Source organism: Rhipicephalus microplus, chromosome 6 (genome assembly GCF_043290135.1).
Source record: "Rhipicephalus microplus isolate Deutch F79 chromosome 6, USDA_Rmic, whole genome shotgun sequence".
In the NCBI taxonomy this organism is placed as follows: domain Eukaryota; kingdom Metazoa; phylum Arthropoda; class Arachnida; order Ixodida; family Ixodidae; genus Rhipicephalus; species Rhipicephalus microplus.
Genome location: NC_134705.1, coordinates 109,099,733 through 109,171,821, shown reverse-complemented (window position 1 = coordinate 109,171,821; position 72,089 = coordinate 109,099,733). Strand labels below are relative to the sequence as shown.

At 42.5% G+C, this 72,089-nt stretch overlaps 1 protein-coding gene across 1 annotated transcript; it reads left to right on the top strand.

Annotated features, from left to right (window-relative positions):
• The first annotated feature begins 12,782 nt into the window (after positions 1-12,782).
• LOC142765422 (uncharacterized) lies at positions 12,783-61,663 on the top strand. The gene is made up of 8 exons (XM_075866411.1): positions 12,783-12,914; positions 15,695-15,742; positions 27,760-27,801; positions 30,796-30,843; positions 33,414-33,461; positions 43,106-43,153; positions 52,236-52,413; positions 61,567-61,663. The coding sequence occupies exons 1-8, from the start codon at positions 12,795-12,797 to the stop codon at positions 61,593-61,595; spliced, it is 561 nt and encodes a 186-aa protein (XP_075722526.1). The 5' UTR covers positions 12,783-12,794; the 3' UTR covers positions 61,596-61,663.
• The last annotated feature ends 10,426 nt before the right edge of the window (positions 61,664-72,089 follow it).

Genomic DNA, 72,089 nt, shown 5'->3' with positions numbered 1-72,089 from the left:
CTAGTAATATGCAGAAAATAAACTCCAACTGCACAATCAGGCAAAGGACACTGTGCAGAATCACCCGAGCTTTTTGAAACTCGGAATGAGCTCCGAATATTTCCGAGTTCTGGGCCAATTTCAATAAACCACAAATACGAAAAAGCCAGATCTACCCCTCAGAGCGCTGCGTTTTATTCGTTACGACGCGATCCGGAATCGCCTCAAAAATGACTGACAAAGTCGGGCAGTATTTTGAAACCACAGACCTTTTCTTTCTTTTGTTTCTCGTTACACTGATTGCAGAAGAGCATCGATTCAATGAAACTCTCAGAAAGTTATCTGAATAATATTTTAGACACACGGTTGTTTAACTTTATTCTGAAGCTTTTAATGCCTGCACTAAGTTCTGTTTTATAATAATCAGCACGGCGGCTTCAAAGGTTATTTCCAGCTAGCGTGAAAATTCACTACTAGTTGGTCTAGGACGTGCTATGACCAAGCTGATTACGTCAAGTCATGGTAAGGTCGAGATAAATACACAGCATTTTAAGAAGACCATGCTTATGAAGCTAAGATAGGGCAAGGCTAAATAAAGCATGGTACTTTATAAGCTATATAAGCAATGTTTATTACCGTGACGCTAATTATGAACAGGGTAAGTAAAAGCTTGCTAAGTAGTCGTTGTTACTAAGATGATGAATGTGATCGTGCTAAGCAGGACTACGTTTTATAGCTCCGTACTTTACTGACCTTACTACTTGCGCCCTCCATAACTGCGTTTTAGGACCCTATCAATGAAGACTAAAGTCTACAGTGCAAGGATCATTAAGCCTTAGTCAATTCGTACACTCAAAAGTAAGACAGAGCTGATGCAGCCTTCGCTTCGAAGCCAACCAAAAGGATGAGTAGACGACCGACCTAAAAACCTGGATGAAGCTACACTTAACTACAAGCTCCCCTATTTTTTCAGTCTTGCACCAGTATTGCAAGCTGTCCATAGTATTTTATATGCGAAGAAGCTATTTAGCGTCCAATACAAGAAATGCTTCACAGTCGCACCGGCACCATGGCAGTCACTAGTTGAACCAAGGCCTTCTTAACATCAACAAGTTTGTATCCTAGTTCACACGTTAATTAGTTCGATTGACAGACGCCCGAGGCAAAGAACGGGTACGCCCACCACGTTTTTTCTTGCCGAGGAGCAGCGTTCACGCCAAGCAGCACAATTATTCTATCAGCCTTATAGAGCAGACTATGCATACACGTACGCTGGAGTAAAATTCATATGATCAGGCGGCTACGATGTCTCGAATTCAATTTATGGCGCTCACGCCATATCCACTAACTGCCGCGTTGCTGCCATGATGAGGGCAGCGCTGGTGAAAACCTGTCGTTATATTTATCGGCAATATTTGATTGAAGCGAAACGAGCAGCGTGAGAGTGATGCGTGTCCACCCTTGCTGCCTTGGAGAGTGCAAATTTTCATGCTGCAGGTGTAACGAAAGAACCTGTCCGAAAGAGGACAGACGTCCACGAACACATTTGTGTGCGTTTTGAGTTGGCCAAAAGAGAGGGCGACAGCCACGCTCTCGTCACTGCACTGCTAAAATGTTGATTGAGCGGCGACGCTGACATGTTCGTACCCGGTGTTCTCTTCATACTGACGCAAATGTCTCACTGGCGTTTCCAAAGCCACAAGAGTTCTTGTAACCAGTTTATTCGACGCTGGTATCGCACGCTCCGCACTCTCTTCATGCCGTGGGCGGCGCCATTGATTGAGCTTGGAGCAAACTCGTTTGCACGAGAAATTCGGATTGTTCTGCATAACACTCAAGGAAAAAAAGAGACGAAGCAATTGTGGGGGTTCCGTCTTGTCTTGTTCTGTTCTGATTACGCGTTTCTAGTTAATCAGCTCAACTTTGAAAAATACACTATAATAAAGGTGTGCTCCTTAAAGAATGAAATGCACACCTTGCTGGCAGAAGAAAGAAATTACCAAAATGATTAGCTTCACAATGAAACTCATTCAGCGTAAGAAACTCATATGTCAGCATTTAATTCGTGTTTTTATATAAAGGAATGTACAAGCATTTAATGGGTGGAGACGGCTGGAGAGGACACCTCATATTTTCAAAACGCGATAGCGTTAAAGAGTTCCTATAACAGAATATTTAGCGTCAGTCGTCGATGGTTCTGGGCGAAATATCATCATCTTGTTCGTTGCAGAAAATGAAGAATTATACCAATAAAATAAAAAAAAAATAAAATGTCCATGTCCAAGTGAGTGTTTACCAGTGGTAAGCTACGAAGAAAAAACCTACAGGCGCTGATAAAGGTGGTTCCACATGACGACAAAGCGAGCAAGGAGAAAAAAGCTAAAAGTATAACCTTGGTGAGTAGAGAAGAGCAGAGTTCTTCAGAGAATAAACGGGTGCAGAAAGCACCCTCTTTGAAATCAAGAAGAAATTCATTTGGCTAGGCGCCGAGCGTACGATGCAGAACTCATTGAGGGTAATTTTGTAGCTTTTAGGAGAAGGCAAACACTCGAGGGGCAACAGAAAGTGAGACGGACAGAAGAGCATAGAAAGTTTTCTTGTATAACGTGACCTGTTTTATCGGCAGAACATGGGAGTCACCTGCTGCGTGAAAAGGGCGCCGTCAGATTGAAGAATGTTATTACTATGCAAGTGTACTCATACAGCTCAGGAAGCCATCATACGAACTTCGGTGTCAGGTAGTTTACCAATTTGAAGTCCACTCGCAAATGATTAAGCATCACGGTGGGGACTGTGTAAGCATAGCCGAAATTTCTGTAACTGCCGAAAGACTGCCAGGCCCTCTAGCTCGGAAGGCGATTGCAACTTCCCACACCCTAGTTCTGACGACCGACACCCAACAGTACACGTAGCTCTCCTGCAGGTCTTGGTCTCGAAATTCTAGCGTCAATGTTTTCTAGACGTTGAGGCCTCGTCGATATCAGCGAGTGATAAATGCTGTACAAAAGCGTTCGATAAGAAGTCGTGACACCATTTGCCTGTTACATCGTACTGATAGGGACATAGACGTGGAATGTCAACGCAAGCTGCTTATCAACTCATATCAACTTAAGAGCATCTTACGTGAATTTGAAAATTCATCATCGTCAAATTAGGAATTAAACCGAAAAGCAATAAGATTTTCGTGTGAATACACTTCGTAAATATTGCCTATCACTGTTTTCGGTCATCTTACCATAGCGTTGTATCAGATAGACAAGGCTAATAGTGACATACAACGGTGCAAAACCAAACTAGCGACCTACAAGCATAACAAGCACCAGCATTGAGAAGTTTTTTTATTGACTTTACTGTCATTTTTCTGTTGTCAAGAACAGGGATGCGAGTGAGAAAAGAAGATCTTTCGGCTGCACAATGTTAGTTCCAGCTTCGATGTCAATGAATCTGGAAGTTGCCGAACAGTCGCAACTCTGAGTAACTACCGATGAGGCAAGACCAAAGTAAGATGACTAAATGGGAAGCAAGATTAAAAAATATTGTAGTTATGAAGTTTCATTCCGCGAAGGAGAAGAACCATCTATATGCTGTGGAAACGATGGAGCATGTTCTAATTGAATCTGAAGATATCCACCCAAGAGTACGCTTGGGCACATGCATATATGAAGCCTTGGGCTCTAGGGACAGAAATAAAAAGCTGGATGCAATCATCATAGAATTAACTTAGAGAGGATTAGAGTATTGGTGCTAGATAAGTGAAGAAGCCTAACGAAAAGTATTACGGATAAATACCTATATCCTGCCAGAAGGAGCAAACAAATCAGATTTGAATTTCAGTTTTTTTTTGCTGTAGTAAAATATATGGACAAAGAAGGCGAGGCACTAGCTCAAATTCAAGAATAACAAAAAAAACCATTTTGAAGCGCCTTTGTAACACGTCACCATTAGTTCTCAATGGGGATGCTTACAGCATTTATCGACCCATCATTTCATGGCTCTTGCAACCGCGCATCTGCAAATGTTAGGAAGTGTGCGCGCTGCACTGCAAATAATGTGTTGTGACGACCTGATATGGAAGGAAAGAAAGACACGGGAAGGTTCATAAAGGCTTCGTTTTGGTGTTGTGTTGTGGGTCACCTCTCATTGTTCAACTCTGTCATCTCAAGAATCGCTCACACAGAATGGCGTTTGATAGAAGAGGCGGGTGAAGGTGAAGTTTCTACACAACGTGTGAGATGTTCGACGGCCACAGTCAGACAGCAGTTGCCATAAGATGTGTTTGGTATAGGGCTCCAAATAGAGATCGATGCCGACGTGATTACGTGCACTAAGTGTGCCAGGTAGAGATTGCAGCTGGGCAGCCAAACGAAGAGGATTCTTGTGGTGTCCCAATGTATGCATAAACACGCGTGAATCATGCATCCCGCGCAACTAACAAGGAATTAGTAGGCGTGTGTGAGTTCTGAGTGTACATCTATGTACGCTTTTAGCATCACCGTGAAACTCCGCACAGAGATTCGAGCGGAGATGGTGGGGGGGAGGGGGGGGCACAAGTAGGTATTTAAGGCCGTCTGAAAAGTAGTTGAGGCGCAATTGGCCTGGTGTGCGACCGACAGTGGCACAGCGACCCAGACGTGTATGATGTCCGAGCGTACATTCGCGCGCTTTCTTCTCGCTCACTTTCCCGGCACCATGTGGAAACCACCGTCATGGTAAAACATAGCATTGAAGCAGTTCACTTGGCTTACTCTTGTATAGTGGCTGCCGGCGTTGTTTGAAGAACCGCGGGTCTCTGGTTTCGACACTTGTTTCAGAAGCAGAGCAATTTGTTTCTTCGAACTGCGGCCGCTCGTCTCCACGGCGAGTGCTTCACAACGGTGAAATACTGCTCTCTGCCGCAGTTTACTTCATCCACCAGTGAAAAGGGTATTTGTTTTCACAATTATCCTAAGGCTCCGAAGCTGAACAAGAAGTGAATAGTCAAGCTAAGAACGAGAAATCGTCTCACGCCTTTATCGACTGTGTGCAGTAAGCACTTCATTGACGCTAATTTCTTCTATATCCACTCTGGGCTCTACTCCGGTAACCTTGTAAGTAATTTTGAGCGCCTCGCCGGTGCTTCATCCATTTATTGCACGCAGGCTCTAAACATAAGCGACTTAAACAGGTGCGGTGTGGTGCCAAACCTGCCGCGAAGGCCCATAGACAGGTAGCGACCATGCAGCCTACGAATCGCTTCGCTGGTAAGCGCGTCTCGTAAGCGCACTGGCGCAGTGCTGAATATGCGAGGCTACGGCTCTGTTTTTTTATATACGTAGAGATGGTTTACTCATGAAGCCAAGCGGACCTATTCGACTGCTTCTCAAAAATTTATGACTGTAACCTGCTGTCACTGTTTCGTGCACAGTCACTTAGGGCTTCCTGTTTTCAGCTGAGACAGTGCAGAAGCTCTTTAAAACATGAAAAATATTTAACTCTTTTACGTCCTGTGCATAACCATTAACTTGACCCAGCTGCCTTTGTCACATAATTTCTGTGGACCAGTGCGTGGTATATATGATAAGCAATATTTATTTGTTATTTGCTCATAACGAAGCAACGGGCCTGTGCTGTATTAGTCCGAACTACTTTACGATATCGTTCCCAGTTAATCAACAATACTGGAACGTACTGGATTCATTGGCACTGTGCAGGGTGTGCAACAACGTGGCACTTGCCGTCTCCCCTGGCCACACGAGGTCTTTCCTCAAGCCCCTGCTTACCGAGATACAACACGGGCTTGAGCTTTCAATTAGGACAAAACCCTACCAACGCCCGCGACTACAATCATAGCACAAGTATCTCAAATTTGGTAATTTGATTGATTGATATGTGGGGTTTAACGTCCCAAAACCACCATATGATTATGAGAGACGCCGTAGTAGAGTACTCCGAAAATTTCGACCACCTGGGGTTCTTTAACGTGCACCCAAATCTGAGCACACGGGCCTACAACATTTTCGCCTCCATCGGAAATGCAGCCGCCGAAGCCGGGATTCGAACCCGCGACCTGCGGGTCAGTAGCCGAGTACCTTAGCCACTAGACCACCGCGGCGGGGCAAATTTGGTAATTTCTAGAGAGGGTTCCGAATGGCAGGCTCACTGTTGTAGCAGCAGTATAAACAATCATCTTTTTGTATTATACTCACTTGTTTCTTGGAAATATCAGAGGGGCATAATTATTAAGAAATCATCACACATTTCCTGATTTTCACTCTCACCTGTGAAGCAATGTGCAGTAAAGATATGCTTTGGCCACAAGTAACACAAACACAAGGTAAACAAACACACAACAATAGCAAAAGCAGCCAAAGCATGTCATTAAGCAAATACTAACTAGGCCAACAATCGGTACAGTAAAGATATTATAACAAGGTCAGGCGTACCAATCTCCCAAGGATAGTTGTGAAATCAAATGTCCTTTCCACGGGTGGACGAAGTACACTGAGACACAAAGCAGTACTGTACAAATGCACAGCACTCACCGCGAAAAAAAAATATATTACTTTGTAACACACTATGCTCACATAAACTAAACTATTACGAACTCGATCGCCACGGAGACGTTGAGTGGTGATTTTGCAAGACCACTTATTTGTCGAATTTGAGCCTGATGGCCTAAACCGAGAATTAAAAATATAGCCTGCGTCGATTGTACACCACTTAACCCTCGATACGACGTCACTTATGTGTAGATGCTGGAAGTAGGCATTGTTACTGATATATAAAAAACTAGAGAACTAATTAGCGCGGCCATGAGCGTTGGCAGGCATTTTTTTCTTGGGGCGTGCAAACCGGTGTACTATGCTCTGGCACTTAGAATCGCTTCTTCTGACTCCTCTAATGCTTTGGAAAGACAAGCTGCAGTGGAAGTATTATAAATATTTCGATATATGAATGCTCGTTTCCGCTTAGTAGTGCAGCAGAACCTTCGTTCAGTAATTCTTTGTGCTATTGACGATGAGCCTACGTCTGTACATTTACACCCTGCGTGGACGCACTACCATACTAAGGAACGTTTATATTGGCCGGGAATATGATAGTTTGTTGAAGTGGATGAATCCTTGAATTTGTCCAGCGGTCTTCGTCTGTGACGAGAGAAATGCTGAACGTATCCGCGAGGAAAACGAAGACCAGTGAACGTGCTGGCTGTCCCTAGCCGCCGCTAGGCTGACGATGACGACGCTGTCAGATTGAAGCTGTTGGCCACTCCTGCACTCACTTTTGCGACCTGATGAATGGCCCCTTCAGCCGTACGCGTATTAGACTTATCTGCGCATGACGACGTGCATTATGAAGCAGGCAGGCTTGCTCAATGATTAATTGGAGCTATTTACATCCTGAATAAATTCTCGCTCTGTTGATTTGAATTGCGTGCAGGAGTCTTGAAATACGGTACCAGCTGATTCAGTTGGGGTATCTTTGCACTACAAATATACTGTGCTACCGAAGCGAAAACCACAAAATCACTTTTAGGTTAGCATGGGTGGTCATCTGCAACCTTTCAAATGGCAGTGTAAGAGCACTTTAAATTTTAAAATTGCAATAATATTATTACATTCGAAGCTTCTCTTAGCTTCCATATTACGGATTTTAGTATGTTTTGCAGGAGTGCATACAGGAGGTGGCACACTGAAGCCCTGCCCCCCACCCCAAAATTTTTTTCGCCATGGCGGATAGGGCGCGAAAATGAACAATTCAAGAGGCACCTCCCGCCCTTGAATGTGACGCAATTTACATGGCACTAACGTTTCGTAGCCAACGCACTGCTCCTTAAGAAGAATACCTAACGCGGACGACTGCCTTGAACGAAATGTATGCATTGTTGCAAATGTTTACTTCATGCAAGAAATTCACGTTTTGACGCATTGGGTGGTTTGTTTACCAATATTCATAACATTTATTGGTAAAAATACACTGAACGTATCAGAGCAGCAGGTGCTGTATGTTTGGGGCAATGTTAGTACATCGACTTCTGCAGCCGGTGATCGACTGGCCATGATGGTGATGCCACTTTGAGCAACGAATGTCCTGCCGTTCATAAAGTGTTTCTTTCCTTTTTGTTTCATATATTGCAATACATTTTTTACATTGCATCTTTACGTGGCATGTCCTCCGCTAGATGCACACAAATTCCCGCCGTTGTGGCTGTTTGTAGGTGCATGTGTGCGTGTTTCTTTAGTGGCAAAGCATGCACGTTTCTTGCATTTTTTACTAAACAAACCAATTTTTATAGCCTCTCTGACAAGCATACAAGCCGCGGAGGGGCCTCATTTTTCTTCTCATATCCTGCCATACACGTAAACTAATGTTTTCTGAACGCTGTGCCTTGTTTTTGTGGGAGATGAGAATGTAGTGCCATCATCACCATCATCATTTCTCAATCACCGCGCCGCGCCTCTCGCGCAACTGGTGCTAGCTCGAGCTGCGCGAGGATTAGAACGAGCTCACGCACTTGGCGCGTCGGACGTGGACAGCCACCGCGGCTGCTCTTCAGGCGCGGAATAAAGTGGCGAGATCAGCACGGCCCCGTCGGCCGCCTTCGACGCCGTCTCACGTCTCTTTTCTCTCGCCGCTACATTGGTGACCCGGAGAACACGCCCTTCGCCGAGCGGCCCGCTGCCATGTTCTCGCAACTCTGCCCGCCAGTGCCGCCGTTCCAATCGACCTACCCCAAGGTATGGTTCATGCAGCTCGATGCCGTTCTGGCGTTGAATGGCGTCACGGACCAGCCGCTGATGCACGCCGTTCTTCAAGACGCCCTTCCGGTAGAGTTGCGTCATCTCTCTGGCACTTCAACCTCCAGCCAGCAGCCTTACGATGACCTCTGCTCTGCGGTGCTTGCCAGCTATGGCCTCACCTACCACCCGCTGCCGTTCACCCGCGACTTACAGGTTTCGTCTGCGTCGCAGCGTGCGGTACCCTCCGGCCCGAAAGCCTTCACTGACCGGGACCTAACTTCCCCGACTACGTCTCCTACAACATCTCGTCCGGCCGCTATCAACGCGAGTCCCGCGTACGAATGCCCATCCGACGAGGTTCAGAACATTCGTGCTGCACGCGACCAGTCAGCCACGAAATCCGACGAGCTTCTTCAATACGTTCCTGTAGCCAACGACCGGGTCGCCACGAGGTGCATTTTTTCGAAGTCCTCGGCCGATTGTCCCTCGGGCACTCTCGCCACCCGCATGTCTTCTCCGGCCTACACAAACCACGATTTCTCAGACATGTCAGACTCCACGACGGCTTCATCGCCGCATGCCCCGGAGTCTGCCAAGACTACGGATATCCTCACGCTCACTATTCGCCCCTTGGTCGCAGACACTTCAGCGTCGACGATGTCCGAAGGCGCCTCCCCACCCACCTCGACGCTCTCTGCGTCCTGCCAGCAGCGACCATCTTCAGCCCCGCAGTCTCCCGCAGCCGAAGTTAAAGTCATAAGCCGTCAACCACAGCCAAACTTCCGAGAGGCGGCGACTATGACTGACGCAGCTGAGGACGACGTACCTGGCGCGCCTATGGCACTGCAGACTACATATGCCACACATGCTGTAGAGGTTGTCATCGATCGTGCAGACCTGCACACCAACCCTCATGCGCGGAGAACCGATGGTCTTTCAGGTGTGCCACCTGGTCCTCCATCAAAGCTCACGTCTTCTGAGCTTCACAACTATTCCCAAGAGCATTTGGTGCCGGATGCAGTCCGCCACACAGGCTCGTTGGTAACAACAGCGACGACGTGCGGTCCAAATGCATATTTGCCGCCCTTGATAGTATGCCAACGAAATCGTCACGTTCGGCATAGTACAGAGAGGCCCTTTTTCAAGCCTCTTGCTAAACAGTCATGTGTTGCAGCCTTGGCCTTCAAGACGGCGCAAACACCTACGAGGTTTTCCCGACGCAAGGGCCAACCACTTGCCGTGCACATGACTAGCCGCAATGCACGGCGTTTCCGCATCCGTCGACTCGGCCACACGCCCCGGCATGCCGGTCGCAGTGCTACGCGGAGGCCGGTGTTTCATCGACAGAGACGTCCGCACCAGCACGACCGCGACGCTGCTCCTTGTCGACAGCATGCTCGGCACCCTGTGCGCTGTCAGAGACCCCGCTGTGGCTGTGAAACTTCAGTGCTCGGTCATCATGGGTGCGTTCCGATCCTTCACACTATTTCGCCCACATTGCCGGCGCGAGCTCTTCAGCGCCTGTCCACAGTTCCAGCTGTGGGCACGTTTGTCAGCCGCGTCTACTCGAAACGGCGGGTGCGCATTCGAATGGTCCCGCCGCGTAATTGTGGGTTGGACGTGTCTATGAACACAGCGACCCGGCACTTCATTCTTCGTCCCTTGCGCTTCTCCCAGTGTCGCCCGCCGGAGACACACTGCCTACTGATGGCCCATAAACGTTGACAACCTGGACTTGCCAAATGAACACTTTATGGATTGCCGTTCATGTATATAGCATTTGTCGCTCTCTTTCTTTTTTCATATGCCTTCAAATCGCGCAAAGCGCTAGGAGGGGAGCCCTGTAGTGCCATCATCACCATCATCATTTCTCAATCACCGCGCCGCGCCTCTCGCGCAGCTGGTGCTAGCTCGAGCTGCGCGAGGATTAGAACGAGCTCACGCACCTGGCGCGTCGGACGTGGACAGCCACCCCGGCTGCTCTTCAGGCGCGGAATAAAGTGGCGAGATCAGCACGGCCCCGTCGGCCGCCTTCGACGCCGTCTCACGTCTCTCTTCTCTCACCGCTACAAGAAAAAGGCAGGGAGCCGACGAAAGCACGAAAGTTGCGTAGTATCTTTCAAAATGACGGCACGCTCAGAACTTTTGCATTGAAGAAAATCGCCCTTCAGCTGTTAATGCAGTGAAGTATTGCTAACATAATATAAGAAGATTTCCTATTTGATGACGTTTTATGTGGATTTTATTGCAACCTATATGCACCAATTCATGCTGCTTGCGGGCACGGAACTTCTGCTGATTACCAGACGGGACCTGCCGTGTAGAGCGCGAAAGCCATTACAAAGTGCATCTGTTATTTTCAATAACATACTTGTTATATTGGTATTTTTTGTGTCAGAAAGGCCATCATTATCCAGTTTTTGGCCTCTTCTTGGCAACGACGAAAAGTGTGTTTTCTAAACCTTGGGAAAATGTACAGTTTTATTTGGAAGTCTGTCCTACGTGTATTTCCCAATGGCCGCATAGTGGGCGGCCAACGCCACTGCGTGTTCATAGCGTAATTTGAAAAGAAATAATAAAAAGGTTAGGATTTCGCATATATTATGTACAGCCAAGAAACCTCAAATATCAATTCCAAGAATTGCGCAAGCTCACATGTGTATGAAGCAACATTTAGGTGGGACGTCTGCTTGGATTCCTGGCTGGGAGAATTTGAAGACCCTGCTTTCATTAGTCGCTTGCTCTAAGCAAACTGGGTCCATGGTCACCACTTCTTGCGCTAGCGCTGTCCACAAACTAAATCTTATATTTTGGCTAAGAGAGGCCTAATATTCCCAGCAGAGATGTACTCACTTGGAAGAACTTTGCGTCCGTAACTCTTCAAACGCTGGTGATGGAAAGAGAGGCAGTACTGCAGTTCAGCCACACGTTAATAAGGGCTAACCGGTCTCGTTGTTCGTCGTCGTGAAAGGCTGCAGATTGGTCATATTGCCCTTAGGGCAACTCCAACAATGTTTTTGCACAAAAGCCAAAGTGAAAACACACGGAATTGCATAAGAATAATTTGTTGTTATTGTAATATGTAACAGTATAGCAATTAGCCATCACCTTCCGAGTAACATATACGGTGCCAATTTAGCAGGCAAACTGTCACACAACTAGAAACAAAAGACCCCGTTTGGGTAAACCTCAGGCGAGTGCCTTTTTGCGTTGTCACTGGATCACTTTTTTGTTTTCTGTTGTTGATAACATGTTATTGGCCCCTATATCAAAATCATTTGTTCTGATTTCGCCTAGCCCTCTTGTTTTTGGAGTCAACACGAGTGCTCAATCAGTTGTTTTAAAAATTGACACACTTCATTGGCTAATGTCATCTCTAACGCGACTTCCTTTTTTTAGACGCCAAGCTGGCATGGCCACTGTCCGCAAAAGTTGATATGGCCCGTTTCGCGAAGGCTGTTTCGTCGGCATGTCCGCGTGAAGTTCCTTTCATGCAACCTGTACAAACACTGTGTGCACCCTATTAGGTTAGAGGTTTTACACTATAGACCTGCAATGTAGCTTGGTCCATTTCTAAAACATTGTGTACATTATTCGCCAACAGAAAAAAGAACAGTCTGCGCAATGTAACGCACCACAATTCCTGCGTTTGATTATTTTAACGTGTTTTTGAATATTAGCTGTGTGCATGAAAAGCAGTTTGTGCTCATTTTGTGTCTGTGAAGAACCGCAGAAAAAGCAGCTCTATGTGAAATGGTGTCTATCAAGTATTGGCAAGAACGTTTCGGGGTATTTCATGCAGCTGTATAATGCAATGTTATCCGTTCTTTCTAGGAGCTACTAAAATCTCTAAAGAGACAAGATTTGAAGGAGTATGCCCAATATACCTGACATTTAAGACTAAGCGTGCTATTTGTGGTCGTTAATTTGACGAAACAGAAAGAACAATGAAAGAATGAACCAAAAAACATCTTTCATCTGTAGTCACCGAATGACTCACTCTAGAAACTCTCGAAACAGTGCACATGCGTCAATAAAATTCCATGGTAGGGCTTACCAACTATATAAAGCAAGTTACATAACGACTCATTTTATACGATGTCTTTATCAGCAAACTTTGGCACAGACATGGGTGCCAGCGTTAGAAATATTAGAACTTGCGTCATTTTGTTGGCGTTAGCTATCATAATGCCAACATCAAAGTGCCTAACGGAAGGAGTAAGTAAACATAGTCTAACAATGAAGACTATTTCAAGAATAATAATGCAAGAGTTAAAAGTATTTTGAACTCTAAACTGTTTCTGAAATTAGTATTAAGTATTAACCTCTAAACTGTTTCTGAAATTGAAAAATTATATCTATTCCCCCAGAAATTGATTTCCCTAGAGAGTAACCCAGTGATTGTTTACAAAATTTTCATCAAATCTCCGGACAAGGATAAAAAGGGAGAACCGAAAATTGAATGTTTAGTTTACGGAGTCAAGTTCCCAGTATAATGACAGTAAAAAAACGATGCTTTATATGCGGCCGATATCGAGATTTTGGCTAGAAAGTACGACATCGTAAAGTATGTCTCGAAATAACTTCGATTTTTTCCAGAACAAGAAAGCACAAGGCCATTCTTCTATTTCTCTGAAACTAATATGCCATACTGTAGGACCGCTGTCACGAAGCCACCACAGTTTTCTAAAAAAAACGACACTGAAAACATACCGTGATGCTCGATTGATAGGGGTAGAGAACAAAACAGTAAAGATTTACCTTTTACACAGTTATTTTTTTTTTTCGATGTACTTTTGCTCAGAAGAACACTACAACAAAAAAAAACATTCAGAGTAAATGATAGCGGCCAGCAAAATCACCAGTTGTCGATAGCGAATCACTTCAGCGTTTACATGCATTGCTACAGGCTTGCTATGTTATATAGCATGCCTCAAAGTCGTTGTTTTTCAGACCAGTGAAGGCACAAAAAAAATTCATAGAAGGTACTTGGTTAGGTTTTGGCTACTTTTATGTTACGTCTACTCCAAATATTTATTCTATTTCTTGAAATGTTGCAGAAGCTTAGCTTGAGACCACGGTGTCAAAATATGGTTGCCAATGTGTTGTTCCGACCACCAATATTGAATTCAACATGACGAAAGCAACCAACTAATAACTGTTACTTCGGAGAAAAATTAGTTCGTGTTGCTTCATACTAAAAAGCAGACTGTCGCTGAATAGGAGTTTTACATTGCTGGGAAAGTAGCGCTATGCAGAAGTGGCACTAACTAATTTTTATGTATGGGCACGCGAAAGCGCGCAATGACTGGCAAGTCAGAGCCACATTATTCGTCGAGAAACAAACGCCGGATTGACTTTTCAATTCTCGGCTAGAATAAATTGAAAAAAATTCCTGTCTGCTACACTTGTTTCGCCTCATTGCTGGAAGAACTCGTCGCTAAGCACGCAGCAAACGCCATTCTTACAGCCCAGACTGAGAACACTGCAAAGAGTTTCAAGGAGCGCATACGCGTTGTGATCATGCACTATATGCATGGCAACGAGAAATGCTATCTTCAACGCTGGCAGGTGCAAATGTGGCAACGCGAAGTGAAAGTGGCATTCATTCAGCATTGTGTAATCATATCAAGTCAACTACTACTGTCAATTAACGCTCTTTGAGGGTTCTTGAAGAGGAGAAGACGTGACAATAGACTATAGTAGAATCATAATGTTTCGTAGCTATAGCATATACGCATAATTTGTTTCTCTCCCCACCATCAGTCTCCATCACTCATTCTACATGCGAAGCATTTCTTAGTAAACTTCGGCAACTTGGACCGTATCTATCTATCTATCTATCTATCTATCTATCTATCTATCTATCTATCTATCTATCTATCTATCTATCTATCTATCTATCTATCTATCTATCTATCTATCTATCTGTCTATCTATCTATCTATCTATCTATCTATCTATCTATCTATCTATCTATCTATCTATCTATCTATCTATCTATCTATCTATCTATACTTTCGCGTTTTGTGAAAATTTTCAGACTTTTCTGATAAAAAATACAAACTCCGTTCACCAGAAGTGCTTTCTTTTATGAATTATGTACTCTCACACAAACTTTTAGTAGCCCAAGCCAACCTCAATTCACGAAGCTGTCGTTCCTGAATTTATTAAGGTAAAAATGTCATCCCTTGTGCCCATCTTTGTTTAAATTCGGGATTGCTGCTTTACAATATTTACAGCCTTAGATAACTTTATCAGACGCAAATGTTGTTCCTGATACGATTCATGCTTGCGTTTTATCGGTTTAGCGCTCACCAGTTTTTGGGATTCAAAATTCTGAATTCTTTTTACGAGGGTGTTTTCTTTGATTGATTATGCACTCCCATGCAAATATTCAGCAGCCTGAATCAACTGAAATTCTCGTAGCTGTCGTTCCGACACCTATTCAGGCACCTGTGTCATTCATTGTTGCTTTCTTTGTTTCAATTCCTAATTGTCGTATTACTTTAATTACAGCCTGAGTTGACCCCAACAAACGCAACTTCTCTTCTAGACACAATTGAGGCAACTTTTCCATCTGTTGTGTAAACTTGCCAACTTTTGTGATTCAGTAATACCTAATCTGTTCAACGGAGGTGCTTGCTATTATTCATTATATACTTTCTTGCAAACATTTGGCAGTCTTAATCAACCTAAATTTATGATGCTGTCGTTCTAGAACCTATTCAGATAAATGTTTCATCCTTTGTGGAAACTCAATGTTCTCTGATGATTATAAATCAATAAATACATTGTTTCAGGAACTCTTGATAGTCGTGGAACTTTTTTTACAGCCTGAGGCGATCTCACCTCCTGTCTCTATCGTTCTAGAACAAATAGGGGCAAGTGTTTCAATGCTTACTTAAACTAAGGTCTCATATCAGGCAATTGCTTGAAATATGTGCTACATATACTTTTTGTACCTCTTTTTGATTGTTACGTTATCTTTTTCGCAGCCCGAATCACCTTCAGCCAATGAAGCTGTCATTCCTGGTGAAGTAGAGGCAAGTATTTTGTATTGTGCGTAAATTAAACAATATTTGTAGATCACTTTTTCCACTAGAGATGCTCCTTTGATTTTATTCTGTGAAATCGTGCAATCTTGAAAAGCCGCGTCAGCTTCAAGTGCCGTAATTATCGTTCCTTATCCCATTCGTGCACAGTCTTGTTGCCTTAGGTGAACTACGGAGACTCTGATGATCAATAAAGTCTCTGAACAGATTAGTTTATGAGCTACACTGTATGAATTCTTGATTCTCATGCTCTCCTTTTTTTTCCTGCCTAAACCAATCACCAATAACGAAACTGTCCTTCCTTTTCCAACTACGGTGGGTGTTTGATCTCTTGTGCAAGCTAGGTCACCGGAGGAGTATATAAAAACAAATAAGTAAGTGACCATGGACGGCTGAAAATCATTAGCAGGTTTCATAAAAGTAATCATTTTCTGTATGATAGATGAAATAACTGAATCAGTCATATTTATAACAATACTGCAGGCCTTTGTACAGGCCCATACTGGAAGCGGTTAGAAAAAGTATACATGAGCATGGACATAGCAAATAGAAAACGAAAGCAGAACACAGATGTCCTGAGTAGATAATGCTTCATAATAGAACATCTGAAAAATTAAGGCGATAACAACCTATACGACCTCTTGGTATATCTGTATCGTCTATTGGTGAGCCTGCTTCTTTACATTTGCTTACGATTGAAAATTTCATACATAGAGATAGATAAAAAAGGCAGAGCAAATGCGCTCGATAGTAAAAAAATATAGCAATCTGTTCGCAACCCTGCAGCCATGAAGTGATTCATCAAATTGAGACGTTGTGCTAGCCTAGTGAGTAAGGCACTCAGCTGCTGACCCACACGTCGCTGGGTGGAGTCCCGACCATGGCGGCGGCATTTACGATGGAGACAAAAATGCAAGGGGCATGTGCACCTATATTTTGCACATATAATAAACAATCGCAGCTGGTACAAATTGCCAGAGCCCTCCACTACAGCGTCTCTCACATTCATACGGAAATTTCAAGACATTATTCTCCAACATTTATTAGGGACATCAAAATAGGTTTTTGTATTCAATGACTGCGGTTGAGAGCTACTTATACCAAGCGCAGAAGAGTCAGACTTGGTGGTCTTCCTCTCCATCATTGTCTCCTCACTCTCACTTGGTCGTTCCGCTTTCTTGCTATACTACAAGAAAAAGAATGTCAGCCAACTAAAAATCTTGCTTTAATTATCTCTGACAGGGTGTTTCAGAGTCTTGGCACACTGTCATGAATGAATAAAGTAATCTCAAGAAGCGATGAAAGAGTCGCAAAACTTGAAACTGCTCCGCCAAGAACTTACACGCTTGAGCACACAGGAACAGATATTTTTGGAGCCGACTATCAGCACAAAATACTGGAATGTTTATGGGACTTAGATAGCAAACAAACATTGTGAGACACATAGATCACTATAGATAGCGCAGCTTGCAACAATTGTGGCAAGATTGTGCCACAACAAAGAGCTGGGTGCCTAGCTTGTCCTCGCTTTGCCATGCATTTACCCTCTCACGTCTCTTTCCAACCCCATGTTGTACTATATGCAATACAAGGTTACCAATCCTCGCTTCAATCCTCTATGCAATCCTTGCTTTTTCGTGTAGCAGATCTCTCCCGCATTAGGCAAATCTCATTACTAACTACATTGGCCCACGAAACAATAAGAGAAAACTGGCGGCTTACAACGACTAGGGACCACACGTTTCAGGTTCCCTTGTTAACCCTCTGTACTGACTGCTTGGTAGGTCCTCAGTGCATGCTAGTCCATGATGATGATGATGTTTTTATTAACTAAGTATGGCATACCTGGAGCTTAACGGCCGTCCAATGAAATGTACTTCAAAATAGGTCATTTATCGAATTAGATATATCATTTGCACCCCTAACATAGCATGTTGTAAATGATCATAATTTCATTACACATTTTACAACTCCGCCCTATATTTACTGGCTTTATAATGCATATGTGCCAGCGTAAGCAAACCAAAAGTAACGATTGAAAACAGTGCAAAAAGTGTAGGTAATAAGTTAAACCATGAATAACGTCATTTCATTGGAGGAGGTTTTATAACGTTATTTATTTATTTCATAATACCCCTCAAGGCCCCCGAAGGGGTATCACATAGGAGAATGAACACATGAAAGAAATTTTTGTACGCCGATATTATGTAAAAACAAAATTATACAAAATATTGAAAGCAAGCTAAATACAAAAAAACAACAACAAAAACCAGATACTTTGCAAAAAAAGAAAAATCAGTAGAGATAGAATATTGAATACTGTAAACATAAATTAAGGGCACTAACGAATACAGTTTACAAGGAAAAAAAACTAAAACGAAGGCATAATCTTAAGATACAAAATTTTGCAATTAACGCATAAATAATACAAATAGCGTGCACAATGGTCGTGAAGAATATTAACACATGATAACAAGAAAATTAAACACTGATGTACATATGAAGAAGCTTAATGAGAGTACGCGTGGTGGATATCTAGTTGGAAATGTTGAGTAAACGTTTGTGAAATGTTGCGAAATCTGCTTGAGTGGCTACGTGGGATGGCAAGTTATTCCATGCAACTATTATTCGGGGAATGAAGAAATAAGCATAATGAACTGAGTGACAAGTTATACATTTTATCTTGAAGATACGGTCTGTGCGTGGAAAGATGACAGTTGGTGCTTCGAAGATGCGGTGAAGGTATGGGTGATGATAGAGTTTGTGGAGAAGCGAAAGGCGGGCAGTTCCTCGGCGATGAAATAGGTCGTCAAGCTGAGCACGAGTTTTTAGTGCTGAAATGCTAGTATAGGGTGAATAATCGGAAAAGATGAAACCGGCTGCATGGTTTTGTAAAAATTTCTATTTCTTGGGTTATGTGGATTTGTGAGGAATACCAGATAGCTGATGCGTATTCGATTTTAGGACGTATTGATGCTAGTCTACGGAGATTATCTGGAGCATGCTTGAGGTTGCGTTTGAGTAGACCTAATGGGCGGTTAGATGATGCCAACGTCAGGCGGATGTGATGATGCCACGTAAGGTCAAACTGTAAGTGATCACCTAGGTACTTATACGAAGTTGTCAGTTGAATTATGGTATTAGAGATTACATAGGATGTCGGAATGCGGTGCATGCGTCTTGTAAATGATAATAACTGTGTTTTAGCTGTAATAAGAGTCATCAACCTTATTGAACATCGTGTAATAATTGCGTTAAGATCAGCTTGAAGAATATCTTTGTCAGTGTCACATGAAATTATTCGATAAATTACACAGTCATCCGCGAAAAGTCTGATGTGAGAGGACACGCCGTTAGGCAAGTCATTATTATAGATTAGGAAAAGTAAAGGGCCAAGAACGCTGCCCTGCGGAACACCGGAGGTTACGTTGGTGGATGAGGAGGTGCTGTTGTTCACAGATGTGTATTGTGTCTAGATGAGAGGAAATTCTTAATCCTGCCAATAACAGTTGGGCGTATATTCAGATTCATTAGTTTTACTATTAGTCTATGGTGAGGAACACAATCGAAAGCTTTCGAGAAATCAAGGAAGATGGCATCAACTTTAAATCTTAGGTTTAGATATGAATAAATGTGATGTAAAAAGCCGGCTAACTGCGTTTCGCATGAATAACGCCGACGAAAGCCATGTTGGTATTCAAAAATAATGTTGTAGTCTTCTAAGCAGTTGATGATTTCTGTGTATAATACGTGTTCAAGTAATTTGCAAATAGTACTTGTTAGAGAAATGGGGCGGAAGTTCAGTGGGTGAGTGCGGTCCCCAGACTTGAATATGGGTGACTTTTGCTACTTTCCAGTCGCTCGGAATAGTATTAGTAGATAGAGATTGCGAGAAGAGTGCACACAGTATAGGTGATAAGCTAGGAGACACACTTTTTAACATTTTGTTATTAATGCCATTGTGATCGGATGCCGAAGAAGTTTTAGTAAACAAGAAATTCCTGCCTCACTAATGATTACTTCACGCATAGATACGTTGATGAGTTTGACAGGGGAGGGCGATGACGTGGTGTCTTCATGTGTAAATACGGATGAAAATGTGTTATTAGATATATCCGCACACTCACAGTGGTGAACCATATCGCCGTGCTCAATAACAAGTGTTGTGTCAGCGTAGTTCTTCGGGTTTATTACACGCCAGAAACGCTGAGGATTTTTAGCGAGCATGGACTACAAGTCATGAGCAAAGAAATGTCGTTTCGATGATTTTAAGAGTGATTCTTATTGCTTATCGCAGACCTTTTAACGGTGCCAGAAATTGGAGAGTCGGTCTTTATCCGCTGAAGGATATAAACGCTTTTTCTTATTGTTAAGGCGTCGAAGCTTTATGGTAAACCAGGGTGTTGTCGGAGTGCAGGCTATTTTTGTTTCAGAGACGAATCGATTGCTCAGCTCAGTGAGAGTGGTTTTAAACATAAACCAGTTATGCTCTGTAGATTGAGATTGGTAATTATTAAGGAAATCTAAAGAAAAAACATAAAGCTCAGAGTTTATGCTGTCGAAATCGGCTCTATTATAGCATCAGATATATATATCAGAGCGCTGGCGCCTTGAAGGGAAAGTGTAAGACTACCTGTTATGATGTCATGATCAGAAAGCCCATCTTGATGAGTTAGGTCAGAGCACACTTCCGGATGATTGGTTAATAGAAGATCTAAAATATTGGCTTATGTAGCCGAAGACAGCGTGGGACGCGTGACAAGTTCTGTTAAAGAAAAATTGAGACATGACTGCAAAAAAAAAAGCATGAGCCTCCGATGGGTAGGTTGTTGTGGAAAGATTAGCCCAATCGATATCGAGGAAAATAAAATCACCAAAAAGTAGAAGTGCAGAATTAGGAAAACGAGTAGTAATAATTTCGAGAAGCCGTTCGAATTTCCGAGAAAACGTCTTGTCTCTGTCAGGTGGTCGATAAAAGCACCAATGATTATGAGACCTGCTTTATGTTTGATTGAAACCCAAACACACTCTAAAAAAATGTCGAGCAGAACACGTGCGGCAAAAAGATCTTTTTCCACTGCTACCAAAACGCCACCACCTATTCAATTTAACCTGTCGCACCTAAAGAAGTTAAACGAAGTCCAACTATCCAGAATGCAGTTATCGGGTGCAGTATTGGTGAGCCACATTTCAGTTAGTATTACTAAGGATGCTGAACATGAGTCAATCGTGGACGATAGTGGTATTGTTTTCGAGAGGACACTTCTTATGTTAGTGTACAGGAATGGAATAAGGCCTTCAGCGTCATTCCTGCCCGATAAACGTCGAGTGGACGGATAGTTGGCTCGATTACATGACACTGGTCATTCTGTTGCTTGTTTTGACACTCGCGTCGAGCTTTTAAGATCGTAGTCTCATATATAAACGTCATCATTTATAAACAACTTGTTGAACACGAGTCGCACACGATCACCGTCCTTGCGGATTGTTTTTGAAAATTGTAGAAGGTTGCGCCACTTGTTTCGCACAGTTTCAGAGTAGTCACGTGATATGCTAAACGGTTTATCTTTTAGTTTGTAACCATAGCCAATTATTGCCTCAACTTCTTTGTCATTCAAAAGCTTTGCAATAATTAGTCGCTTTTTAACGTCAGTAAAGCGGGCTAACCTGTGCGTTCTTGCTACTGAGGATATTTTCAAACCAAGATTGTTTTCACGAAATTCCTGAACCAGGCGCTCAGACGTTTCCCATCTCTCATTCTGATCAGAGTCAGAAAGCCCGTAAAACAGTAAGTTGTACCTGTGGGAGCGGTTCTTCAAATCATCAACCTTGTCTTCTATTTTAGAAATGCTCGCTTCTTGTGTTGTCAGAGAGTGCGCATTAACCTCCCCCGACAAAGATCCTGAAGTTATCTTACGCTCGAACTGATCGAATATATTCTGCAGTTTAGAAAGCCGCTCTTTGCAGATAAGTGGGATTTTTTCAGAAGCATCAGACTGAACTTTGGCTTCAAGTTCCGAGACACGCCTTGTTATTGTTTGAGTTCACTTTATAGGCCGATATGAATTTGTTGCACCTTGTTAATAGACTCTAGAATACCTATACTGCTCGAATATAGTCTCTGAAGAGTATTGAATACAAAGTCAAGCTTCTCTTCTCGAGATTTAGTCATGGGGCCCGGGTTTGCCTTGACATCACCCCCACGCAGGGATAGGCGCCACAGATGCGTAACACAATCACAAAACGCTTCAATGAGTTGGGTGGCCACGAAACCACTAATAAAAACACATTGTTGTCGCGAAAAAAATATGCATCATTTTAACTAACCTGCGGAAGCATGAAAAGTGAGCGTGGCATCCCCACAGTTTTGGTGTCGTGGCCCGAAGTGCTGTCGAAGTGGGCGTCCTTAAGTACTGTGCTTTCTGTAGATAAGGTTCCATGTTGCCAGCCGGGTAACGCAGTCGTATCCAGAATAGGTGGTTGACATGGTGGCGGACTCGAAGATAGGCCACGTGTCAAGCGTAGTTCCTTCAGCGCAGCGTCCTCAATGGGCCCGGTATTTTCCGATGGATAATCCATGCACTGCGGTACGATGGCCGACGGTACGACAGTTGCGGTGTCGTGGCCCCGCAACTGTGGGGAAGTTATGAAAATTTTAATGCAAGTCAGGAATATATCAAAACGACGATCGATGCGAAGTCATGCTAGAACTTGCACTGTGCCGCTAGTTCTAACGTACCCATCGGATATCGCTTTGGCGCAATAATCAGTGCTTAGTAAATTCTACCGTGTCCTCAGAAAGAATTTTCTTAGGCATTCGTGTGAAACAAACTCTCCTGATTGTGAAGGTGTGCTTGTTTTAGCTTTCGCTCCACCCCACTCTGCAACATTTGAGTTCTCGTTCCGGTGAGGTAAGTCATGTAGGCCGCCATGTAGGCGTTACAATTCATGTTCGATGAAACGACAAAACCACGTCAGTGTGAACATTGAATAGGACACGATATGAGGCAACGGCTGACTTTCTCTTACCACATGACTTGTTACACATGGTGAATTGTATATTGAAGCAATCAAGCAGTAGGTAAATACAATGCAAAAACATCGGCATATATATTGTAGACAGAACAATAATTGGATTCATGAAACATAGAATAACTGTAATGTTATGGTGTAGAATAAAAATGTGGATAGCAAATGCAACAGCATCTTTCCTGGATTCAGTTTTAACTATCGCTTTCTTCCAGTGATCTGCGTTTTTAAGTCGCACTGTTTCTCTGTAAAGAGCATTGTAAATTCACAGAGCACGGGGCTTGTGGCTAAGGAAGTAGCGATGGACAGCATAATACTCCTCTGTAGCGAAGCCTTCGAACTGTTAATGAGTAGTCCCTTCCTGCACCTTTGAGAGAGACCACCACTCTGTACGAGACAGCTTGTTTCGGCAGTCACCCTTGCCCCTTGTCGCACATAGCCATCAAATAGACAACTTCACAAATTGGTTGAGACTGATATGGCTTGAAAAAAGCCGGTCCCCATTCCACGCACCAAGACCATGAATAGTGAAGCCCATCGTTGACCATGACTAATGACACCGCCGACCAAACGCTTCCACGTGCACCGACAACACATCGGGGTGCCCCTCATGTCCATGACCCATCTTTCTTCACTGCCATGCATGTAATCTAGGGCGAGCACTTGCTCGCAATTACCGAGCAATAAACTAATCGAAGCAGGGAAGCCGAGAAGCCCAGCTTTGTATCTTACGGATGTCAAAAGCCGGTGTTGCAGCGATCACGCATCACATTTTCCGACATGATCTGGCTCAAAGATTAAATTTGACGAGTTTAACAGCCTTGCTGCCGTGAAGTTGCAAACAGGACGGTGCTTACATAAACACCATCAACTCAAAGAAGGGGAATCGATGAAGCCAGTGTCTTATTTCGGCCCTTTGTACACAATGGGCTCCATTGCGCGTAGGTATTTACTGCAAGCCTCTACGACCAGAGAATTCTTAGCCGCCTGATCCGGCACCAACCAGGGATTCCGAAGATTGAGTCAGAATTCGACTTCTGAATATCCAGAACAGAGCCACATGAGGACAAAAGTGTTTAGATTGTAGGTGACCCTAAAAACATATTGTTAACTGCATGGCTACCTCATTATGCAGGAACCATTTACCCACTATATTATAAATTTGACCTGGTACGCGGCTGTAGGTACTTCTTTCCGCTTATTTTGTTGTGAGGTTGAATCTACGGTGCCTAAAAGAGAGCCCCATTTTAAAAGCTCCTGGTTCTTTTCAAGCGGGTAAGGTAAACCTAAATAAAGTCATTACTCCGCAAAAAGATTGTCCGCCAGATTAAGAATATTGACCCGCTCGTCACGGCGCGCGGAGCTTACAATAACGTATTACGAATGACAACCCTAACACATTTTGCTTAATACACACTTTCTTTGTGCAATCGTAAACTTTCTATCTTTATTGCACCACCGTCATGCCTAGAGTGTTCTGTCATGAAAATTTCTACAAAAATACAGAACTTTGGTTCTTACCGTGTTTCTACACTAAGTATAGATAGCAAGCCTTGGACTACCATTGTCTCAAAGCACTTTACGCACGCAAAAGTACCATCACCTGCAACAAGAAACGACGTCACTCACATTTTTTCTCTCTGACTTAGTAGGAATATGCGTAACAAAATAATTTTGATGGTCTATGTAACATTTTACACTGTTTAGTATTGTGCAAACACATTTCATCAAGTTAACTCTTGTTATATTGCGTTGTATTAGCGTTGTGAACCTGTATGTGCTCACGCAAATGTATATAAGTGTGCTTTTTTATATTTCGTGGCTTAACTTTAAAGATTGTCTAGGTACGGTGTACAATAATCTTTGAAAAATCTTTCTTGAACATTCAAATGGGTGCTTTAATTAAAAAATTTAGTTGTGAAAATATTTTTGCATTAGTATGTTTTGTTCGCGTTCTATATTGTACTTGAATGATATGTGGCTGTAATCACTCCCCCACTACTGTCACATGTGTGTATGGGTTACCAGGCTTTTGTCAAGCTGTCCTCATGGCTTTTAGTCTTGGCAACCTTCCAGTTCTTTTCTGGTGAATAGAAAATTTGAAATTGAAAATTGGATTCTACAGCAGCTCTTCAGCAAATCATCCATTTTGTGCAAAACACATATATAATTTTTCACAATTGCCTGGTGTCCGCGTGAGATTCAAGTTATTTTCGTTTTGAGATTTCTTTCATAGCTCCTTTTTTTTCAATGCCTCTGTCGATTTCTCAATCGAATGCTTGTTACTCTAGCTGTGCCAGGGTGTATTTTCAATTAAAATTGATGCCCGTAATAGTGTCAACCCTAGTCCTAATCAATCCTAATGGACATCCTAATCTCCCCGTACTTCTGGGATGCTTCTCTGGCGGTAGGGGTGCTCTGATAAGAAAATAAAGTGCAATTTTTAATACCCGGCTAAGGTATGTACAACTTAATGCTGCACCTAAGTAATTTCGTGGAGCAAGAACATGCTTGAAACAGAAAAAAAAAAATGCACTTCAAGAACTGTATCGCTATATCTCTGTTAGGTATGCTTCATTTGTGTTTTAGCTTGAGTATCAGCGAAGTATCTTCGTAAGTCACAGGTACATATATCAAAGCATGTGTATTTTAGCGGAGTCCCACTTTCTGGACGATGCTGTGTCAGTGCCGCGTACCAAAGAGCACTTTCAGAGCATGTGCTGTAAGGCGGCTAAGCTGCGTCATTTTGTACACGAGTTGGTTAAATAAACCTCAGGTTAAAGGTTGAGGAGAAATACAGGGTTAGGGCACCTTTCTAAATGATGTAATTGCATTGTAAGTGGCTATGTCGAGGTGGAAAGATTTTCCTATCCATGCTTCATGTTGCAAACACGTGTGCAGAGCTCGCTAAGTTTTTTGCCTGACTTGGATGCCCTCCGTCTTCGTTGCGGGTGAAGTCCATTCGTCGGGTCGCTTGATATGCGTCGTCACAAGCTTCAGGCGCCATAAAATATTGAATAAAGGTGTCTTCGTTGGCAGCGTGGAGCAAAACTAAGGTTCTGTAACTAACAAAAGCTAAAAAACCTGGCCATTTAGGTAAGATGTAGCGAACTTTTGGCTCATACCCACCCTGGGAATTCGCAAGCGTCGGGTAGATGCGTTTGGGCGCACAGTCGCCTATCGCAGGACCAAATAATTAATTTCCTGCCTTTCTTCTTTCCCAGCGTGAACTTTCTTTGTTCAAGTTCTCCTAGTAACTGTGGTACATATCAACTTTGGGGAATCGGCCAGTAGTTAATTGGTTTCATCACGAAATATAATGTTTAAATTACTGCGTGTTATATAATTAGAAAATTGCAGATTAACTAGAAAATTGTGCTTGTCTAATATGCGTATTTATTAAAAAACTTTCCTCTGTTGCCTATACTTCGTTTTCTTCTTTCTCGATTGAATAATTGAGACAAAGGAGATGCGATGACACACAGTGAGGGCTCTTGCAAAGTAATTTCTTTTGTTGGTCATCGATTTTTGAACAGTCCTAAGAAAGCATAAATAACCAATTTGTCCAGTTATCCACACAGCAGACTGTATGTTCACCGTAGAACATTAGCGCGATAATTTGTTTGAAGACGAACATTCCTTTGTCACCTTCCGTTGTTCTTAGATTTCCGTGTGGTCCCACTTCCTAAAAAAGGTTTGTCCTTTCACTAAAGGCCAATTAATGATCTTACTAGGTGGCTGAAACGCAAGGGACAGATGGAAACCACGTAGCCGACGTAGAATGCGCAGCCTAGTGACAGCGAAAACTTGAAGAGCGGCCTTTGAGTCTTTTTAGGTACTGAAGACACTTTTACGCAACTCCTGCAAGCACATTAGAAGAGTACCCACTATGCCGTAATTCATAACTTTTGTGTAGTGGGGAGGCACTCACTATGCCATCCTTCGTTTATGCTTTGATAAAGCATAGTACCAGATTCTCACTTACAAAAAATTTTGTGAAATTTTCTTATGCTGTAGCTCACAACGGTGATGAATTACGCCTGTACATTTTCTAATTGGTTGGAGTATCCCACGAATCATCCGTTAAGCCGTTCGAATTGTGTGATGCCTGCCTATTCCTCTGCTATCTCAAAACACTTTATTACTCATATAATCGCTATTCTTTTCGCAACACCAAGCCTTCCTAGGGCCAGGATGTAAATAAGTTTCAAGCACCGGCGTGGCTCTGAGGTACAATACTCGGGTGGCACGCTGGAAATTCGAGTTCGTGTGCCGTTGTGCTGTTGATGTGTTTTTCATTGCGTAGTTTTTTGTCACTTCGCGCAATGGTGGTTACGTACATCAGTGGTTGCGGCTGTGGCGGACATTTGCGGTGCACACGACACTTCCTTTGATCTCATAACAGCTTACGCTGTAAAACGCTACGGGTAGTCACGAATTAGCGATAATAAATACAGTATAGATTTGCACTTAAAGAAACCTGTGCAATTAGTGCAGGAAGTTTCTATACACAGCCACGACTGATCCTCGAGGAAGTCTGCGTGCTTCTGCAGGAAGATACTGGCAGAGAAACAAACTCAGCACGCACCCTCAGTTCATGTCGGTGTGTGACAGGGAGCATGGCCACTCTAGAATCTGAATTAAATCGAGAAAGTTTGACTTGAGAGGGCACCTGAAATGTTTAAGTGTGGTAAAAAAAAACAAGCCTACAGCATCTGCAAACATTTGTATTGTAATTATGCGTAATGAATTTACGTGAAAAGAATGCGTCGTACGAAATATTCTCTATTCATCCAGAAAGAGCAGTTCACTAAGTAAAAACAGACTGTACATGGTTCTCCGTTCTGTACTGCTTTTTTATTCTTGCATTTGTTGTTTTTGTCGTTCTAACTTACACATCTCATGAGACTAATGATAGTTTGTGGTTACTAATTCGCGTGTGTGCAGTTTTTTCTATAATTGCGGTGCACTCGTTTCAGCCTCAATGGCCGCCAAGTCTTAAGTCGGGTAAAGCAGATTCGGTAAGTGCCTCGTTCTAATAGGTGATCAATGTGTTATCACGTTTAGGTATGTTGTTTCATAATGCCCCACGCGCCTAACGCCTACTACTTTAACAGGATCCAGCTTAGTCAACGTGAACCCGTTGGCGCAGCTCATCGCATGCTGCTCCACTGCGTTTGAAAACTTAGCGATTGCTTCAGACAATTCTGTTGAGGTTGCCTGCATAGCAACAATAACTGTGTTTACAATAGAGCTTACACAAGTTGCAGTGATTAAGTGAAGGATAAACGAGTGTATAGAAAAGCCGAGACATTTTAAAGCTAATGAAGCGCAGGTCTGAGCTCGGCGTTACTTTCTTGTCACCGTGTAGCTATCTGTTTGTCTTTACATTTACTGAGGCTAAGTACAGCTAATTTGGAAGTTCCATCTTTACCGGCTTCACTATGACACCTTTCGTCGTCAAACCCATATGACAATAGTGATACCCAGTAAATAACGAGAACCGAGTACAAGACTACACGAAGGTAGTGATGGTGACAATACAATGTGGTTATCTTCATAATCATGAATACGAGTACCAAACAATACGAAGTGATAAGAACAAAAAAACAGTTCAAACGAACGTTGATGGATTTCGTGGTGAAAGAACATAACTGAATACCAGGTATGAAGATCTCATTTTAACTGACACTCCTTATGTAACACACTTAGCTTATGGCAACAGGCATGATATAGAAAGCGAGTATATTTGCAGAAATCAGCATGACAACTGTACTAACAAGTACGCCATATAAAACTAATGTAAACAAAACAATATTTTCTGTGATAGGAGTTTAAAGAAGCAACAATGACGCATTAGAATTCAACCAACCGAGTACGTAATTTGATGTTCACCTGTTTGCATCCCCTTGTCGAGAACTTGACTAACACTTATTCACACCAGGGCTCCGGGCTATCCTGCAGGTTCATCTGCCTAATATCATGTTGTCGAATGGCTTCACCCATGCATATTCACGTATATCAAAGTCATATGCATTATGACAAAGCCAAACGGTGCGAAAAGCGTCAGTTTGAGAGGAGGAGATAGGCTGCAGTGTAATATATTATAGAAATTCACGACATCATGCATGCGAAACCATGTAAAGTATATCTATGCATAATATACTATTCAAAGGAAGAGAAAAGGGAAGTAGGTGTGACAAAGAGGCACAGGACAAAGCGAGAGTATAGATCATTGCAAAAACTGAGAATACTACTACAGGGTATGTAGAAAGAGAAGCGCGAATTGAAAGGTCCTTTTTTATTAGTTACAATGTTATTTAAATCTTAGGGACAACCCTGCCAAGGAAAGTACAGGAAATATTATTACATATTACTTTCACCTAAATGTTGGTTCACCGGACTTGTGAATAAAATTCATCGTCGGTTGAATGTCCACATAGATCGTCATCTGATACGACACCGCTTCACAATGTTCAGTGTGTGGTGCGAAGAGATGGTGATAGGCTAATCACCGATTGCTGTTAAGTTGCGCATTGTCTGATGTTGTAGACGATATTCCGATTCGAGGAGCAGGTTACCACTGGTAGATTTTGACTTTGTAGCCCGCGCCTGGAGTTTCCATGATACACTTTGATACAAGGAAAGGTTGATACAATTCTAGCTTTCTTTTTTTACTCTGACACTGAATAATGTGACAATTGGAAAAGTTGTCTATCTTTGTGGGCACTACTTCAAAGATTGCGTCGGTTCACCACCTCTTCGAGAGGTGATCAGTTTTTAAGGGGTTAGATGGCCCCGTGAATTATGCTATTAATTCGGCAGCCATGACAGCCGCCCACCACGGAGCCTAAGAATGGGGCGCCAAGAGATGCGGTGAAATCGTAGGAGCCAGCTGACATGCATACTATGACTTAATACATCTACCCAAATCTAAGGCTATACATTGCCAAAGCTATGGCTATACCACCCTTGCCACCCAGAAACATGGAAGTACCACGAAGTGCGTAGATGGCGAGAAAGATTGAAAGAGCCGACGCAAAGGTGAAAGTAGAGATGGTGACAGGAAAAGGCGACGGCTGATTCGACCTGCACTCTACGTGAAGCCGAGGCCTAAGGGGTCTGTTGTCTCCGTCGGGTGCGGGTCAAATTACCCGCAGTGGCTTATTTTACAGGATCTAGCTTGCTCTAGACCCGGCTCAGCCACGCACGGCAAGGCGTTGGAAGAAGACGAAACCCCCTTTGCCCCATCAGATCAGATCCCTGGTGTCACTTCTAGCTCTATTCATTTTAGCAGCAACACTTTTAAAGCTCCAGGCAAAATGCTGATCTTCTGCAAAAATTCTTCCTGCTGTTACTCATCACGTGCCATGAGTTTTCAGCCGCGCCAACCCACAGACACAATCCGCGTAGGCGCCACTTGAACCGAGTGCGAGCGACAAAAGGCCCGTGCTTCTACCGTGGATGTTTCGGCCAGCTTGACGTTTCAGTTCTAGCACTGGAGTTTCGAGCTTCTTTCATTGTGGGTGACAGGATGTGCTTCTACTCTAATGTGTCCACGCCAGGGAAATATTTTGGATAAGCCAAGAGGACCATAGCAGTAACCCCCTGGGATAAAGCAATTTCGTTGTTTTTTTAATTTAAACTAATTGTGTACAAATTCAAAGCGACATTGTGCGAGACAAAAAAGAACAATACAAGATACTGTACTCTAAACAAATATATAAAGGTGCAGAAACTATACATACAGATTGGTATTCATAATTTCTTCCAGTCTAAATTTATTTTCGCCTCAAATACTACTATACAGCTTAAAAAACAGTCACTTCACTCTATAGATTCTTGGCTTATGTGAGTGTGAAATTTAATTGGTTTTTCCTGTGTGCTGCAGTTTTTTAACACTTTAGAGTTACTAGTTCTTTTTCGAAAAAAGACGCCTATCAACACAGACTGCGTTGAAATCATCTGCTTGTGTATATTCATCAGTCCTGCTCATTGCGCCGTGGTCTTTGCAGCCGTTGCTTCATGACACATTGGGAATGTTGGCGCCTCGTCCAGGTGAGGTAAGTGCTCTATTCAATTGATATGTGGGGTATATCTGATGTTCGAAAAATTTACTCTATACAAAACCTCCGTACCGTTTCTCGGCTAATGAGGTAGTCAGTGCCTCTAACACACTACGTCATGCAGCCCGTGAATCACTCGCTAACAGTCTGCGTTTAGCGCACGTTCGTTCTATTTTTTTTTACATTGTCTCGATAAGTATGTTCGTGAGCTACACTTGCATGACAGATCTAAAACATTCTTTTTGTGAGGAACGCTCTTCGGTCATCACAATTGATATATTATCTTGGAAAAAGGCTGACTTTCAGAATCGTCCTGCAGGTTGCAGTCGTATTGAAGATCAGCATCAACATGTTGACGAAGCCCTGGCCCAAGACACTCTTCAGAAACAAGTCGCACTAGAGATGTAGCAAAGGTTTTGTTTTGAAGGGAATCGTGTGCAGAAATGGCAAAACCAACTCTTCTTCTCGCTTTAGGTCTTTACAGAACTGAATTGTGTCATTGGGGCCTGCTAACTGGGTTAAGCTTGAGACCCAATGCAGTGGTACAGGGAGGGCACCACTGCATCGCAAACAAAAGGTCTATTTTCTCCCTTGGATGCCAACAGGCTGCATGTATTGAAGGCAAGCAGGCACTTGCTGGACGGCCAATATATAGCGCATAATTGCTTCGCAGTTCATACATCTTTCAGTTTGATCGCAACTGCATAGTTGTTAAGACAACGGTGTGGCTATAAGAATTCTTATATCGCGGCCTGTTGCTATAAGTGGTGCCAATAAATACCGTGGTATCGTTGAATTTTCGCACTGACACGTTCTCATTTTCATGAATTGCAGGCTGCAGCGGACGATTCTTCATGTAGGACTCAATATATTACTGAGGATTGTTCCATACACAGCACTAGTATTGCAGTGCGATAACGGCATAGTAGAGCACGCTTCGTTCGCAGGTAGTTCGATGTTTGTAGTGCTAGAATACTGAACTCAATGGTGTGGGCTTGAATTTCGGCAGCAGGTCATCCATTCATATCCATTCATCCATCCATTATTCCAGTAGGGGCCATTCAGTGGCAGCAAAATGGTAGGTGTTTTGAAATATTTAGACGCACGTTAAACACATACAGGGAAATCAATTCCGGGGACCTTGTCTAGTGCACCTACAGTTATCTTACGGCTGTCTTTAGGATGTCAAACTCCATCACTTATGGTAGTAGGCATCTAAAGTTGAAAGGTTATGGGCCAAACAATGCCAACGCCAACTTGCTGAATTATGTATTAGAACCTGCAGCCAGAACAACATAAATAAAAACACTTTTCAGCTGACCATACTTCTTGCATTTACATAATGCGGTGTTTCAGTACGATACAGTAATACTTAATGAACTTATGGCTTAACGAGTCGCAATACAGGCGAAGCCCAACGACATTACCAATGAATGCCGCTTTCGGTAAACGATATTTGTGACGCTGGTTCATAGGTCTACATCTCTTTAGTTTTGCAACTTCACGACTGCGTAGTGGGCAAAAATTAAAAAGGTAATTAAACATGTATAGCAAACGCGAGCAGTTTGGGTAATGAAGACGACACAGAAGGGAGACACTCAAACTTCAAAACACCTTGGTTGTGGTGTTCCCCTTTTGTGTTTTGTGTGTTTAGAACAATCGAACATGTAATATTGCTGTAGAAACTTGTCACGCTCTCAAACACGTCACATCCTAATGGAAGCGTTTTTGTTTTTGTTTCTTTGGTAAGGGTAACCATGCGCAAAATTCAACCTGAATGCACGCTAACCAGCCACATTACTTGCATTTGTTGTGGATACGATGTGCTTGACCTCATGCTTTTTTGTAAAATAGAATGTAGGCAGATGTTATAAGACTTTCAAAATATCAGAATACATCAAGGTCACATGTAAAACAGGTGACCATTGCTGTTTTATAAGTACAACGACATAGTAGATATCATTGCTGACACTGAAGAAATTCCTATCAGCTCCCTCATCGCATATTTTAAAAACTCTCTCACAAAAACTTTGGCTCTTAACATTGATTAATAAACTGAAGGCAAGGAAAATAAGTTTCACCAGAAGTTCACTATATTTCCGCTAGGGGCAATGATTTTCGGCTCCGGTATTTCTATTCTTGTATTATAAACAACAATACGATGTAGCCAACTATTATCGGCGATGAAGATATATAACAATCCTCGAAAGGACAACTAGTTTCGCTGATGCACTTCAGAAAAATTCAAATTTAGGAGTGGTTGAACACCAAGGTCTAGGGCTCAATTCTTATGCCATTTAATTATTTCTGTCATTTTGCACCTATTAATGATTGAAGTGTCTGAATTTAATTGCGCAATAAACATCAGAAGAGAAAATAAATTTGCTAATCAAGGTATATCAGCGGAAAGCTATGTTCAAGCAGGCCATACGAAGCATCTATAATACAGCATTGTCAAATAGACAATTACAGCTGGTCACTTAGAAAAAGTACAGCTAATGTGAACCCATAGTTTTATGCACTCATGTCCAGGGTTCACTGTTGATATATTTGTTTCCATGTTTCAGCCTGGGTCAGAAGACAATCCCGGAACTATCGTGCCTGGTCCAACTCAGGCAAGTGTTGTTCTTTAAAAATCACAGCTACAAAAATCTGCGGGCTACATGCAGCGTTGTCTTTCTTGTAGCAGAAAGCATCTTCAGATGAGTACAATAAATAATTATGGCTGTATATATAAAAACAACACAATTAGCTTTTCTTGCATTGCTGATAGGCGGTCGAGGCATTTGGGTGAATTGAAGCCCTTCCTTATAATAGTCAATTGCCACTTTGAAATTATGGAAATGCGTCCACTGGTAATCAACGCGGAGCGCAGCAATGAGTCTAACTTTGCCGTTAACAACCGTCCGTTTCTACACTTCGCTTCGAGGCCACTTGTCCACGTTCGACAATTATTCTCCCCCAAAGCGAGGGAAACAGCGCCGTCAGTGGAGGAGTTGTGAAAGTGAATAGTTGATGCACAGTTTGGTGTGTTGCTTTAGGTCTCACCAGCTAAAATGGCCAGATTTCCAACAAGCCTAATTTGCCAGAGGCAATTGTCATGCTGGTGCTTAAGCAGATTTGTTAAATGGTAAGCATTTCTTTGCCAACTTCGGCGACATTGAGCATATCTATCTATCTATCTATCTATCTATCTATCTATCTATCTATCTATCTATCTATCTATTTATCTATCTATCTATCTATCTAGCCGCCTACGACTTCTAGCTCTCCTGGCCGTTTCAATAATGAGATCGATATCTAAACGAATATGGCATAACATGACTGTATGATGAGCAAAGGTGACAAGTAGTCATAACAAGAAAATCCTATCATGCATGCCATGAGTGTCATGATTTACATTTCATGGACTTGCTGCTGTTGCGGCGGTATGACGCGTCGAAACATGTTAATCACGGCATGCATCTCATGCAACAACATGACTACATTCCACGCTCATGAAGCGCTCGAGTGGTTTCACTAACTTCAAGTATACCAAATTCAGTATTACTTCACATGAATGGAAGACAAAGCTACGTGACGGCCGCAAACATGATAATCATGAGATACCTGTCATGTGACAACCTGACTGCAGGCCACGCTGTGATGCATTTCCAGCCGTTTTGCTTGCTTCACATATATGAAATATGAAATTACATCCCGTCATTGGATGACGAAGTTATGCGACTGGTGCCAACACGTTAATTATGAGATGCGTGTCATGTAAAATATGACGTCATACCGCGATCATGATGCGCTCGTGGCCATTTCGCTAGCTTCACATTTATATAAATTTGGTATTACGTGACGCGAACGGACGACGAAGGCATATCACTGGTTGAAACACTCTAATCATGATGTGCGTGTCTTGTAAGAAGAAGACCCCGATCATGATGCGCTCATGGCCATTTCACTTCACTTGAAAAACTTGCTAACGAGTTATTTGAATGAACCAAGAACAAAAATGCCAGGTGTAAACATGATAAATATTAGATGGAAGTCATGTACGCCATAATTTAGATGCCGACCACTGCTGGGGCTCGTATTGCAAACGTCAGTGGGGCTATCGTTATGCGACAATTGCAATTGCATCGTATCTAGATGGCCGAGTGCCCAGAACACTTCTATTTGTGTTTACTGTGAACTACATTCACGCGCCTCAAAATATTATACTGATTTCATTAAAGTGACATGTCAACCTCCCTCACTCGCGCTTCGCATGTCATCGATTCACATCATGCGTAGGCTCTGCCAATTTATTTTCATTGTCTTGCACTTGCGAAGCATAAGACAATGATGTCTTGTCGCCGCGGTTTGCGTCAAATCTCGCGAATTATTGAATATTCAAGCTCCGGAAATTAAAATGTCACCAGTGGGGTCGTTAAAGCTTTCTTCGACTCAAACCTCTACTTACCGCTTTACCACGGTCTTGACATTATTAAATATCCAGTGGAGTCAATCCTACCCATTGTGTCATTACGCCAAGAACAGCGTCACGTAATTTTAATCTTTCGGCTGTTTATTCACTTTAGGTCCTATGCCCGAATATGTGCAAATCGCTTTTCGTTGTAGTTGTGTGTGGGGTTTAACGTCCCAAAGCCACCATATGATTATTAGAGACGCCGTAGTGGAGGGCTCCGGAAATTTCGATCACCTTGGGCTTTCTAACATGCACCCAAGTCTGAGCAAACGGGCCTACAACATTTCCGCCTCCATCGAAAATGCAGTCACAGCAGCCGAGATTTGATCCCGCGACCTTCGGGTCAGTGGCCGAGTACCTTTGCCACAGACCACCACGGCAGCGCGGAAATCACTCTTCAAAACGCCATCAATTGAAGGCAACTACAATGCTGTCCAAGAGACAGTATGCAAATATAACAAGCTCCAGCATACGTCTACATTTTACGGCACACACAGTGCATGACGTTCATTGAAACTTCTTGAAAATAAAAAGTCATGAAAGAAGCAAACATCGTCTACGAGTATCGACATGTTCATATTTTTTTTCTCGGTGTTACCAGTGCTGCCAACAACTAAGAGCGTCTACACGGCTAAGGCGTGAGCGCAGAATCCATTAACTTCTGCGCTTACGATAATGAATGAATAAGTACTGAAAGAGTTTCACTCTTCTATACTGGCTAAGCTGATTCATAGACTCCACAGTGCTGCAAACAGCTTACAAATTAGACTACAAAAACTGGCGTTGTCATAACTTGAGGTGATATCTTGCACAGGAGAGCACACAGGTGAAAATCAAGAAGTTGAAACACTTGACTGAGCAACTTTCTATCTAGTATTGGTATGTTTGTCTGCAAATGGTGTTTAAAATTTTTGTCTACCAGTGCTATTGCCACATACTATCTGCAAGCGCGAATACGTAGTACTGGGCTAGGAAAAAAACAGCATTTAGGTACTTTGCAGTAATGTACGGAAGTCATTTGTTCCGTATTCTATTCTGTCCGAAAGAACTGTTGACTGGCAAGCCTACAGTTTTCACTCTTTTTTCCAGCTAATATTTTGAAAGCCCTTGAGAAGTGCGCTGTAAAACGCAAATTAAACATGTGAACTTTTGGCAGGAACACAGGTGTTTGATGGCTATAGCTCGGACTAAATTGTCACTCCAGAACAAGATCTCAGGTCATCACCGCCTGAATGAAACTACAGTTCTGGAGGCTTATCCAATACCTTTGATTGAATCCGTATTGCCGAATGTAACTATGTCCGACTGTTCTTACTCTCGATTTTTTTCGTGGTTTTTTAGACTCTAGGTGCAGCCTAGTATCACCCTAGGGAACACATTTTCTGCCTATAGCTTGATATGCCTTCAGATATTAAACTCCACAAATTCTTCTTCAACCTAGGAAGCTTCGTTTTAGGAGCCTCTTTGGCAAGCTTATGCTCTCGACTTCTCCAGTGGCGATGGCCTTGTTACAGTGGCTAGAATAGAGAAGTCTGATGAACGCGCCAGCTAGGGCGCAACACCTTGAGAAGAAACCACCAGGTGGCGCTGGCACAGAGAGAGAGAGAGAGAGAGAGAGAGAGAGAGATTGACTTTATTTAAAACGTATCCTGAGGAGGCTGAGAAAGGGCCATTCCGACCCTTAATTCAACCTGGAGGCTCCGCCCAAGATGGCGCTGGCAGCCGAAGGCTTGTAGTGATGTCCCGGGCCCTCTGAATTGCCTGTAGTTGCTGCCTGTATTCATTGCTCTTGAGGGCTTTCTGCCAAGCCTCTTGGGTATTCAGTTGTGCTGCGCTGTGGGTAGGGCACAGCCAGAGCATGTGTTCGAAATTGCAATAGGGATGGTTGCAAAGGGAGCATGTGGGTGGTATGTCAGGATCGACTCTGTGTAAGGTGGAAGGTGTTATGTACGTACGTGTTTGCAATCTTCTTAGAGTTAGAGCTTGTGCTTTGTTAAGTTTTGGGTGCGGTGCTGGGAATGCACGTCTTTGTCCCCGGTAATGTGAAGCAATCTCTTGGTATGTGACTGCTTTGTCCTGGCCGCAGAGATTCTCGTACCGCTCACCCATCGAGGGGTCGTTGTCCGTGGCGCGGCGTGTGAGTTCACGCGCCAGGCGGTTGACCTCTTCGTTGGGATTGCAGTGGTCGAGTCCCGGTAACAGTCCCATGTGGGCTGGGAACCAGGATACGTTGATTTGAGCTTTCTCTTCTTTAACAAGGGTTTCTTTGCTCTCGCATTTTCTTATTGCGTTAACGGTGAGTTTTCCCGTGCTTCTAGCTATTAGGCCAGCCGCGAACGTTCGTGCCGCCGTCTTAGAGTCTGTGTATATTGTGCAGTAGGCTTGGCAGCTTTGCCAGGCTAGCGCGATCGCCATTTCCTCTGCTTCGTAGACATGGCTTGTTTAGACGGTTGCCGCGTTCATGAGGCTTCCGTCTATATCAACGACCGCTATGGCAAATGCCTCCCTTCCATAGTAGCGGGCGGCATCTACGAATAGCGCGTGCGTGTTGGTTTTTTTTGCCTTGTTTAAAAGCACCCTCGCTGTGTCCTTCCTTCGCCCTTTGTTGAACATGGGTGAACGTTGCGGGGGATTGGCTCAATTCTTATGTGTTTTCTCACGTCATTACCAAGTTGTGTTTTTTCTCTGGTTGAAAAACTGGGCAAATGCCTGCGTCTCGTAGGATGAGATGGCCTGCCTGCGTCAACGACAGGCGCGTGATCTGTGCCACTCTCTGAGCCTCAAAAATTTCTTCGGCTGTATTCTGCAGACCGAGTTGCTTGAGTTTCTCGTTGCTCGTGCTATTGGGCAAGCCGAGTGCGGTTTTCAGTCCCTTGCGAAGCATGGAGTCGACCTTTCGAATTTCAGTCTTCGTAAGTTTCAGAAACGGTAACGCGTATGCTACATAACTTACGAGAAAGGCGTGATACGCTTTCATGATGATCTCTTCTAGGAGGCCTGCTCTCTTGTTGGCGATTCTACCAATGCCTCTTGAAATATTGTTCGTGCTTTTTTCAAGGCGCTTGAGTGCTTCTTTGTTGTGGCCCTCCCTGGCGCTTAACGTTAGCCCTAGTACTTTGACCGTATATACTTGCAGTATCGTTTGGTTGTTCTCAGCTTTGAGCACTACTTACTGCTCCCCTTCACCTGAATTTTGTCGACGTGAAAGAGCGTTAGAGTAGATTTAGTGGGGGACAGTGCGAGTCCAGTTGGCTTAAGAAATTCTTCAGTTGTAGTCAGTGCTTGTTGAAGGATTCCTTCTAAGGCACCATATGAGTGACCACATGGGACCCATATGGTAATATCATCCGCGTATATGGCAATGTGCACGGATGGGATTTGAGCGAGCTTCTCCGACAACCTGTGCATCGCCACATTAAAGGTCAATGGCGAGAGCACTGACCCTTGTGGGGTGCCGATATTTCCGAGTTGTTCGGGTTCGCCGCATTGCTCTCCGATGCGTATGGTGGCGGTTCGGTTCGCCTGAAAGCCTTTAATGTAATTGTAGAATTTCTCGCCTAGGTTCATGTGCGATATTTCACCCAGTATGTGTTCATGTTTTACGGTGTCAAAGGCCTTGGCGAGGTCCAGGGCTAATATGGCTTTTGGCGTGTGGAGGAGGCCATAACATATGTGTTCTCTTAACATCAACACGGCGTCCTGTGTGGATAGTGCCCTGCGGAAGCCAATAATGTTTGACGAAAGAGCCCATTGCTCTCAATGTGGTCCGTGATGGGGTTGAGTATCGCATGCTCAGCTACTTTTCCAACGCAAGATGTGAGTGATATGGGCCTTAAGTTATCGATGTTCAGTGGTTTTCCAGGTTTCGGGATGAGCGAAACCTTGGCACTACGCTATTCTTTAGGCACGGTACCCGTTTCCCATGCCTCATTTATCTTCTTAGTAATGATTACAATTGCTTTATCGTCTAGATTCCATGGCAGTTTATTGTCGATTCCATCTGGCCCTGGCACCGATCTGCCATTGAGTTGTTGTAGAGCGTACCGTATTTCAGCTTCGCTGAAGGGTTCGTATAGCTTTTCCTGCTGTCGACCTCCATATGAGGGATTTTTGTTTTCCCAGGCTACTGCTTTGCTTTCCAGTGGGAGATATTTTTGGCCTAGCGTTTTGAGGAGAGTTTGAGATCCATCACTATCCTGGGCGTGCTTGTGCAGCAATCGTTCAATTTGCAGCTGGGTGCCGCCTCCAGTGGGTTTGTCGCTGTCCCCCATAAGGTGTTTGAGCAGCCCCCATTTGCTTCCCCTCCTCATTTTGCCATCTGCTTCCTCACAAGTGTTCTTCCACTGCTGGGCGCAGAGCGTTTTGCCGTCAGATTCGATTTCGCGTCTAAGATCCGCGATTTTTGTGCGTAAGTGTCTGTTGAGCTTGTTTTTACGCCACGCCTCTTTTAGGTTATGCTTTTTCCGCAGCAAACTGGCTTGGTGAGAGTCCATTGCCTGGATAGATTTATCAGCCTCGACTACTTCGGTGGCCTCATTCCCTGCCATTTTTAATTCATTTAAGAGGGCTTCATATGATAGTTCTGTATTGCCCTTCTGCTCCCGTATTTTACGGAACTGGTCCCAGTCTGTGATTTTGAATTTTCTTGGCGCTTTCCCCTCGTTCTCAACGGTAATTTCCAGGATGCAGTGGTCGCTACCTAGGTCTTTGGCGAGGTTATCCCAGGTAGCTCTGACGTTCTTGGTGAAGGTTAAGTCCGGCATTGTGTCCCGCTGTACCGAATTACCTATTCTTGAAGGGAGCGCAAGGTTGTTTATCAGCTGCAGGTCTAGCGCATTCGCGCTTTCTGCTAACTTGGTGCCTTTGCCTTCGATTTTTAATTATCCCCATTCGGTACTCCTGGCGTTAAAATCGCCCGCTACTATGAGCGGATTGTCACCCGCCATTTTTACCGCCGAGGTAAGCAGTCTGTTGAAATATCTTTTCTTATCTGATGGAGGACTGTAAACATTGAGCTCAAAGATGCGTCTTTTATCACCCTGTGTGGTAAGATTTCCACCAGGCCCGTTTCCAGGCCTTTTTTGTATACGGGGTGTCCCTTTCGGCGAACATTATGTCCTTCCGAATGAAGGTAGCCACTCCTCGCGTCTTGTTCTGCTCGGGGTGCAGGGTAAGCCTGGCTACCCTGTACCCCTGTATGCCAACACTTTTCGCAGTTTTGCTTTCTCCACATTCCTGTAGCAATATTATATGCGGCTTTTTTTTACAGGCAAGCAGTAGTGGTGTTAGTGCTGCTTTGCGTTTATAGAGTGAGTTACAGTTCCACTGCCAGATCTTAATCTCATTACGGTCAGCAGACATTTTGGCTTGGTAGCTTGTGCGCGTCGCGGATCGTTATTTCCGCGAGATTGCGTGCTTTGACTGGTCGGACTCTACCTCTAGAAGGTATGCTTGGCACGCTTGCCATAACCGCTGGTTTGTCCGTGCTTAGGTGGCGAGGAGCACCTGCCACAGGAGGCCCCGCCGCGGTGGTCTAGTGGTTAAGGTACCCGGCTGCTGACCCGCAGGTCGCGGCATCGAATCCCGGCTACAGCGGCTGCATTTCCGATGAAAGCGGGAATGTTGTAAGCCCATTGGCTCAGATTTGGGTGCACGTTAAAGAACCCCAGGTGGTCGAAATTTTCGGAGCCTCCACTACGGCATCTCATATAATCATATGGTGGTTTTGGGACGTTAATCCCACACACCAATCAATCAATAAATTCCTCCAACGAGAGTTCTCTGACACTACAATGTCATCGGCCCCGCCACCAGACTACAATGAGTACAGACTTTGTACGTCGTGTAGTAGCGCTTTAGTAGCGGCAAAATTTTCTGCGATGAATGTTGCGCGCAGCTACCGGTTTCCCCCAACGCCCCTTCGCTTTGGTGGTCGCAATCTTTCTAAAACCTGTTTTATGCTTTTTCATTTACAAAACAAAAAACAAGCAATCATTCCTCCCCTTTTTTTAACCCAATAGTTATTATTTGATGATAATACGTCATTTTTAGGAGTTTTCATGGACACACTTCTGAAATTTGAGCAACGCATCAGTTCTGTTTTTAATAAGATTTTATAGGGTAACAGTGCATTGGTCAAGTCGCGAATGTGCTCTAACATCGAAGCTTTGAAGGCATTGTAATATGCATTCATACACAGTCATCTCATTCATTGCATTACATAATGGGGTAATCCATATTCAGTGCAAATTTGGTTGTTAAAGGTATTGCAAAAAGAAGTAATGTCACTCATAAATTTCACTTCACGTAAGACGCCTTTATATAAGATTTCTTACCCTCCAGCTTTAGGGCTTACCCATCTCCCAAATGTACGTTTAAAATGTATGTTTTTTTAAATTTTCAATTGCACTCTTATTATCGACATATTTCCTACTGCCTTGTAGAATAATTCCAATAAATCTAGATTCTAGGTCAATAGCCTGTTATTACCAAAATTTCGCATTCAATATAAAAAGTGAGCATTGTTTTTTACACCAATTGTATTATGAAATTTATTATCAGATGATAAGAGAGACTTAATGCACATTCATTTTTTAAGACAGAATTGAAAACGAGTCTAATAAATGCACAAAAGTTTTGTAATAAAAAATTTCGAAATGTCTTGTGACTTACTCTTTTCTTATTCGTATTCTAGCTTTTTCTTGGTAAGAACATAGGAAGTCCCGCCTGTGGTTTATTTTCTTGGGAGTTCCTCCTGCATACCTACATTCAAAGTACTACATTTCTGACGCTAATAAAGAAAGAATAGTTTATTGATTGATCGAAGCCCTAGGGCTAGTTAACAAGTCTTCCTACACAAAAAATTGTCGCATCAACAAGCACCCGTGCGTAACTGGCTGAAAGAACTCGAAGAGTCACTATTATACGAATACCTTAACATGAATATCGACCTGAGCCTCATCGCCCTAGAAGAGAGATAATGGGAATGTAAGCAATGACGGTACCGAGCTAGGAATTGAAGACCTTGACTATTTTTAACAGGCTCCCGCAACACTCAGTGCCATGAGAATCCTTTGGCGTTATAATTTGCTGATCATAAAGCAGTTAATATTAAAGGCAAACAAAGCTCTTCGAGGGACACTTTTCTTTGTACTTTGCAACATAACATGTCTTCTGTATTTATAATGTATATATTCCTCAAAGTGCATAGGGCCCATTCATGTATAAAATAAATATTGTGTGTATAGTATCTGTACATGGACGTTGTCGCGTCTAAAAAACACGGTGGATGTGTGCGGAAGTTTCGCGGGTTACCCAATTTTCTGAATTACAGAGCGACTTCTCCATGGCATACATGAATGCGGCCTATACTATTTCTTGAAGTTTCGAGAAATATTTCGATTATCATATTATTGTTCATAAAAGTGAGATTATATGACCCCACACACTCCTTCATGTAATAAAATCTAACCTGTTGAAAGTTCAAGTGATTTGGTTTTACTGTAGGTGAGGGTCATTTTTTTACGAATACTGACTAGCTCTTCTATGTTGCGGAATAGTTTTACCCGCACAATAACAAGCGTGTACAGCATTGCGTGGAGCTTAGAGCCACCTACCAAATTACTGTGTAAAAGTGTGAAGTTGATTTGGTGAACCTCACATGAAATTTCGTTGAGAACAACGTAACAAACAGCTTAATTGCAACCGCTAAACTATGAATACTTTGTTAAATGACAATAATATGGTGTATATGCCTGCTTCTATTTGTTTTTACTAATCGCCATAATATCCTCATTTCAGAAATGGTTGGCTGCAGCATTCCATGGGGGCTTGATTCCTATTGAAAGGGCAAGTCTTTATTCGCTCAATCTGTACATTCAAAAGTTGATGTTCAGACGAATTACTACTTCATTTATTTGTCTAGTTTCTATATTCATATACATCACGCCAATTAATATAAGTGAGCACTTACATAAGCCGACATTAGAACAACAGACTACCAAAGAGCTCTAAGAAATATGCTGTTGAAAAACCGTCATTAAATAAACTCTGCTACCAGTTTTATTATATATATATATATATATATATATATATATATGGGCAGGCATGGTGGTTGTGTGGCCGTAGCGTTGCATATAGTCCAGTAGCTCCTCCGTGAGCGGTCGCAACGTGGTTTATTTCGACGTTTCGGCCTAGAGTCTGGCCTTCATCAGGATTAAAGGTACAGTTTGTTGGTGCTCAGCTTTATACAATCTCAAATCAGAGGGAAAGGAAAGAGGAAAAAGACAGAAAAAAAGAAGAAAAAGAAAAAAGAAGAAAAGTAAAAGAAGAGAAAACAGAAAAAAAAAGAGAAAAAGAATATAAGGTGGACTCCCCTTGGGCGCCCCCTTCCACTCTTCCTTCCACTCTTCCTTCCACTTCCCCCTTCATCTCTCTCTCTCTGTCTCCCCTTCACTTTTCTGATGTCAGCAGTCTGTGTATGCTTCCTTTCACTAACGCATTCTTCCCGACCAGACGGCGCCTCTTGGCACTGGCGGTTCGGTGTGGGGCAAAAAAAAAGAGCTCTTTTAGGAAGTTGTAAGCCTGTAACTACTCGGAGCCCTGTCAACACTTCGTCGTAGAAAGAGGGGTGCCGCGAATTGCGGCAGAGGGTGGTAAGCGGGCGCAATGCAAATTCCTTGCCCGCTTCTGGATTACGCGTGCAGTAGGGGCCTCCCGGCTGTGCACAGGATTGCTGTTTGGCATGTCATGCATGGCACAATTGATTGGGTAGTAAAATAAAACAGAAAACAGACGACAGCTGTACTTAGGAAGAGTAGTAACACTTGGAATTGTTTTGAGTTGTCCAGTGCCCTTCGCAGCTGCAGTGCTGTGAACTCAGTTACTATTTTCATTACTGCCATTATTGTTTTCTAAGGCTTTAATTGCTGCAAGTGTACCAGGATTCTAATTTATTCCTCTATCGAGGGTGTTAAATCAGTGAATAAGGTATGACTCTCGTTGTTCACGTTCTCGATTTGATTTAAGTCCCGTCTCTAAGAGCGTTACTGATAGTTTGTCGAATGCATGGTCGGGAGCCCTTTTTTGCCCCACAACGAACCGCCAGAGCCAGGAGGCGCCGCCTGGTCGGGAAAAATGCGTTAGTGAAAAGAAGCATACACAGACCGCTGACATCAGAAAGGTGAAGGTGAGAAAGAGAGAGAGAGAGATGGAGGGGGAAGTGGAAGGAAGAGTGGAAGGGGGGGCGCCCGAGGTAAGTCCACCTTATATTCTTTTTCTCTTTTTTTTCTTTTTTCTTTTTTCTCTTCTTTTCCTTTTCTTCTTTTTTTCTTTTTTTCGGTCTTTTTCCTCCTTTTTTCTCTCTGATTTGAGATTGTATAAAACTGAGCACTAACAAACTGTACCTTTAATCCTGATGAAGGCCAGACTCTAGGCCAAAACGTCGAAATAAATCACGTTGTGACCGCTCATGGAGGATCTACTAGACTATATATATATATATATATATATATATATATATATATATATATATATATATATATATATATATATATATATATATATATATATTTATATATATATATATATATATATATATATATATGACAGACAGTAATGCCAAGGAATGTACAGGGGAAGTTATTAGAACCAATGGAATGTAAATAAGAAGAAAGAAGAAAGAAAAGTGGATGAAAAAATTACCAACTGTGAGCAGGAATTCGTAGGTTCGATTCCTGCTCACAGTTGGTAATTTTTTCATCCACTTTTCTTTCTTCTTTCTTCTTTCTTCTTATTTACATTCCATTGGTTCTAATAACTTCCCCTGTACATTCCTTGGCATTACTGTCTGTCATATCTCATTAATATTGTGTTAAAACACGGAAAAACGAGCCCTTAGGTATACACTTCTTTCCCTTATATATATATATATATATATATATATATATATATATATATATATATATATATATATATATATATATACCTATGCATGGCGGTTGAGTGGCCGTAGCATTGCAAGTAGTCAAGTAGATCTTCCGTCAGCGGTCACAACGTAGTTTACTTCGACATTTCGGCCTAAAGTCTGGCCTTCATCAGGATTGAGGGTATAGTTTGTTGGGACTCAGCTTTATACAATCGTAAATGAGAGGGGGGAGAGGGAAGAAGGGAAAAAACGAAAGAAAAAAAAGAAGGAAAGAAAAAGAAGAAGACAAGAAAAAGAAGAAAAGAAAAAAAGAGAAAAAAAGAGAATATAAGGTGCACTCCCCCCGGTGCCCTCTTTTACTCTTTCTTCCCCTTCCCCCTCTATTTCTCTCCCTTTTCTTCATTCCACCTTTAGGATGTCTGCGGTCTGTGTATCCTTCCTTTCGCTGACGCATTGTTTCCGACCAGACAGCGCCTCCAGGCTCTGGCGGTTCGGTGTTGGGGAAAAAGCTTTTTTTAAGAAGTTTAGGCCTTTAACTACTCATTGCCTCGTCGACATCTTGTCGTAGAAAGAGGGGCGCCGCGTATTGCCGCAAAGGCTGGCAAGCGGGTGCAATGGCAATTCTTGCCCCCTTCTGGATTACACGTGCAGTAGGGGCCTCCCGACTGTGCACAGGGTGCTTTTGTGCCTGTCATGATTTGCAGATTGATTGGATAGTGAGTTAAAAACATAAACAGACGACAGCTGCAATCAGGAAGAGTAGTTACACTTGGAATTATTTTAAGTTGTGTAGTGCCCTTGGCAGCTGCAGTGCCGTGCACACAGTTACTTTTTCATTATTTCCGTTATTGTTTTCTAATGATTTAATTGCTGCAAGTGTACCCGGATTCTCATTTATTCCTTAATCAAGAGTGTTGAATCGGTGGATAAGGTATGACTCTCGTTGTTCACGTTCTCGGTTTGATTTAAATACCGTCTCTAAGCGCGTTAGTGACATTCGACAAGCTATCATTAACGCTGATAGTTTGTTGAACTCGATATCATACTCGGTATTATACTGGATAATCGGTATCATACTGAATACTGCAGAAAGGCTTTGGCTGAAAGCCAAAAAAGGCTTTTCATGCCTGAAAATCTTGACTGCGCGAGATATTTGATGATATGTGGGGTGTAACGTCGCAAAGATCATACGATTGTGAGAGACGTCGTAGTGAGAGACCTTGTTATCCAGCCCCACCCTACCTACTCAGCGTGCGCTGACGATGGACAGGGGCCAGCAGCTGCCGAATACATACGGTTCCCGCAACCACGGAACCACGCCGTTTGGTGCCTGCGTGCCCTACCAACAAAGTTTGGCCCAATAAATGTTGATTCATCATCATTATCGCCGTAGTGGGGGGCTGCGGAAATTTCGACCACCTGAAGTTCTCTAACGTGCACCCAATTGTGAGCACACGGATCTACAGCATTTTCGTGTCCAGTGAAAATGCAGCCACCGCAGCCAAGACTCGATACCGTGGCTTGCGGGTCGGCAGCCAAGTACCTCAGACATGAGAACGCCACGACGAGGCCACAGCGCAAAATCAGATGCTTCAAAAAGTGGCGAAAGACTGGGTGCGACAAAATAACCTTTGTTTTGCATAACGCCGGGCTGAAAAGATATTTGTGCGAAGGGGCGAAGATGAGCGAGAGCACATGATAAGGTTTGCTGCAGATGGGGCCAAGATTGTTTTTTTGAGAGTGAAAGCGAATATTGCTGCTAACGTGGCTGCTTTGTCACAATACGTAATTCTCATGGAACCTTCCCGATAATGTGTTCGTAGCTACGTACACGTGAATTGCCAATCTTGGAAAAACAGAAACGATGAACTTGACACCCTGTTCATTAGCCTGAACTTTCATGCCCAGTTGTTAATGCTTTCTGAAACATGGTACAATGACTTCGATACCTTGGCGTCCACCAGAATACAGGCGCTTCACGAAATTCCCAAAAATATTACGTGGTGGTGGGGTCAGCTCACATGTGTGCGACTTATTTGATGCAAAGTAGGTTGATGAATTTTACTGTTAGTGAAGACTACAAAATTCTGTCAGTTTTACATGCACGTACAGTTTATTGCGTTGTCTACAGACCTCGAGGTCATTTGCAAGACTTTTTGTTTTTTTTTTTAAATGTTTAAAGCACGTTGTTCAACCGTTGTTCAACCTAAGTACAAATTGAATTGCGGTGGTAATTTCTGACTGAAAATGTTCACTGACTAGTTCGATACATGATTTCAATCTGCTTTAAAAAATTGCCGTTCCATCAATGTTATGAACAAGCTAACAAGAGTGACGTGTGATACATAAACATGCCATGACTTCTTCGTTAGTAATCATAGGACAACTATAGATAATGGTGGCACTATACCTCATAGCTTAAGTAATTATGTGTCTGTATCTATATTTCTTAAACGAAAGTCTAAAAACACCCCGAGCATGTCTGTTTCTGGCAGATTATTACGGAAGACAGACTTAAGTTCTTGCAACAACTTGCGACAAGAGTTATGGAATGAAGTTTTTGCCACTACAAATGCTGGTGGCACTTATGCTGTTTTTTCTGGAAACATTTGTTCCATACTACGATAAACGCTTTTTTTCCTGTTGCAAGGTTTTTGTCATGGCAAGGGTTTGTAAACCGTGGGTGAGAAGTGAACTCTTTGCGAAGATAATTGAGAGAAAGGCAAAGATATTTCAGAAAGTCATCGCGTCATGGAATCCCAATGATCTCAAACTTTTGAAGTCATTTCGAAATGGCCTTACTACGGAACTACTCGCTGGCAAAACAGCATATTACAAGAAAGCATTTGCATCTTGGGCCATGCAAGCAATAAAACCTGGCGTTTACTTAACTCCATGTTAAACAGAGAGTCTATTCCAAGTGCATGAATGAGTGTCAGTTTACATAGAGTTAAAATACCCGAAGACAAAACGGCAACTCTTTGAATTGATTACTCTTCTAACCTTTTTCTTAGAAATGGCAATGAAGATACATGCTGTTTCATTGAGTGAAACCCTTCTACATCCATCAACCGATGCAAATATGTTTTTGCATTTTTTTCCGAACTAAGCGATTGCAACTTTTGTGATGAGGATAATAATAAAATGAAGCCCGTGAAGCTTGTTTTAGAGTTATCACTAACGCTACTTGCACATATATACAATATCTGTCTGTTCTCTGACACGTTCCCGCAAAGAAAGCAGATTGCGATTGTAGTTGCACTTTATCAATAAGATGGCAATACTACGCTATATAATCAAAGAACTGTATCTATTCTTCCTAATTTTTTTCAATGGGTCTAGTAAAAATAATATTTATTAGAATATCTGAAACAAGACTGATAGGCTAGTTGGTGATACACTATGGGGGGTAACAGCACACAAACTCACGGGATGAAGAGTCCCTCGTCACGGCCCCTTCGCTGGCCCCTCTAAGCATGTTCTGTATGTTTATCCTATGTGTTCAAATAGTCTGTATATTTCAACAAATCTTCCCTTAAGAGTCAGCGCTTGTTTGTGTCTCTTCTCTTCATCCCATGAGTTTGTGCGCTGTTACCGCGCATAAAGATTTTCTGAAATTCTGCATAAACATAGTCTGATAAATAAACATCAGTATCGCTTTCGTATAGATAAATCAACGCAGCTTGTTCTGCTTGAACGAAAAAGAATTCTAAACAATTTTGAACAACGCTTGTACACAAAGAGAGCGTTTGTTGATTTTTTCAAACGCTTTTAACCTAATAAATCATGAGCTGCTAATAAATTAAGATCATTGTGGTATAGATGACATTGCTTTAGATATATTGAGGCCTTATTTAGATAATAGACAGCAGCTCATCCAGATCAATAGCGTTAAATAACAAGTTATTTCCGTTGTTGTCGCTGTGTTCCAGAGAAATATTTTGGGGCAATGGTCTTCGTTATCTTTAATAATGACTTTGTAAGCATTGATGACAACACACACTCTGCGGCCTACGCCGGCGATACTACGTTATCATTTTAATCTAGGAGTCAAGCTGAATTGATCGCAAAAGCGAATTAGGTTTTGAATAAATACACTCAGTGTATGTTAACGTACGCGTCACCATTAATGCTACAAACACCAAAGTGGTGTTGTTTCGCAGTAAAAAAATACGCGTGAAATTTTAGACAATTTTGTCCTAAATATAGGCGAAAATCAAGCTTCTCAATTTTCTAAAAGTATAAAACGTTTTTCTCAATCAGGTTATGACGTGGTGTAGCCATACTGATATTCTTACAAAAATTTTTTGCAAATCACAGAAAGTTTTTATTGTTTGAACTACCGTCCTAGCTCTATCAAGTTCTTAATTTAAAATTGGCTCAACTTAAGCTATTGTTACCAAGCGTGACAAACAACTTCTCAAAACAATATAGAGAGGCACTACGTTATGCAAAAAAAGGCTGTTCGGGCTATTTGCAATAAACCACGTGAATTTGCCCCAGCGTCTTTATTTCAGGATCTCAACATACCGAAGGTAATAACCCTGTTGAAAGAATGACCCTGTAGCGAAGGGATGTTGTAAATGTTTTTCGTTTTATGAGCAGCAAGTATTTGCTAACACAGCCATTGAGTCATATCAAAGACCAGTGGTCTTTATTCGAAGATGTATTAACACCGGTGACCGATTTGGTTTGCACACACCACGGTCAATGAAGGAGGAGAGGATAGCCCTGGGAAGCCTTGTCGCTGCCAGCAAGACAATGACATGAAGCCAACTCATGGCGCAATAAATTACGACGGGCCGCGGCTCTCTATGGCAGCACTGTTCTCCCCGGGTATAGGGTGCAAAGGGTGTTTTTTACCCCTGTCTGTTGTTTATGCTTTTAAATAGTTTATGCTTTTAAGCCCTGGTCGAGACTGACTTCCTGCGCTGAACATAAAAGTCCTGCGACGCAGCACATTAGTCATTCGAGACGTCGCAAGGCTCATCACAATTCTGCAAACAAAAAACCCTCCTCTGGCCAAACTGCAAGTCATCTTGATTGACCTCCAGAACAAACAAGAGCCAGTTGCTAATCTGCAGACATTTGGCAGTTACAAACGTTCCCGCACCCAATGATACTGAAGCGCGCAATTCAAGCTCCAGTGTCGTTCCAAGCCACACGAAATCCCAATGTGGTGGAGTCGCATCGCGCTCTTCACTTTTTAGTGTACCTACATATCTTGCATGATCAGTTATTGTCGCAAGTGCCTATTGAAGCTTGCGTGGACGAAAGAAGTCAAAATTTTCGAACATCGCTTAGCAATTGAGCACCAACTTTCGTTTCTGAATTATATTTTAAAAAATATAGGGTATGCGCAATAGTGAACAATAATACCGAAATGCGATGTAATTGTAAAAACTTTGGCCACTGGTACACTCTTGTGTGACAAAGAAAGGTAAAGAGGGAATTCACTCAAATTAGAGAGATAAGCCTCATGGAGCAAGCGCAATGTTCCTCACACATCAATTCTCATAATCCCACAGCGTCCTACAAACACTTTAAGCGGAGTTTTTATACGCTACCAATCTTGGCAGGGACAGTGGTATAGTCTACAATAAAACGTGTCGACTGGGAGCGTACCAAATGTAATCCTCGTAAAGTTGTCCTTTGAAGTGTGTCGTTCACACTTATGATCATATATGCCGTTTTCAACTGAATAATGCTGCCTTGATTGCAGACTTGTTGGGGGCGAGCCATGTCAGACATGACAATCGGATATTTTATAGATGTCACTCGTCCATTCGAATGATTTTTATGCTGCCTGAAGTTGAATATGTGGCCATGGCTGAGACTTGTAGCCACACAAGTGTTTCGCTGCTTAGTAGCTCAGTTCTTCGCATGTGAAAAGAAAAGTGTTAAGGCGCTTTGGCTTAAGAAATAAAAAGAGAAAAATGATACTGCAGGTCATTGATTTGGATGAAACGCTTTACTTTTACCATTTCCCGACGGGGAAAGGACTGTTCTTTTTTGGCATTGCAGAGATTTCCTCTCACTTTTACTGCAGCAGTATAGTAATTGCTCCTTCATTTTATACCATTCATAGATCTTGTTCAAGTCCCGTATTTGCTCATTGCAATTGACACATTGCAAATTTTGTATTGTTAGCCAACATATAGTAAAAGTTGTAATTGTAACGGTCACATCCTTGGATGCATTAAGTTCCATCTTTCTCTCGCCTAGAAACTCTAACCCCTTCATGGCAAGTATCTGATGTTGACTCGGATGACATCTTACATATTTGTCATACTGCCCGTGCATAGCACTACCTGTACTACCTAATTACTATAGTGTTGTTAAATATAAGCATTCCTAAAGTTGAGTGTGAATAAGATAGCCATAAATATGTTCTGCTCTCTTGCAAAGCGGCAATGTAACTGTGCGCGTCTTCATGTTTGACCATATACAACAGATTTATGTCGTTTGCTGGTGCCTATAACAGCTATAATATATAATTTTTTTCATTCTGTATTGTTCGTTTCTTATAGATTTACACATTATTCAAGCTTCTTTATACTTTCTACGTTGCGCTTTGCAGACTTAAATAACACCGTGAACTCGAGGTGCACGAGCCCACTAATGTGTTTCATAGCGCCTAATTGTTTGCTGGTTTACGGTACTGATCACTGGGCGACGACCTAGCCAGATAAGGTATCCTGAAAGCTGCCCTCTATCGCGGCTGCCCATGCAGCCCTGATGACACTTTAAAGACAGTGCATTCCTAACGTTGTGGGTACGGCACCTATCAGCAGCAAACGAGCTTCATTCATTTGTTTTATCACCATCATACTGGACATATAGTTGAAAATTGTAAAGCAATGAAGGAACACATCTGTTTGATAGACAATATTTTGTGCGTTTGTTAACTTTTCATTTAACGAGCGTTGTATTGTAGGAAACAAACGCGAGCGTAGATCTTTCTTACTGTGCTTCTGCGTCATTTTTCTTTCGTCATCACTATAGCTGAGGCTCAAGAACGAACAATGCTCCAAGCGTTCCATCTGCGAAGAAGGAACATGTTGCCTCGATTACGGCCGCAAACGTAAACGATGTAAACCACTATCCAAACGTGGTGAACATTGTGCAGAGTGGGCTCTAACTACTATTTACTTCGGCGCTTGCCCCTGTGGTCCAAACGAAGGTAACGTATATTTTGTATTATCGTTCATATGAGTGACAAGCCTGAAATTCTCTCGTTAACTTGCCTCATATAGCTTGAGATGAGCAAGCAATAGAAAAGCATTTCACCATCAGCTTGATTCATCATGCAAGAAAGTGTGAATGAAAACATACAGAGAAAAGTATTAAGCTGTTTATGAAGCCTTGCGCATCATTTCAAAATATTTTTCGAGACATCAGTGTTTTCACCACTATTTCACCACGTGTAATGACACAAGTACTTGTAATCTTTTAGAGCTTGAACCGGCCCGAAAAGTGTCATATTCCGACGATTGACGTTTCCTAATTACTTACAGTGAATGTGCCACGTGGCTAATTGTGATGGAAGAGTTTTCAAAACATATCCGCAGAAAATATTGTCTTAAGATGCATCCACATACGGATATTTTTATTTTCAGCCTTGCTATGCAATACAAATGGTCTTTTTGGGAACTTTCGTACTTTAGAGCTCACAACACACTTTTCGCATAGTGAAGCTACAATAGGATCTCGTACTGAGTTGGCGCAAGCGCGGTGCTGGTTGATGACAGCAAAGCAGCAAAAAAGGAACGCAAAAAGTATAGAATCTCCTACCGTGGGTACCGTAGTATATACATTCCTAAAGTAGGAAAAATATCTGTTAGCGTATTTCCCTGCCACTACGTACCTTGCTGCGTAATGCAGCCTCTTTTGAATGGTTCGTAACTTGATTGGATGGTTGTTAATCTCGGTTTTATGAAAATATTCCAACCTTCTACACCACTCTCAGATAATGCGGGCATTGCAAACTCTCGTTTTACGATTTGTCTATGGAATATCTGGCACAACAATAATACATAAAAATAGGCAATTATTTATTGGTACAGTAGTAGTCGCTATATTTCTTTAGCATTTTTGCTTGCCCACTGCGCTAACCGGTTTTGTAAAACATTTCTGTAGTTCTTCGGGTAGTTTACCAGTAATGTCCACGCATTCTTTGTAAAACCGCCTTTTATGAAGGTTTGGAGGTGTTTTCATGTGCATAAAAAAAGATTGCAATGTTTGTATTGATGCAAAGCCCCAAAGAGCTTCTTTTTCATCAGTTGAGGCGTCGGCATCAGTGGTTGCGGGCTGGAATTTACCATTGCTTGTCACCAAAAACTGACAGAGATGCAAACAAAACGAATACGTGAAGTTTTGAAGTTTATGAAATATCGAACACCACGTTCTACTAGGCTAAGAAGGCGTTCCACCAGAAATTTACATCATTGAGCAAAACTGCGTCACAAAACGGCACCTGCTGAATACTGAGTACTGGTAGGCTCTTCTTAACGCACTCATCATGACATGGCAGAGACGTGAAACCATGGCGGCCATGACAACTTGTAAATTGCGCAATTAGTGGGTCTTTGAGAAGACTGCTGCACGACGTTTCCTAGAAATTATCCAATGGCGTGAGTCTAATGCCCCCTGAATCTGGCCCCAAGGTGTCATCACCTTCTTTCTTTTCTCATTCCGCGAGGGGTCGAAGCTGAGCAGAAAGTGATGTCTGAAGGAAATAAGTTACGTCACGTGCAAGTCTTCGTGTTTGACACTATTTATTTTTATTTTCTTCGATTGGGTGGGTCGCTTTCACTACGATCGCACTTACGCACCCTGCGGCCTCTTTCGGCGGCCACAGAAGCAATGAAACAAACAATGCTCAAACCTCGTTTCGTAATATAGTGCTGATAGCAACCAGTAAAAAAAGATTGTATATAGCCCAATAAACCTTTCAATCAATCAAGCAATCAAGCAAATCAGCCCATGGCCGTGCATTTTGGTATGTGGCACGGTGGTGGGGAAGCAGTGTCAAAGCAAATCAGCCCAGTTGGTGCGAGGGCTGTAGGAGGGTAAAACGAACCCTCTACGCTCCTTGAGTGAGGTGGATTTGAGGCGATGTGAAGTGTTAACGTGTGAAAAGGAAGAGATGGTCCCCATTTCTGGCATGATTGCGCAAAACAGCGCATAGCTTGACGCTGCCAAGGCACACGCGTAGTCGCGCAATCGTACGTCGCAGCTCCACGTCACTGTCCCATGTCGTTGTGGTACACAAGGTCGCGGGTTCCTTGTCAGCCGGAGATTGCTGAGAAACAGCTTGGGAGCTGGGCCAGTTGGTAAGTTAGATTTTTGGGTAAACCTACAGCGCGCTAAAGACGGCGGACCCGTTGCTGGTAGTCTGGTTTGCTGTCCATCATATGTGCCACGCAGCACGTTTACTCGAAACTGTCGCGCCCAGCGATTGTGGGGCCAGTCAGGCCGCCTACCGCCGAGCCACGAATGTACTCGGTACTGTTTCCGAGAATGAAATATCAGGTGAACAATTCCAAGTGGTTGATTTGTTCACCATATAATTTCACATCAGCTTACTGAATCTTAGAAAGACTTTTCAAAAAGGTTAACAGCAAGGATTAGTCATGTAAATAGGGGCCCGTTATTATGCCACAATGACTAACTACTACGATCAAAATCCACACCAACGTTCGGAAACCGGCTGGTATTTTTCCAATGTAGTTGAAGCTCGTTCAAAAACGCGAGTGCCGACCTTATCAACTACCATAAAGAACCATTTGTGAACCAATGTAGTCGACGTCTTTGGTTAGCCCACGTTGCTCTCAAAGAAACTTAATTCACGCAAAGACGTTGGTCTATATCGTAGTGCGTAGCTCTAAGTGAGAAAATTGAAAAGAAATGCTGCGTAGGAAGCTATTCAATGACTGCTCGAGTGGCTCATAAATTTTAATGATTCTATTGATTGACGTTGTTCACAGAAAAGATGGTACCTCTAATATTGCGCCATTGTGTCCACAAGCAACACCTTGCCATCTGCCCAAGTTCATTACAACATAGCTGAACAAATTCTAATCCAAATGGGTACACACACAGTTGGAGACCCCAAACTACACGCAATGCTCTGCAAATCATATTTAGACCCTGTTTCCGGCTCGTGAAGACAGAAGCATTAGAAATTTAAACATACATTTTAAATATTGCAAAAATACAGAACGGTTCACCAATACGGGTGCAACAATGCTCATATTGCATAACAGAAGTCGTTGGAATAATATGCCTTTTGAAATGATCTACCATCATTGGACGTTAAAATACGCGAGGAAAAGAGTGAATTCGTTGGTACGCTAGAACAAGAATAGATGTTTAATAATATGATTGAATGGAAAAAAGGATTTGCCTGCAAACTGGCTGGATTTTTATGTATAGGTTTTTCTTCACCTTGCCTGCTTTGCTCGAATGATTGAGGAGCATCTCGGCAAGCAGGGCCCACCGTAATTCTTTGCGTATTTTCTCTGTGCTTTTCTTTATTGCGTGCAAATATTACCTTACGTGGTGGACGTTTCTGCATGAAACTCAAAACACATGCATCGAGCCTAAGTGGACTGGTCATGGTCAGGAATTTGAGAGATGACGTCGTACTTTATGCATTGGAGTTGAAACTCGGAATTATGGAGTCGGTATAATTGGGAAGCGTGGGCCGAGCACAGCTTGCCGGGTCGTGAAAAAAGTGGAATAAGGGGAGCGGGAACCGAGCATATGCATACAGGGTGAAAGGGCACAGCGTCTTGAGCACATGCTGGCCGACTGTGTAGCTGGGAGGTTTTAAGAGAAGCGTGTAGTGAGGGGAAAGCGCATGCCTAATAAAGTTTTCTGGGGTTGTGCTAGCAGCCGGCGGCGGACAATTGAATCTTCGTCATATCTTTTTAAATATGATAGTCTTTGTTGGGAACCTTCGACAGAAAAATTTTTGTCTGTCTCTCAGTTTGTCTGTTTGTCCACCCTCAACGCTACTTCAAACGGTCGACCCCATCCGCAGCGCCCACCGATGTTGCTCAAGATTCAGCGTTCATACTTGTGCGATTGTCAACTTAAAAGCATTATACGCGCATATCTGAGGCACCATAACAACATGTATATATTATGTATGTGCGTCTTTTACTAGATAAGGCATACATAACTAATTCTAAGGACCATTGCAGTTATCACACTGCGCTAACTATGCAATGCTTGCACGAAAAGGCAAGTGTTTCCAACGCTTTGCCAAGATGACATGGTCGTGGCACGTACCCGCCTCCCTGCGTTCTTCACCTTATCACCTCTGAGACGGGCGTGCACGCCTGCCTTAATTAGAGCCACGCGCTTTGTTATCCAAGATAATTTCCAGGTTGCGCTAATGTCTCACGTGTGACGTGAGTTGATGCGCTCGTTCGCCTCCGCTGCACGCTAGAGGCACTCCAACTCAGCGCCTCTAGACCACTATTTACTGATTTTCTTGCGCAGATCACCAAATAAATGTTTTGTTCACTCTCTTCAGATGCAAGACTATTATCTTTCGGCGACATTTGGAGAATAATATGCAGATACGAGGCCAATTTGTTTTCTAATAGCAATGTTCATGGGCTACACATGTATGACGTACCTATCTTAAAGGGAAAGAAAACAGAAACATCAAATTGCTTTATGGCGTCATTCATTGGCAGGTGCAGAGCGCTTCTTGTAGTGCTTTTTTTTTACTCCATGCAGAGCAAGTTTATTCCACTGGCAGATTCAGAGTGCTCCCTGTATGTTCATTGGCAGATCTGGAGCAGCTTTTTCGCGAGATTCACTCCACTGAGCAACATTTTCTGCTCCACAAAAATTGGTAGATTCGACCAGAAGTCGCAAGCACCACGTGCCTTGAAACGGGGCTAACTAAGAGTGCGCCAAATTACGCTCCTCGTGTCAGTTCTGCCTCACGTTGGAGGTCATGTTTTGCTATGGCGTTGCGTCGCTGCGCCCAGCGTGCCCACTTAAGCAAGAAGAGAAACGCGCGCATCGCGTTTCATTCAGACCTTGCCATTTGCTCCAGAGGGAGCGTATCTTTTCGATGGGCTGATTCTCTTCTGTTGCCTTCCGCAAGAGTGGAGTGCTGCGGTGCAGAGTTTGTCGGTCACTTCGAATTTGCCAATTGATGACACCATTAGGCTAGCAATCTGCACTCCGAGACTCTAACACTATATATTTCACTATTATAGGTTGAATGCTAGCGGAAAAATCAAGAATACAGAGGTATTTCTAAATATCACACCAATATAGCTGCGCGCGGCGCCGAAAAATTTAGGTGTAGCTTTTGTGTAATCGCAACATTGGATCGATAATATTTTCGGTACGCGTTTTTGGCAAGTCTGAGTTACCAAGAAGTGACTGTGTTCGTCATTTTTATCTAATAAAGCATCATTGGCTGCCTTTAAACTTCAGACGAATATATCTGATGCCTTCAACTCATAGATGCTTTATTTATTTAGACGTTACGGCGCAGCATAAATGTTGATGTCGATTATCTCGATCCGCATTTTGCTTTTCATGCGTTTTCTCGCTTACTATACGTCGGGTCGCATAGTGTTCTCGAAATAATAAAACTTTACTTTATACTAATACGCACAAATATTCAGCTTTCTTCTGTCCCTTTAAGCTTTATTTTTGGTTAAGCACCATCTGTGGCTCTTTGTGTGGATGGACAGGCTGTTAGTTGTTGAAACCGAAACTTCAGTGGCCGCAAATGCCGCCATTGCTAAAATGACACATTCCCTCCCCATCATCATAGCCCAACAACTCGCGCGTTTCAAGGCATGAGCCGACCGGTACCCTAAAACGCCATGACAACATTTCAAACAGAAAAATGACAACTGCTTCGTCTCAGATGTTGAGGCGTCTCCGTCCTGATGAGTGCTGGCTTTGGAGCACTGTCAACGCAACCACTCGTTGAAGAAGCCCTTCAACGTTTTTTATTTACGTTTTCTCACCTTATACGCTAGAGCACTATCAAGCCATTTGCACCCCAAGTTTTGTGACATGCTTTGTACTAAGAACGAACCCTTCTATCATATCCTCCTTCTCATCTCTACCTGGCCTTCTCAACACGCGAGGCACGCTGACGTCACTGGCCATTACTGAGCTGTCACGAGCACAGTCGACAATTCGAGCTTTTATCTCTTTAGACATCGAAGCTCGCACGTGTACAGAATATGCGCAGTCTGGAAGGCAATCGCACAGTGTGCCGCGCAGTTGTCACGGCACGCTGTGCAATGCAGATAGTGGTGTGGTTCATATATCTGTTCAGACAGGTGCCGCCTCTCTTCTAGTCAACCTTACTTCGGCGAATTCTACTGCCCATCAAAGCCAATAAGATCAGGAGCTACGAGAATGTCAAGTGGCCATAGCATGCCGCTCTATGAATGGGCGAATGAAAACGCATTTGGCTGAAAAGCAGCGATCTGCAGTCATCAGCAGTGATCCGCCGCAATTCGCCGCTTCGGAGCTTTGTAATAAATACACACTTTGCGCACAGACCTCAAATCTGTTTTTAAATGATCGTTACGATTGACGTACCAGCTCAATTTGTTTGTACAGAATTGGCAAAGCCGTTTCAGGGTCCCTTTAACTCCACTGTTCATTGCGGGGACCCTTGCCAATCGGAACTTCACGCGATTCAATTCGGCCATTCGGTCATCGCATCGGTCATCGCATCGGTAATCGAATCGCGATGACATCAGAGTTAATCGAAGCCGACACAAAATTGGCCACGTTGCGTAAGCTGGAAGAGCAGGGGGCCAGATCGTCCGCCACATTGAAAAAAAAGCGCGGAGTTCTGTAATTGGCTTCATAAATGCACTATGCCTATTCGAGGAGACTGCACTTGAAGACCTTCTCCGCAAAATCTACAAGCGCGGCGTCGACCTTCCACTGACACCTCCAACCAGCACCTTCTGTTCACTCCAATGGCCAATAATTTTAACGGGTTGCCAGATGCACACATCAAAAACCAACATACCAGGCTGTCCCCGACATTGTCGGAATAGCTGAAGCGCGTGTGTACATTCTTGAAGATTGAAAATAGTCTCTACAAGCGGGCCCTCTTCCGCCTAACTTGCCCTGAAACATCCAATGTGGGTGCCGCATCGCGCGGGAAAAAAGATGCCTTGTCTCACCATTATGGGCACCAATTCAGAGTTTTTGACGTGGACGCTTCAAGCCCAAACCACGGAAGTTGGTACATGGTCACGGTCGTCCGCCACAACACCGCAGTAGATCAACTCACAATCCGTGCACATAACGTCATGCACGCGGAGAATATTAAGATTGCACTAGCCACCGCAGATCAGGACTGAACGGGTGCCAGCTGCAGTTCTGAACAGGGCTACCTCCCGTACTTGGCCTACAATATTCTGCAAAATAGTGACTACTTAGGTGCCCCCGTGCGCCGAACGATTGTTTGACCTACGGCTCACACTGGCCTCGATGTAAGGAGGACGCCTATGCTGCTGCTAGCGCACTCACTCTCCAGGCATCGTCCTTATCTTGAATGACCCGGACCTCGAAAGCACTTCAGCTCACACAATGAAGTATGCCACGAAATATAACCTATCCGACCCTGACAACAGTTCGAAGCACTGAAAGTGCTTCACAAAAGCAAAGGAGCGAATCCCCCTCCGACTTTACACCAAATCTGCGTCGTGCCCGAAAAACCTAAAACACTTCCATCCCACTTGCACAAGCAATGTCCGAACTGTGAGGAAACATCCTGTGATACTTTCTACTCAGTGTGGGTGTACCGAAAAACCTCAAACCTCATCTAATAGCCCAACGCTCCTTGCATTAGCATGCTCAAGGTGCGGCCGACGCCAACGGTTTACGTTAAGGAGGATCCCACGTTGTGTGTAAGGGGCAACCCCATAAATACCACTCCCTAATCTTCCTGTGCCTAACCTCTCCAAATGAATGTTTTTCATCGTCCTCAAATGTGGAAACATTGAAGTTCAATAATGTTGAACGCTGGGCCAGTTGGTACAAAATAATGTGGAAATGAATTAGCGCACAAGGTAGAAGCAAAAGTCACTTGACAGGAAAGACGCTCAGCAGACAACTCAACTTTTTCTGGAGAACATTCATTGCACGATAACACAAATGCGCAGGCGCAACCAACTATCACTTCAAGGTACCACCCCCCACCCCAAAAAAAAACTAAAAAACATGCCACGCTATTTTTACTGTGTGCTTCAGTGGTTGTAAAAATAATACCCTTGAGCTGCGGAAAAGTGTACATCGGCCAGATGGGTCATGGTTTAAATGATCGACTCCAAGAACATGGGACCTCCTTGAAGGTTCTCGCAGGTGGCACGAACTTGTCAATGCACTCCAGAGATGGTGGGTGCAATTCACAGTTTGACAGCACGAAGATTCTGGGCAATTATAATCAAAGATTGACCAGAGAAATTATTGAAGCAGAACAGATTAGGGCGAACGCAAGCACATGTATTAGTGTTCCTTCGGTAGCACAATAAGTAAAGAAGAGTTGTCCATTTTGAGCTGTTGAAGTAGAGAAACATACCTTCTTGTTTTCTTTTTTTCTTGTTGTTTGGGGAGAAGAATGGCACCTTGAAGTGATAGTTGGTTGCGCGTGCGAGTTTGTGTTCTCGTACAATGAATGTTTTCTAAAAGTTCAGTTGTAAGTTGGGCGCCTTTCTTGTCAAGCGATTTCTCCTTCTACCTTGTGCGCCCGTGTATTTCTACATCATTGTAGATACGTAACCATGAAACAAAACAAAGAATCCCATTCATTTCTCACATTTATAATCAAAACGAGTATCAGTATCTTATTGCAAATTTATTCACTAGTACCCTCAATAAATGAGCAATATATTATTGAAAAAAAGGGCTTTGCAATGCAAACAATATTTGACATTTTGTACAACATGCCCCACCCAATTTTCCTACCGCCTTGAATCTATTGGCCCTCGCAGCAGTAAAATTCATGACGGCGGCCTGTTAGCTGATGCGACTTTAAGATCCCGGTTTGAAGCGTGAGGAACGTAGAGTGGAGTTCACAGAAAAGTCGCAGGCCGAACCCAATGAGCCGGGGTCATAACATGAGAATCGAGAGAGTAGTGGTAGCGTCGGACGTAGCTGTGCGTACTCGGAAGGAACTGTCAAGCGAAGACTCCGCGAGACGAGCACATGTGGCCAGCACAATGGTGCAAAAAAGTATGCTGGGGAAAAGTATTTGTTGTACTTTTACTATGTTAGCAAGAAAAGAAGAAAAATAACAAAATATGTTCATGTTTTTCAGGTACCTGCCAGTTTGGTATTTGCAAGTAGTTGGCGTTCATTAATTGTTCGCCCAATGCCGTGCAGAGGAAATAAACAGGAGTTGAAGTTGATCGAAACTCATTTGTCTTGAAGTTTTCTCTTCTGTGTCCTGGTTTAGTGATCTTAAAGAAATTGAATGTTGTTCATTAGGCCTTACATGAATTGGACTCACAGATGACTTGAATAGAACGTGATCGCATCACACTTCTTAGGAAACGTACGAGACTTGACGTTTGCCATATATCATCATTTTGATAAGCGTGACTAAGCCCTACTGCAGGACAAGTGCGACTACCATGGGTCGCCAATAATCCTGGTGTGGTGCTTTCTCCTCCCATTGCTCTGGTTGTTATTTATGCATGCCTCTTTAGCATGATATCTGAACATGCCACAAAGAAAACAATTTCTTCTAGCTAATTTTAGCAAAACTAATTTTAGCAGTGTTTTTTAGCAAAAAGTTTCGCAAAATTTTTTCTCGCACACAGATGGCAACTGGAATGGTGTTTCTCAAATCATGTTACAGTCCTGTAATTTTCTTAAATCACCATTGGACCTTTATTTCTTTCCATGATGTGGCATACATGCATAAGTTTTTGTAATTTATGAATTTTTTTTAACTAGCACTTTTTGGCATTGTAGTTTCCTATATATAAATAAGTTTGTTTATTGATTCGGACTCTTAACCGGAAGTATCATGAAGCACTTACACAGAGACATGGACTGGCCGAAGAACACAATCACAATACCTAATGCTGCATCGCCATACACATGCATTTGCCTACCAAATGACAAGTCAGCTGAAGCATATAATTCGCTTCGTTGATGGTGCAAAAGCTCACAGTACCCAAAGTACAACATAGTCCAAAAAATAGCCGTGTTCTCTTTTACGTCAATGTACATAATGTACTCTACCTGTCGCACTATAATAGGAAAAGTTTCCTCATTTTTCCTTTGCAATGCCCCTACAATTAAGGCATTATCAGCTTATAGCTCATTAGCTTTTAACGCCCCGCCTCTGTGTATGACTTACCTTTGATCAAGCAACTATATCGAGTAATGATGTCATCGTGTGATGCTATAGGATCACATTAAATATGTTGGTAATAAGTAATGTCAATCTGATATCATGCTGCGACTTGAAATGTTCTTGAAATGTCCTTCATTGCGAGAGTTCACTTCGTCAATGGTCGTTGCGGGTCAATTTTCGTGTTTAATCAGGCAGAAACAACAATGACACACAAAATATGCAATTCAGAGCATCGGGGGCTTCGGCACGGCGTGCTTGAAAACACGTTTTTTTCGTTGCCACGAGACTCCGATGTATCTTGTTGGAAACTGCGAATGTATGAAAAGGGAAAACATCTTATTACCGCTAATTGGGGGCCATGCCTATATATATCAATTTCCCCAATCACCATCATAAAGGGTGCAAGGCGTTCTCACAATATTGTTACAAATTAGAACAGTCATTATAGAGCAGGTAGTCATTCCCTATAAAAAGCTTGGTGGGGCGTAGGGTTAGTCGCGAGCCTCTGATGAGCCGTAGGATTGGTGGCAGAAATGACAAGGTGAACGGGTATCCGAAGGAATTGAGTAAAGATAGTCACACTACTGGTGTGTTATATTACAAAGTGTCCCAGCCAACGAGAACGAGGATTTCGAAGGACCCGTGTGCTTTAGAAAAGCCGCATTGTTGTATAATAGTGTGCACAAACAACCTGTATTTTTTCCTATTGTTTATATTAGAGCGAAATAAATTATTAACTGTTATTAGCCAACTTTCTTTTTTTAGCTAAGATCAGTAAATTATTGAATCTGTTTTACCTCGTATAAAATGACCTCAAATAAGCATTTATTGTTTTGCCAAAATTTCCACGGCTGTTTGGTGCGAGAAAAAATTGGCAGATCCCACGTACACAAGCAATCAGTCATATATTAAGCAAGAATGAGGAATGTAGATATGTCACAATAAAATTCATTGATTGATTGATATGTTGGGTTTAACGTCTCAAAACAACCATATGAATATAAAAGACGCCGTAGTGAAGGGCTCCGGAAATTTCAACCACCTGGGGTTCTTTAACGTGCACCCTAATCTGAGCACACGGGCCCACAACAATTCAGCCTCCATCGGAAATGCAGCCGCCGCAGCCGGGATTCGATCCCGCGACCTGCGGGTCAGCAGCCGAGTACCTTAGCCACTGAATTATGCCGCGTATTTATGCCCCGTAAATTATGCCGTACATCACTTTCATATTATGAATATCATGTTTGAGCTTGGCATTTGTGTTTCTGATCCATACACGTCCCGTAATGCCAAATTTGGTACATGCGAAACTTTCGAAACGACTCTGAGCGTCCTATGAGCCTGCCTTCTACTCATATTTTACATGACACGCGTATCATAATTATTATGTTTGCACAAGCCATTTAACAACGTCGTATATTCACGTCACATACCAAATGAGGTATATATGAAGCTTGCGCAACGGCCGTGAGCAAGCTATGACTGTCACACGTAGTCATATTCTTACATGATACGCACGTCTTGATCTATGATTTGGACGTGTCATTCTCCTTTGTCTTCCATTCAAGTCAGGTTATACCAAATTTTGTATATGTGAAGCTAGCGATACCACCACGAACACATCATGAGCCTGCATGCAATCATATTTTCACATGACACGCATGCCATTATTAATATGTATAGACGAGGCTCTTACCAACGTTGTCTTTTCACACACGTAATACCATCTATGGTATAAGTGAAGCTAGCAAGGTGGCCGTGAGCGCACTGCGAACGTAGCATGTAGTCATCTTTCACATCTCTTTTAGCTATTTTTACTCGTCGTTCCCCGGTTTTCAGAGGCTCATACACAAATCACGTATGCAGTAACAGTATAGTCATCCGTTTTTTCTTCAGAAAACCGTACTGGCTAACCGATACGAGGTTGCGTTTAGTAAAAAAAATATTCAAGCTTGCAATCGACGATTCCTTGAAATATTATTGAAAATACTGAAAACACGAAAAATGGTCAGTTGTTTGAAACTCTCATTCGATTAATAATTATGTCTATTATTCAAGCCTCGGCTTAATTTCGACCTTTCAGGTCAATTTTTAGCTTAGCAAGATGAGACAATAGATTAGATATTTAGGGCGCAACCGTTTATTCGAGACAGATTTATTTCTGCCGTTACCTGCAAAAATATGAATTTTAAATGATTGATTAATGTCACTGTTTGTGAAAAAAGTGGGTAAAAAAGAGAGAGTTTGATAAATGAGTGATAGTGTATTCAATGCATTGTAACACTCAGGTGTATTACCAAAAGGTTAACCAAAATAACAAAGTATTTATTAGAAGCATAAGCTATATCCAAACAACACAACTCTTCATCAAGTATGCTTATCTCGTTCCGCAAACTTATATTTCCCTTTCGTTAGATTAGTCAATTCTCTGAATGCTTTAGCACTGCCGTTTTGGATTCTCGCGAAACGCTCAATTAAATATTTTTTGCTGTATAATTCGTTACTCAGATTGTTTTGTTAAGACGATAGTCTTTCTTGAAGACCTTCGACGCAAAAATTTTGGTCTGTCTGTCTGTCTGTGTGTACCATTATCCGTTTGTCTACTCTTAGCGGCCCCGGATACTTGAAACGGCCGAGCACATCCGCAGCGCCCACCAATCTTGCTCAAGATTTAGCGTTCATACTTATGTGATTGTCAAAGAAAAATCAGTTATTGAGCACGTCTGGGGCACCAGAACAACACGTATATATTCTGAATGTGCGTCTTTTGCAAGAAAAGCCATACATAAGTCTTTCTAAGGACCATAGCGCTTATCACGCTACGCTGACCATGCAACGCTTGCACGAAAAGGCGAGTTTTTCTAACGCGTTCCTAAGACGAGATCGTGGTGGCATCTACCACCATCTTCCGTTTTACACCTCATCACCTTTAAGACGGGCGCGCACACCCGTCTCAGAGCCACGCGCTTCGTTTTCCAAGATAACTGCCAGATGGTGCTTATGTGTTACGTGTGACGTCACTTGATGCACTCGTTGGCCTCCGCTGCACGCTCGAGGCAATCTAACACAGCGCCTCCGGAATACCATTCACCGATTTTCTTGCACAGAACATCAAATATATGTTTTGTTAATTCTCTCAAGACGCAAGACTATCGTCTTCCGACGACATTTACAGATTACCATGCAGATAAGAGGCCAATGTTTTTTTATAAATGTTTCGTTATTCACAACTTTCTGAAATTCTTCCTATTTACTCTTCTTCTACTTAGTGAGAGTGTGTCATTATAGCATTGAAAAACTTACTGACAATTTCTGAGTACGCCGGGCTTTTGTCATGTATACTGTATATGTTATGGCAGTTTATATTCTGAATAAAACAGTGAAACTTGTTAAAAAATCTTAGCTTATACTTCTTGTATCATAAGTCTATCAAAATAACATTGTGTTCGCGAACTCTGTTCATAAAGCAAAAAGTTGAAGTATGCTCTCTAATATTCGAACTATGTATTCAGATTCAATATTACGCGGTACAATGTTTGTAACACAAACATCTAAAAAAGGAGGTGCATCAATCGTAATTTCATTAGGCAAAGTAACGTAATTGTTAGATGTCAAAGATGCGAAAAACAAAATAAAACTGTTGAAATCGGCAGTGCAGGACTGTTTGTGATAATTGATGAAGCATTGAGACTGCTGGCCCTTTGCTCATGCTTTTTGCCTACCTTATCTTCAAGAGACTTCATCTTAGCCGGTCATACGTTTTCCGCCCCTTGGTAATAGTTTAATGAATATGCTGAGATTTAATTCTCTCTAGTTCTCTTTATTTCCAGCATTTTCTTCTTGTTTCTCAGCTTATTTTCTGGTTCTTTTTTTGTCTTTCTCTCTATCAATTTTTATACTTTTTACAGGAACGCAGTGCTACTCTTCCGATAAACACTTGATCGGCTACCGTGTCAGGAGAGCCGAATTCATCGATGCTAGCCTTGGAAACTTTGTACTCGTGTGCGAATGCAACGAAGCCAGAAAATTCTACTTCTATATTTATGTGTTCTTCTCCTATCCCCTGTTCTTTTCATCCTCTCATGCCTTTCTTTCTTGAAAGTTATTTTTCGATACTCATTATCACCCCCCCCCCCGAGTTATCCTATACTGAAGCGACGAGTCTCCTAATAGTTTTTAATAGCAAAGCAAACAATCAAGGAAACGTGGCCTGGTTCATCAAGATTATTACTTGTAGGCCACAGAACAATATCCGAGCTTAAAAAACTAGGGCAGCGTGAAACTCGAAGCCCTGCACAGTAAAACTTTTTACACCCTGATGGGTGTAAATGAGCTTGTCCCATGGACGACACCCTGAGGGTGTTAATTCAGCACCTCTCAAAAAGGGTGCTTTTTCATGCCCCTTAGAATAGGGCGTACATGTAAAAAACTGTAGGGTGTTACAAAAACACCCTTAAGGAAGGGTGCCTTTGATGTCCTTCACTTTTTTAGCACCCTTTGAGAAGGGTGCGAGAAGGGTGCACAAGTGTGTTGAGTGCCCATGGCAGGGGTGCCAGTATTCTTTTAGACTGCACTAATAGATATCAGAATGTACCGATTACACACTACTTGAAGAAAGTGGTTCTGATTATCAATGGTGCGCCACCTGTCGAGGTCCATTCATTGCGTGTGGGCAAAAATATAAACACGTACAATCGTGTATGAACTTCTGCTGGATCTATATATACTTGACAGTATATGCATAATGCGCGTTACAGAAAACTTAAGCCTTGCTGCCCTAGCATATTGCATTTATTTATATGCAATTAAAACTTATAAACTTTTCTTCTACCGCACAACTTTTTCACCAGATGTGCAACATGCTGACGTATACGTACACTACACACACAACACCTCAAATGTTTATTATATTTTTTCAGTTTCACTTTATTGACAATTCTTTGAAACGTACAATTACGCTGGTTCAGTTTAGTATACTGCTTCAAGTACATAGAGACTACAAATGAAATACACGCTAATATATCCCTATAATTCTTTCAAGTACCTACAATCCTAGTGGTTTCAGTTTACTACTCCTTCATGTACACAATCGGTTAATGGGAATGAAATACAGGCAAATATATACTTATAATTCTTTCAAATATATACAATCACCATGATTTCACTATATACGCCTTCATTTACACAATCGTTTCCAAGAAGTGATGCACACAAAAATATATATGGATAGTGTTTTCAAATGCATACAATCACAGTAGTTTATGCTTTGTATTCCTGGATGTATAATATTTGATTATGAGAAATGATGTACATGCAAACATATATGGATTTTCGCACATATAACTTTAGCGAATACTTTAAAAACCAGTACAATGATCAAAAACAAAATAAGCTAGAAACAAACACAAAACTGAGTCGGACACACAAAAACAAAAAGGGTAATGCATAATGATGGCTATTGACACAGCTGGGTCATTTTATGCCAAATGTCCCAGCCATTTTGGCAACCATCTCAAATGTATAAAAGAAAACTCGTGCTGCATTGAAAATAGTGAACTTCTGGAATATTTAGGAGAGGAAAAATGTTTGGTCATGTGGCTGCCTTCTGAACTTCCTGGAATGCCGTCAAGGTGTTGTATGTGAAAAATTTTATTTTAAAAGCATCGCTTCTTCTTTCCATACAAAACTCGGTCTACGTGTTGCGTAACAAGAGTTTATTCTGGGCGAGTTGGTTCATCGTGGTTGTGCGCTAGTCACAGCGCGACAACTTCAGGAAAAGACAGAAAGGACAGGAAAGAGCACCGACTGTCACCTGAATTGAATGAGTGTGCTACGAGCGCTTTTATACGAAGTATAAGAACCGTGCTCATGCGCGACGACACGTGTTACCACTACAAAATAATCTTAACTGCGAAAAGAATACTCCCTCCCGGAAAGGATGAGTGAATGTGTAGTGATGCACTGATCATTGGTTTATCTCATAAAAAATACTTCTACAAACGTTAAATTGGCATTAAGTAAACCTATTCTCGTGACGAATGGTGCAAGATTGACTATTCCTGTTGCCGTTTAGTACACACACTTTTGAAAGCTTGCAAGGGGTGGAAAACAACACGTTAATATCATATCTTCTAGCTATTTTTTTAATTGTGAAACACGTGATGTGGTATAACATGCAAAGGTTTTGGTCATTGTTTTTTGTTGGTCCTGTCTTCTTTAACTTTACTTTCTGCAGCAGGGTTTCGCAAACGGGTGTGATGATTCTGTTGGTATATCCAACATCTTTTAGTCTTTTAATCTGGTTTTTAAGCCTGACCTCACCCTTGTGTTAACATGACTTCTGAAGGGTGGCCTGAATACATGTGGTATCAATTCCTCTTTTTTTAATTTTGAATGCCCACTATCAAAAGGCAGAACATTCTTAGCCCTCCTGGGCTGATAACACCAGCCAATACCCCAACAGCATCATCACACTCGTTTGCGAAACCCTCCTGCAGAAAGAAAAGTTAAAGGAAACAGGACAAAAAAAAAACAGAGTGACTAATGACCTTTGCATGTTACATGGTACTGAGTACATAAGGTGTCTCGCAATTTTAGGAAAAGAGCCACCAGATATGGCATTGTTGTTTTCCACCCCTTGCAAGCTTTCAAAAGTGCATGTACTTACAGTAACAGGAATAGTAAATATTGCACCATTCGTCACTAGAATAGGTTTACTGAATGCCAATCTAATGTGTATGAGATACCGCTAACATGTGGAAAAGTAAACATAAGACAAACTGGGCAATGCTTCAATGATTCAGCAAGACAGCATGCTTTCAATGTTAAGAATGGCTATAGTAGTCTCATGGCCGGACACCGTAAAAAATGTAAGTGCAGTCCTCGGTTTCATAAAACACGGTTTTTTAAAAAAAGCAAGCAGAAAGAATGAGAGATTTTAAAACTTTTTATCAGGGAGGCCAAGAATCAATGAATCAGTACACCTTCACTTATCTTTTCTGAAAAAGAGTATTTTTTTTCTCGGTTAAAATTATTTTGTCATGGTCACACATGTGTTGTTGCAGATGAGCCCTGTTCTTGTGCTCAGTATAAAAACGCTCGTAGCCCCTTCAATAAAATTCAGTTGACAGCGCTTTTTCCTGTCCTTTTTGCGATAAGATTTTTATTATAGAAAGAATTTCATTTTCTTACAGTTTACTTTAATGATGAGTTTTCATTGTATCACAACATGAAGCAATTTGCATCTCAATACGGAAAAAAATCACGATTTTGTGAAATTCGTGATACTTTTTCATGTATTTCAGCAGCTTGAGAGGTCTTAAGATATTTTTTCCTCAAATATACTTTCTGTGAAGTAATTATTGACTGCTCAGATATTCATACAAAGTGTAATATTGCAATAAAAAATGCAAACATAACACGTTTTGGCTTCATTCATGGAAGCAACTGTGGCGAAAAAATTGCACTAATATTATTGAGCTTCAAATACCTTACAGAAGCACATTTACCTAACAGGTAGACCGAATTTGCTTTAGAAAAAATAATCGGTAGTTTTAAAACAAAATTTTCCACAAACTGCACACAGACGGCATTATGCCAGGAAGTTATAAGCCAGCCACATGAACAAAACTTTTTTCAAACTGAAATATTCCAGCAGTTCACTGTTTTCAACGCAGTGAGTCAGCACATTTTTTTTTCAAATACATTTCAGATGTTCACCAAAGTGGCTGACCCATTGGGCATGGAATGGTCCAGCTATATTTAAGCAAAATAACTTACACAATTAACAATATTTGTTCATCTACCAAGACCACACTGGAAAAAGTTGTTCAGGCGTTGTGACACTAAAATTTTCAGTGTCGTACTGCCTGAACAACTTCTTTGATAAACGCCTAACTCACGCCAAGAAAAAGCCGCTCTATCACGGTGGTTGTTAAAGGCCTTGCGGCCGTAGACAATGTTGAAAATAAAAAAAATCAACTCATCAGTGCCGTCACTCCTTCTTCGTCATTACTGACACAGAAAATTTTTCGGTCATTCACGTGGAGGTTCAGGAACTAGGCTTGCTCTAGGCTGGGGCTAGTGTATACCACGTTGGACGTCAGCGGCACCCTCTCGTCCTGTATTAAGAGCAAATATTACTTCTCATAAAATGATGTTCGTGCTGTTCTGGTAGCACCATATATGAAGAATCTGTAGTGTGTATGCTTTGAAATGGCGTGTAATTGACATTACACTGAACTCGAACCATACAACCCATACATTCCAATAATTTGGTATGATAAAGATAAGATATTTTTCCAGCATACAGCAAATTCCCGAATCAAGGTGAAGTGTAAGACTACAGCTCGAAATTGGCACTTACGAAAGCCTGAGCTCACCTAAGAATCAAATTCTTTATAGGGTAGTGAGCCAGTGTGAAAAACAGTTCTTAAAGTACAACGTTCAGAACATGTAGCATTAATCAGAACGCACAAGAATCTTACCTCTCCATGTACAAACAGTGAAGGCATCTCTACTTTTTCTTTTACATGAGAACAAATTATCTTGGGCGTGGCACTAGCGAAGAGGTCTGCAAAAAAAGTAAAACATTTACTGGCTTTATTCCCGCTTCTAACAATTTGAGCAATTGTGACAATTCAGCAATCAGTGCAATTCTGACTGCCTCTATAAGTGCATCAAAAGTGAACAATTTTCTCGTTTTTTCTACCCTCACAAGAAGCTCCATCCATGGCATCTATTCCAAATTTGACGCTGTGCTTTCTATTCGCCTGCTTTTTAGACGTAGGGCTGCGAACATGTATTTTGTGCACCTAATCTAGCACAGAAATTTGTCACCTATAATTCAGTCATCTTAATTGATTGTAATTTGATAAAAGATGTGATAGGTCGTCCAGTTTTTAAAGAGTTGCGGGCCTGCAATAGGCACTGCCTAGCACGTATGAAAGTATTTCTTAAAAAAAATCTTCAAAGCTTGCTTTCAGAAAAAGCATCTAGCATATTTCGTCAACCAAGCCCACCCTCTGAAGGCCATCAGGGGCACGCTATTAGCGAATATTGACCACGGAATTTACAAACTTAACCCGTGCCTAAATACTCAGTTTAAACGCAATCAAGCAAGTAGGAGCGCTCGAACGACACCAATGCGCGCGGACGCCGTCTAAGTTGCAGCAGCCATGGCTTATGCTAGAGCTACCGAGCATAGCTTCCACAGTCACGTATACTCTCTCGATTCTGTTATAACGCCGAACGTTATCGCAGATAAAAGCAAAGCACGAAAACAGCAAACAGAAATGAGGGGAAACAACACACGGCGATGGCCACAACAACGCGCCTTTGGAAGTCTACTAGATCTTTCCTATTGCTGGTGACACGTGTCCTAAATATTTTAAAAGACTGACGCGCACGTGCTAGGAGCATCGCGGCATATCAGCACCTCAAACTGTACCGTCTTTAAGCAAAAAAGGGCATTTCGT

Excerpts from the sequence above, each read along its gene's own strand:
- LOC142765422 (XM_075866411.1), top strand. The coding sequence starts at position 12,795 with ATGTCTTTATCAGCAAACTTTGGCACAGACATGGGTGCCAGCGTTAGA. Across the intron at positions 30,844-33,413 it reads TGGCGCCTCGTCCAGGTGAG|CCTGGGTCAGAAGACAATCC; the intron begins GTAAGTGCTCTA and ends TCCATGTTTCAG. Across the intron at positions 33,462-43,105 it reads TCGTGCCTGGTCCAACTCAG|AAATGGTTGGCTGCAGCATT; the intron begins GCAAGTGTTGTT and ends TCCTCATTTCAG.